This window comes from Haemorhous mexicanus, chromosome 3 (genome assembly GCF_027477595.1).
Source record: "Haemorhous mexicanus isolate bHaeMex1 chromosome 3, bHaeMex1.pri, whole genome shotgun sequence".
In the NCBI taxonomy this organism is placed as follows: Eukaryota; Metazoa; Chordata; class Aves; order Passeriformes; family Fringillidae; genus Haemorhous; species Haemorhous mexicanus.
Window position 1 is genome coordinate 105,306,391 of NC_082343.1, and position 72,089 is coordinate 105,378,479.

The 72,089-nt window shown below is 37.6% G+C and overlaps 1 protein-coding gene and 1 long non-coding RNA gene across 5 annotated transcripts; one reads left to right on the forward strand and one right to left on the reverse strand.

Moving 5' to 3' along the window:
- Positions 1-31,960: 31,960 nt before the first annotated feature.
- LOC132325509 (uncharacterized) lies at positions 31,961-41,655 on the reverse strand. 4 transcript variants are annotated; one of them, XR_009485971.1, is made up of 4 exons: positions 40,601-41,646; positions 38,839-39,734; positions 36,453-36,694; positions 31,961-33,837 (listed from the first exon to the last, which is right to left on the reverse strand). It is a non-coding gene; the product is annotated as an uncharacterized LOC132325509 (long non-coding RNA). The 4 variants fall into 4 exon arrangements; XR_009485973.1 differs by having other exon boundaries at positions 31,961-36,302; XR_009485972.1 differs by lacking the exons at positions 31,961-33,837; positions 36,453-36,694 and having other exon boundaries at positions 37,467-39,734; positions 40,724-41,655.
- An 11,039-nt stretch (positions 41,656-52,694) lies between these two features.
- LRATD1 (LRAT domain containing 1) lies at positions 52,695-53,869 on the forward strand. Its single transcript, XM_059842898.1, has one exon. It carries the CDS (start codon positions 52,695-52,697, stop codon positions 53,547-53,549), a length of 855 nt encoding a protein of 284 aa, XP_059698881.1. The 3' UTR covers positions 53,550-53,869.
- Positions 53,870-72,089: the final 18,220 nt, after the last annotated feature.

Sequence of the window (72,089 nt, forward strand, 5' to 3'; positions counted from 1 at the left end):
GAGCCCCTGAGAACCTACTGATTATTGATGAAAAGAAAGGGAAAACAGGAAGGACTAAGATGACAATGTACATACTTTCTATGCCTGAAAAAATCATTCTAAATAGTCAAAAACCTCAGCTCAGAAATGCCAGTCATTGTCACAAAAAAAACCCAAACAAACAAAAAAACAAAACAAAAAACCACAAACACTCTAAACAAATAAACAAACACTTGAGAAGAAAAACTAAAATGAAAAACAAAATGTCAGCTTATCTTCTGAAAGTAACAGAATTGAAAAAGTGCAACAGAGTAAATACCAAAACACACCCCACAGAAAAAATTGTTCTCTTCCAAAGCTCTGTTGCCTGAAACAGTGGGTAATGTGGGATTTCTTAGCAGAACAAAGTGTTTTAGTAGAAACACAATTGAGCAGGTAGGTCCAATTACTATATTGGGCAGCTGAAGTACAGAAAACAATCTAATCTTAACTCCAGAAGAACAAACATGCCAGTATGTTGGTTGAGTCAGCAGTGCTTTGGACTTGTGCTTGAATGGCAAGGTAAAACATGGCAGAAATCTAGTCAATTTTGATGCTACAAATCTTTAGTCATATTTTAAGTCATGAAATAAATCAAAATTACCTATGAAATTATGTTTATTATTATTGGAAATGGTTTTTTTCTTATTTTTATAGTCTAGACATTGTGTTCTAAGAGCTCAAGAGACGTATTTTTAAGTTTTTATGGCAACCTATTAATTTATTAACGAGAACTGAGATTCTGACATAGTCACATGAACCCAGGCTTCAGGAAAACACTGAATAGTGAACAGCTCTACACAGTCCTGTAACTTACAGCTTTGGCATTGGCAAAGACATCAGCAGGACCATATTGGTGTACATCCACAGAACAGTTGTACAAAGCACATATAAGTGCAAAGATATCACTGGAATGGTTTTATAAGAAAGCTGAAACAGGGAAAGTAAAAATTTTGACTATTTCTGCACTAGTAAAGAAAATTACACCAGGCCCTCCTCTTTTGTCCCCAGCTGTCACAACTTGGTTACATCCATACTGTGAAAGCCTCTTAGCCCCCTCCCCATCAATCTGGGTGCCTTTCAGCTGTGTACTTATCCTGCAAGCAGCCCCTGTACTGCACCTGGGAAATAATTTCAAGAGTGCTAGTCTGCCAAAGTGAAAAGCAGGGTAGGGATTATTGCAACAGTCAAATAAGGAGCATAAGCAACTGAGTTCTAGTGCCTGCATAAGAGGAATATTACTTCAGTTCTACCCTGGCTAAGATCTGCAGATGATGTTATTGAGCTCATATGGCTAATGAGGCACCAATCATCTGTGCAGCAAAGCAAAGAGAGGAACCCAAACTACGACGTGGAGATGGTGAAGGAGGGAGAAAGGATGAGAACTGCCTCTTATGGAAAGGCAAAATGTTGATTCTGCTGAGCCATTATTGTCATTATTTTCTTCTGCTCTCCCATCTGGCTGTCAGGGAAGAACAGAAAAGCTCAGTCTGCGTGTGAAAAATTTTCATTAATAGCTGAAGTCAAGGTTAAGAGGTTGTAGTAAGAGGCCAGCAGTTCTTTGGGGGACCTGAAAATGAGGAGCACCTTTGGGAACAGAAGAAAAACAGGAGTTGATAAGATGAGAGAGATCCTGAAAATGTAAGGAAGCAATGAAGATGGGACAGATTTAGGACTGAGGAGCTAAACTTTAGATTTGAGCAGAAGTTATTTGGGATTTGGACTGCTAAAGGGGCATTGAAACAGTCAGAAGTCTTGTTCAGAAAAAAGAGGAAAACAAAAAGTTCAGGGGAGTGAGGCAAGATGCTAGCTGTGCCTAAAGGTCCTTAAAATAATTCATTATATAAAAGAACTCTCTCACAGTTTGGAATTTCTTCCTATGAGGACCTCGATATGTGGAGAAAAAAGACTATCCCCAAAATCCTTCCTGCCACTAATATTCTACACAGACAGAATGACCAGTCTGATAATCTCCATGCATTCAACACAGATGATATAAGGTTCAGCCAGGGACCTGGATGATATTTTGAGGACAAGGGCAAAACTGTGTTTTCATTACTCTGACACTCTGGTTCTTCTCTGCTGGCTTGGGGGGATTTGGGGGGGATTTTTAAAACAAAACAAAACAAACGCATTATATTTCATGTCCTGAAGAAAAAGAAACACAGTAAAAAAAATAAAAAGGATTATTTTCATTGCTTGCAAATGTTAGTATATAAAAACATGGAAATAGTGAAACAGCCAAATCAATTTGAAATGCTTGGCTGCAAAAGTTATTTTCAAGCTGGATATACAAGAACTCAATCCCTAATCTCCTGACAAACTCTCTCCTGACATGGGCAAGAATATGCTTTCATCAGTATAGAAAGCTTTCACTGAAATAGTTGAAAGAAAGATCTGGATCCAAGCAGTAAAGGAAAATTGTAATGAGAACATTCAATGCAGTCTTAGATGGGCTCCCACAAGTCCTCATGTGTGTTCACATAAAAGCTGGATGTGTTTATCACTGGCTGTATGCTCAAACGAAGCTGCCTTTACACCTAGTTCACTGCCCAGATGGGATCAAATTATACAGATTTTTCAATAGAACTAACTCTACCTACAACCCAAACCAGGATAGTGCAATCCAGTTCTGGTCCCAAAGTAAATGTGTTAGAAGTGCAGGAATATGCCTACAGGCCAGCAAGCCACCTGAGAGACAGAATGCATTAACACTCTGCCCAGTCATGTCACGTCATGCATGCAAATTTATCTAAAGGGTATCAGTGCTTGGTTTGTCCTGTGTCCCAGTGCTCTGGGACACTGGGGAACTGACCTATCCCTATCAGCACTTAATAGTCTAAACAAACTGCATAAGATTTTTCTTATCTAATTTGGGCACCTAAAAATTTCTTTTGGTCAGTAGTAATTCCCAAGGATGATTTAACACACATATTTAGCCTAAGGTAATTAGTTTGAACTGTAACAGCTAATGCTTAGCTACCTAAGTAGACAAGTTAGATTAAACTCAGTATGTAACTGCAAATACCTTTTGAATACAAAGCAGCTTATTGCCCTTATAATAGCTATACTTGCATCTGAAAAGCCAGTGCTTTTTCTTTCTGAAGGAATAATCACTTAGTATGCATTGTAATGAATTTTTAATGGGGTGAATGAATTTATAGCAAAAAAAAAAAAAAAGGAGAGCTTTAGAAGCATCCCATAGTACATAATGCTATTTTCTAGAGTCATTCTCTTCAGGGTGAGAATCTGACTCAGGTCAGATAGTGCTTGGCCTCTCTAAGGAAGGCTGCCAACATACCATGGTGTCAATTGAGGTGATTTTTAGTGAACATATTCTTTTGGAACTGCAGCTCCTTTCCTCAAAACTGAAGTCAGGCTGGAAAATCATTTCACTGCTCCATAAGATTGAAAGAACAATCTGTTAGGAATGGCCGAAGATATTTTTAAATTGGTGATCTACCAGTAAAATTGCAGTGAAAAGTCATTATGCAAATGGAAGAGCAGAAATTTTTAACTACAGGCTTTGAAAATTAAGAACTGTGTAAGGAAAAATTTTAAGTCTGTGGATGCCTAATAACCTGAAACAAGGAATATCTGGCTTCTATAAGGGTGTCTGTCTACTTCTCAGGTGTCCTCAAAATGCAGCTCATGTTGTTAAAATTAGCTAAAAGAGGTTTCCACAGGGTAAAATAAGGACAGGCATTACTGAAAATACACATTAACCTATACTGATTGATCCCATCTGTTTAGGAGAAAAATTTTCTTCTAGTTTTGCATCCTTCACAGGAAAATATTGGCTTTGATTCCCCATCTTCTCTTGTATAAATAGTATGTTCACGTAATAGTTCCAAATGTAACTGTTTATAATGGTGACATGAATTAGGTAGAGAAATGTCAATGGCTGTTGCTTGGAACAAAAAAAGTAAAATTGCGTATCAAGTCCCTGTGACAAGCAATATCACAAATGGCACCTCCGGAAAAAAGAGAGGATGTACTGAAGAAACTTTTTAGAGCTGTGCAGGGTAGATTAGATATGAAGTTCCCCTTAATATTAACAGAAATTACATGCTCAAGCTGCCATAAATGCTGTTGATTTCTTTCTGTGTTATAAGGCAAAAGCCATTGATTTACACTAAAAAAATAAAGCTCCACAGTCAAAGAAGTAGATGCAGAATGTATTCCTATGTTGTCAACAGTCACAGATTGTGAGCACCAAAACAGTCACAGCTAAAGAGAAAGGAAAAACTAGCTTTTTCAAGCATGGCTATAACACCTTTTACTCACAGTTTACTATCATTTACATTTTAGTTAGTGCTATAACTAAATTCCCAGCCTTCAAGTAACATCTAAGTCCTGATTAGGCCTTTCCAGTTCTTTAGAAATAGATAGGGAGCTGAACTGCAGAAACTAATCATTTATCAGCAACAAATTAAGAAGTCTTTTTTATGAATAATCAGCCTCTCAAATGAAGCCTGTTGCTTGAAAACAACCTGAAAAATGCAGTACAGGTAGAAATCACTTTTTAAGTCCTATTGCACAAGATGTATAATCTTGTATTTCCCTTTCCAAGTGCAATTTGTAATGGTTTTCATCACAGAGATAACTGAGGCTATAAAAAAATTATCTATGCATTTAATTTTCTAAAAACTCCTAACTTCAACAGTGTTATCCACAATTTTTATTGATGGGAATTTGAGCAAAATCTGCTTTCTCTGGGGAAGGTATGAAGCCTGCCAGAGATATCTATGAGCATGGATCAAGGTCTGCCACTTTAGCCTGATGGCATTTGGACTCACAGTCATTTTCCTTTCTTCGCTGGCAGTTTCTTTGGTTTGTGGACAGTTTTGGAATGCAGCTTTGGCTCCTGAAGATTGGCTGTGCTGCTGTGACTGACAGCTTCAGTGATAACCTTGTAATCTAAAGGGAGAGAATGATGGGTGTGGCACACTGGCCTGATATGCTTTCAGATTGATCCTTCTGCTGAAAAAGTGTCCAACTATATTTTTGGGTGCAATTGTTATGTGGTGTCATTGTTTAGTTGTTATCTGTTCTTTCTTTCTGTAAAAAGAGGCAAACCTGCAACACCTGCCCCAGGTGAACAAACATTTTTGACATTCAAGCAAAGAATAATAAAGAATAAATAGTGTCACACAAACCACTAATTTTTATGTTTCAGCTGTTAGTTTTCTTTATTTGATGATTAATTTACGAACTCTGTGGTTACAACTGTGACACAGCTGGAGTCAGGAATGTAGACTCTGGGATCTTTAGTTGATTCTTATCACTAATTTTGTGCTTTTAAACATAATCAGGTTCATAACGTTACAAAGGTGTCATGTAAGCTGTTCTGATATACTAGTTTCTGTATTTATAAGCAAAACTATAGAAGAGTTAAGATTGCTCAGTGTCTGCCTCTGAAATGGGCAAACCAAAGTCATGATTGCTCTGAATAGGGTCTTCCTGTTGTAAAACATGGCAACAGCAACAACAGACCAAAAAAATCTAAAAAGGCAGATAATGTTGTTTAACAGTAATTAACGAGAGTGATGAGGCACTGGAACAGGCTGCCTGGAGGAGCTGTGGATGCTCCATCCCTGGCAGTGTTCAAGGCCAGGTTGGGTGGAGCCCCGAGTACCCTGGTCTAGTGGAATGTGTGTCTGCCTATGGCAGGGAGATTGGAATGAGGTAATCATTAAGCTCCCTTTAAACCTAAACCATTCTATGACTCTATGATCAACTAAAAATAATTTTTTCATTCCATTATTTTTTGTGGTTTTCCAGTAATTCAGGTATGAGTCCTTCCTCAGCTGGAAAGGTGTCTGCCCAAAATAGAGTGTACCTCCAATAAATTTACCACAAATTATAGAGATCTCCTTGTTCAGTGATGATATATGTTAATAACAACTACTTTTTAATTCAAAGCATTCCATTTACATATGATGCTTAGTCTTGATGCTTATAAGTTAATACTGTCACGATGTAAGAGTAAATATAAGTGAAAGGAATAAATTTATATTCATAACTGTTGTTGCAAAATTCTGTAGCCTTGTCTCCTTTGATGTGTGCAGATATGGCAGGAAAGAAATCCACAGGTTACTTAGAAAATGAGACATTCCATTTCATCTTCACTCCTAGTTAAATTCCTGTTACACAGGTCTAAATCATTTACTGGTCATGCCTTGTCTGGCTCATTTCAATTAAATCATAATTTTGCACATTTTTAAAATCTGGATTAAAGATCCTGTTACTTCAACATAATAAATTGCCATTGTTTAGATAGCATAACCTCAGCAATTCAGTTCTAGTCACACAGTGTCTAATAATAAAGCCCTAGACTTCCCACATAACTCAAAAAATTGCCAATTTCACACCTGATTTTCCACCTGCTCTACTCTGAAGTTTTTATGCATCTTGTTCATGTTTATAATTTTTTAAGAATTGTTTTTGATCAAATCATAAAGAATCACAGTCTTTAAAAAGTTCCTTGATATAAATGTTAAAATCCTGAAGTCAGATTCTAATGTTTCTGAGTTTGTCTTTCTTTGGATTGGTGGTTTCCAGCTATTTCCATGTTATAAAGAAATGTGAAATCTTTCTTGTTTGGCTGTAAAGAACTTTGGTTCTGACAACACTCTGTACCAGTGGACATGCAGCATTCCTGAAACGACACGTCCTAGAAGCTCTTTTTGTGTTGAAACACACAGACAGCTGCACTAGGCATCCTTGTACTTTCCATGCTGCCCTCCACTGCTAGAATTTTCCTGGCAGAGAAATTAAATGATAAGTAGTCCAGGTTTTAAGCTAAAAGTACATTAATACTGTCAAAGAACTTTGCTCTGTCCCGTTTGCTCAGTCCCTTTGCTCTCAGAAACCCATTCATTTAATTGTCTTGGAGTCTCTTAAGGAGTGAACCAATTTGATTGGTTATGTACTAGTTTCAAAGTATATATATTAAAAAAGAGGCTTCCAGAGGATTACAGACATTTTGGAATAGATAAAATACAAAGGCTAATAATTGTTTCTCACACACCAAGAGATGCAATATATGGTGCAAAGCAGACTTCTGCCTGCATTGTTAACTTTGACTGCAGCAGTATATTGGACACAGTCTCAGCATCTATGAGCATGCTTTTGACCAGTGTCCTTGTATACAAACTAAAGAGAGTTGGACTGGATGGATAACTTATGATTTGGATTGAACACTGACTGAACACAGGGTTCAAATGGTCATGATCATCAGGAAAAAGTCTAACTCACAACTGATTACTAATAGGACTCCCTAAGGGCAGTGTCTAGAAATAATACTGTTTAATAACTTCATGACCCAGTTTGCAGAGGACACAAAACTGATGTGGAATGTGATCAATACACAGGCAGGCAAAATGCTGTTCAGACAGATTGGCTGCATATGGCAAAAACTGACTGTCAGTAACCTCATGATCTCAGGAAAGGCAAATGCAGAGTACTGTAACTGTGATGAAGTAAATCCATGGAAGAGAACTGGTCGGAAAGGTTGTACAGTTTTGCAGTAAAGGAACTGGGAGTATTGCCAAGGAGGATGAACTAGAATCAAGTGCTCCCTTTCAGCAAAGACAAACTGCACAGAGGACTGTGTTAGCAGAGGTGAACCCAGCAGGTTGAGGTTCATTCTTCCCTTCTATTCACACTTATGGGTTGACATTTGGATACTGTCAGATCCAAATGTGTCCAGATACACCCTGATACAATAAATAAAAAATATAGAAGTGATTCTTGTGGAGGTCCTTTAAGATTGTCAGGGGACTTGAGCACATAACATAAAGACAGAATCATAGAATGACTTGGGTTGGAAGAGACCTTACAAATAATTTAGTTGCAATCCCCCTGCCATGGGCAGGGGCACCTTCTAAGAAGCCAGGTTGCTCAAAGCCTCATCCAACCTGACCTTGAACACTTCCAGAGATGGGACATCCACCACCTTTCTGGGCAACATATTCCAGTGGCTCATCACCCTCACTGTCAATAATGTCTTCCTAATATCTAATCAAGCCTACCCCCTTTTAGTTTAAAGCCATTTTCTCTTTTTATGCCACTACAATCCCTTGTAAAAAGTCCCTCTCCAATTCTCCTGTATTGTTCTTTATTACTGAAGTCTGCTCTAAAGTCATCCCTGAATCTTATTCAAACTGAACAGCCCCAACTCTCTCAGCCTGGCTTCATAGGAGAGGTGCTCAAACCTTCTCCTTCACCTGTTCCAACAGGTCCTTCCTATTTTGGAGGCCCCAGAGCTGGATGCAGCACTCCAGAGCAGAAGTCTCACAAGAGTGGAATCTCATAAGAGCAGAAAAGAAGTTGAGAATCACCTCCTTTCCCTGCTGACCACATGGCTTTGGATGCAGGCCAGGGTAAGGTTGACTTTCTGGTCTGCAAGTACACATTGCTTGATTAGGAACTCCTCATCCACCAACAGACTCGAGGCCTTTTCCTGAGGACTGCTCTCAATCCATTCTCATCCCAGACTGCACTTGTAATTGCCCCAGGAAGGTTCAGGACCTTGCACTTGACTTTTTTGAACTTCCTAAGCCACTCACAGGCCCATTTTCCAACTCTGTCCAGGTCCTGCTGGATGACATCTCTTCCCTCCAGTCCGTTGAGTGCACAGCTTGGTGTCATCAGCAAACCTGCTGAGGGTGCCCTCAATCCCTTTGTCTATGTCACCAACAAAGATGGCAAATAGTGCTGGCCAATTACATCTTCCAGCAACAAAGGAGTCAAGGCTTTGTGGGATTACCAGGAGGACACCACAGTCTGTGGGACTGATGATGCAAAATAGTTAGAGAATTCACACAACCATAACTGAGCTGGCAAATGAAAAATGTAGGAAATGATAGGCCGTTGCAGTCATTAGTGAAGATGACATGGGAAGGAAACTAGAACTTTTTGCAATCAGTATTTTAGTTTGCATTTTCTTACAGAAGAACTATTATAAACTGCTTTGAAAAAGGCCCCTATTAAAGTAATGATTCAAAGTCAGACTATAGAGGCTTGTAGAGGAGAGAAAATAATGTCTGAGTTAGAATTATGATAGTATTTATGTATTGGAATTAAGCTGTGTTTTAATTATTTTTATTTTTATTGAGATGTTGGGAAGATTTAAATATTTATTTCCGGGAATGGAAACAAGACCCAAACAGGCTCTCTAGGTGTTTCCAATTTAGATTTCATGATATCTAAAATTTGCCTCTAGGGTGGATCAATGGATACAGTCAGTCATCCAGGCTCTCCAAAAGGCACATGATGAAAGAGACATTCTGCAAACAGCACAAAACATTCTGATGGCACACAGAGTCCATGAGTGAAGTGTTTATACAGACTAACCATATCTGGGCTTCCTTTCTGGCAGAAGATACCTCATGTCATGACTCACTGTTTTTGAAACACAATTTCTAAGGATGATTGGCCAGTTCTTATGAAATACTCAAGTGTTGCAGAGGAATATACTCCACTCTCGAGAATAAGATATCTTGGATTATTGTGCATTTTTTATGTAATACTACCCCAGTGGTATTAGAACTATTAGAACAAAACAGTGGGTTTTGCAGATGCTCAAGCAGAAGTCTTTATGACTGCTTTTTTTTTTTTCATTTAAATAAATTCTAGAATAATTTAAAAGTAAGTTAAATAAAGTTAGGAATAAATGTTATATTATGCCCTATTTTTAGTACATTTCTTCAGGAAAATTTTTATTGGCCATAGAAGAAGGGATCACTGGGACTATTGTACTCTTCTTTGAAACTAAGGGAAAAGATTTTAGCTACTGCCTGAAGGATGCAATTTCTTCAAACAAAAAGAAAAAAAGCAAAATTCAAACTTTCTCAGTACATCCCAGCATTATAAAATATTCCTATTGTGACATATAGATTTGTTTTTTCTAAATTGTGTTTCAATGTATTAGACATACTTCAGCTTTTTTAGGGTTTGCTGACTGAGGAAGTCTGAGATTTTTCTTCATTACCAAAAATATTGCTAGAGTGCTTCATCTTTTAACCTATGTATTTTAACTCATTGAGGTCAAAGAGTTGTGCTGGGAATGGTTGTACTTTGGCATCATTTCCCAACCTGCAGCCTCAGGTTTGTGTTAATGAACTCCAGGTCACTTACTGCAACTTAGTTATCTACTGTTAAAATTTTGCATGTTTCTTGACAATAAAAATATCTGCATGTTTCTTGACAATATTTTTGCCTAGACCACTCTTCCAAACAAGTACTTACAATAATTCAAAGTTTAGCTGGGGTGAGGGACATATTTCAGTTGATTTACCTACTAGAAAACACACAGATTGAATGCAACCATCCTATATTTTTGATCTTAGGAGATTTTATAAGAATTTATTCAGTAAGTATTAGTCTTGTAGTCAGAAAATGAATGCCTAAAAATTTAGTCCTGTAAGTAGTCAATTGGATGGGGGAAGAAAATGAAAGCAAACTAAAACCACACCACAAAACAAATGAGTAAACAAAAACCTCCTTTCCAAGGTGGTTATGGCTGGGGTGCAGTGCTTCTCTTCTTTGTCTAAATAATGATAATGTATAAGTGTAGTTAAATACTGGTACTGCAATACTGCAATAATACTGCAATACTGCAGACCTACCCTCCTCAATGCATGCTGGAAAGGTTTTGCAGAGAGAGAACAGCATAAAATCACAATTGCACTCTTTTCACTCACACAATTAGAAGGACTGATTGTTTCATTCCCATGAAAGCCCTGGATTTACAGCAGTACCTCATACATAATTTTTCTGATATTTCAAGCTGCTGAATTATCTGCCTTTCAAATAGCACATATTTTAAATAAATTCTCCCTGTGGGTTTTGGGTACTGTGTCTGGGAGTCTAATAGGCCCTAAGACTCCCTCTGGGCTTCACCTAAATTGCACTAAGATCAGCCTTCCCATACCTGCAGAGCACAATCTAGCTGCTGAGAATTTTGGGTATGAGTCACTCCACAAATATGTTAGATCAGCAATTAATTTTTTACTAGCTTCAGTTGATGAAGCAAGGTCTTCTGTAGTATCCAAGACCTTTCTACTGCTATGTCTTGGAAATGTAAGTTTGAGAAAGCAGAGAAAGGCTTTTAACCAGAAAGCTTTCACAAGGGTTCTGAATACTTGGGAACAAGGTGAGACCCTCAAACGTACTGAAAGGGCTAAAGTTTGACAAATGTCAATGCCTTTTATATATTCACATATTTAATTTGCAAATGAGCAATATTGATTGAGAGTGTTTCTTTAATGACAATGCCAGGCAGTGGAGTAGAGGTGACATGTAAATTGTCTTTTCTTCATGCTATCTGAAAAATGGATTTTGCTATTATGAGACATTGTTTCTATTCAGTAGGCAGTTCACAGTTGAATGCATTAGGAACTGAATTATCACAGAATAATGGTGACATGAACATGTTTCACCTTTGTAAGATTGTACATTTAAGATTTTTTCTGAATAAATTGTATTGATTTATTATATTTCACAAATGTTTTAACTTTAAAAGATTTATGTAGTCAGTACTTCCAAGATGTGCGTTAACTGAAAGCTTTTTGCTGTTAAAATTACAGAAATGACCTTAGCTTTCATAGATATTAGCTTTTGAGTACTTATTATAAGGTGCAGAAGGCAGAATTAGGTAGAATTTATTTTCACTGGTTTACTCTTCATGGTTCTAACAATCAATTGGCATTTTGACCATTTTTTTTCTGTTTATTTCTGTCTAATTTAATTTGCTGGAAATTGTTTCGGTTTTGTTTTGTGGGGGTTTTAAATCTAAGACTGAGGACAAAACTGTATCATTTCCTGTAGGGTCATATTACAATAAAACTTATGGCTCAATTAACTAACTATTGTAAGTTACAAGCAGCAAGCAAATGCTGCTTCTAATGGAACAATACTTATTAACACATATGTTTCCATGTCTCCCTATTTTTGCTAGATTCTCTTAGTGAAAAGCCTAATTTGTTCTAAGTATTGCCAGTCTGTTGGCAAAATTCTTTGCATCCCTGCTTAAAACACAGTAAAATTAATGGCTTGGTCTTAATTGTCAAAGTCTGCTCTCAGGCTTGCCAGATTAAAGTCATCAAATATTGCTATAGTCTGCCCAGAATAAAAGAACATCCACCCTTGGAGATATTTAAAACAAGCAATGTATTGGATCAGTCCTCATCACACTTCAGGCTTCCAGAAACAACTCCAATCAGATTCCTCCAGAGAAATCCACATCAGCAGAGTTAATGTTTAAGTTAATGACACAGGAAGAGTAGTTCCAAAAGTTTCTTTGGAAATTAATAGCCAAAACTTCCTGATGAATTCTTCTTCCTATTTTCAGCAATATTCCCCTCAGAATTAGGGTCATATCCATAATGTAGACCACACTGACAAGCACCAACAAGAGAACTGAAAGGGCAGTTTACAAGAAATTTAAAAAGAATTATGCAGAAGGAAGAGGAATATATGATAAAATACGAAGATGCAAGTTGAAAAAATTTAAAAAAGGAAGGGTTGGGGATATGACAGGCAGAAAGTCTAAGGAACATGAAAATAGATGATAAATAATAGTGATCCAGCTAGAAAGGAAGAATATGAAGAACTGAATGGAAACTGCTTACTATTATCACCTTTGCCTTATAATATTAATAGCTGCAGAATTCAGAATTACAGCACATTTCCCTGTCTCTACTATCATCACTCTTTTAATCCACTTTCTCCTTGGTTCTTACCTTTTATTCAAAAACTTGGCCCTGCACTGGCTGATTTGGCTTTGTCTCACTTAATATGACTTTCTACCTTCTTTTCATATTTTCCCATGGATCAGATATGTCAGTATGTATGGCCATACAGAGGGAAGTATAAATAATTACTGGGTTTTACCTACCTGCTGGTTCTAAATTTAGTATGCATAATTCAGAGTCTGAAATAATTGAAACACCACTATCAGTATTGTCTGGATCCCTAATGGTATTCACAGAATATACAAGATGAGATTTAGGAAGTTACTGTTCAAATAGCTAAAATATTAAAAATTCTAGCATGCACCTTGCTCTTTTTCTTTTCCTTGTTCCCTTTTTGTTTTGATAGATGAAATATATCAAACACACTCCCCAGTTATATCTCCACTTACTTGAAACATAATCGCATTAGGGGGAGTTTTACTTTCCTGGTGCCTTTGCTGCTAATCTCAGATTATCTCACACAGAGAAATAAAAGAAAGCAACATTAGGATTTCTACCTATCTAAGTAATATCTGCCATGGGAAGCCATATAACAGTCTTATCAATGCAATAGGTGACATACTGGCCTCAACGATATTTCATTTAGTATGCCTAACAATAAACATTTACTTTCAAGAGCAGGGCTCATTAAAAATATGTTTAAAGACTGAAATCCTCCCTAAGAAGAGGAAGATTGCATGACTGTTAGAAGAGAAATGCTAAAATTCATTTCTAACTCCAGAGACTTAGTACTGTGCACTTGTCATTGCCACCTTTGCACTTGTCTCCAGCTAATCAAGTCCCTTTGGAGAGCAGAATGGATGCCTTTCACTCACTGGCATACATATCCTGGGATGCAGTGTAGGTATAAATCTCAGGCACACTTGTAAATTGAATATTGGATTTGTTGTCTTGCCCTTCCGTCAAACCTTTGCTGACTTCCACTTTGTACCAAAGGACAAACTGGGTAATGCCAACTGGCCCCAATCCTACCCATGGTAATGACTGTTCAAATAAGTTAGCTGTTGAGTTGTGGGAATTTAACTGGTCATGCAGATCACTAGTTTAATTTAGCTACTAGTTTAATTTATAGCTACTAATACAGTAGCTGTAGGTTTAACAACAATTTGGAACGTTATCAGGAAAAGTGCATTTTTCTGTACAGATTCCCTGAGCTTCTCATAGTAAACCAAGAAATAATTTCTGTGTGTTGTGCATCTTATCTGGAAATAGACTTAGTAATGTGCTAAATAGATCAAGTTCTAAAGTGTTTTCTTTGACTATGAAGGGAGATGAAGTTGGGTGTCAGAAAGTCAAAGTATACACAGCAGATTTCTAAACTGCAGTGGAATTAATGCTATTCTGGATATGTGATATCACCCATATTTCAGTTCATTCAGAGTTGAAAAGAAACTGTATGATATCATGAACCTTTTTTTGCTAATTCTGGGAAGTTTGAGGGAAAAGTTTGCTTATTTGCATTGTTTAATGTATTTAAACATGCTGAATTTAGATAAGCTGTATGTTCAGAATAAATCAGTGTGAAAGCCATCCTTTTATTCTATCACATGTGATGGAATGAAATAAAATGGCAAAAAAAGCTCAGAAAAAAAGCATTGCTGTATTTTAAGAGGTCCCTGCCGATGATTAGTAAGGCAATCCCTTCAATTCCCATTGACCAGGGTATAACACATTTCCAGTGGCACATCACTGTCAAAAGAGTAGTTTATGGTCTCCCATTTCAGTGAAAACAGTTCTGCAGCCTATAACTGTTGTAACTATACCAACAAAATGTTTCTATAGCAATTTGTTGACTGTATTCCCAAATGTTATATCAACAGCACTTAAATAAATTTCAGAGTGAAAACCAGAATTTTATTTAGTATCCGTAGGTATATTAACTGAGATATCCATACTGTATATTGAGCTATTTTCACAAATAGCTCAAATTTTTACAGAGCTATTTTCCTCAAATTCTGTTTTACTCTCAGGAAAAAGATGGATAGGGAGCCTACACTGGATAGCACAAGCAAAATTGGGATCACAGGAAATTAAATACTTCTCTCATGTTAAATGGATTATGAAAAAATAAGCAGAGGACTCAATGAATCAGAAACATATTTTGTCCACATTTTGCTCTTCCAAGTTAAATAAAGCAGTCAAGAGACCAGGTAAACATTACATAAGCAATTTCAACTGTTATTTTCCTTCTCAGGGAGATATAAATTTCAGCCAAAAAGTCATTGTAGTTTTTTAGCTCAAATTTTTAACAGGAAAAGAAACAAAGAGAGGAAAACCTAGGAGAGAAGCAGTCAGAAGTGCATACATATCAGTTTTATAGATTCCAAAGGAAATATAGTGAGTTGTCTTTTTTGCATTCAATTTTGGTGCAGCCTTTAATTACAGGTTTTTTTCTTTACTGTTGCTGTCAGGGTAGAGAATGGCAACTATCCATGTAACGAGCAACTATTCAATTGCTGTTTTCTCATTTATGCCCAATGAGAGGTTCAACAGATTACCTACTGCATGTTATTTAAACCCTGCTCTGAATACAGAGTTATTCATTTCCTCTGCCTTTTTTTCTGGTACTTCTCAGTGTAGTATCTGAGTGCTCTTCTTAGACTAATGACTACTTCCACAACCATCTGATGAAATTATCATCCCCATTTCACAGATTGAGAACTGAGGCACACAGATACAAACGTCCAAAGTGCCCACTAATTTTCTCATTCAATCACAGACACACAGAACCTGATTTTTTGAAGTACTAAGAATTACACAGCAGTTCAGATGTTCAAAGCAGCATCCCACAGACAGTCATGGCAGCTGTGAGTGTACACAATTTCTGCAAATCAGACCCTAGAGCCTCAATAGTGGAAGTTAGAAAATAAGGATCACACAATTATGTTTGTCTACATGGTATGTTGCATATATTTGAAAGATATCTGGGGCAGGACTGAACAACTTGGATGCCACAAGCATCACAGTTGTGCTTGTACAACATTCTAATTTAACTATTTAGCTCTGAGAAGTAGGATATTTCAAGCCTGCTGCATCATTTTTCTGCTTTCCTCCCAAGAGCTTCTCACCTCAACCCATGGCCTCCTGCCTCACTCACTGTTCACCTGACATCTTCTGCAGCAAATGACTCCAGAGGGCCTGTGACAATGACAAGGAGGGCTTTTTGTAATTGCACAGTCCTGGGCTATTTCCTGAGGGGCCTCCTTACTCTACCCTGATGAAATGCTCAGTGAAAAAAAACTAGTATGTAATTATGTAATAACTCTATCAAAAAAGTCTAGTCACTAGGAAGACAAATTAAGATAGCACTGCCATTTCTTTGACTGCTTCATGGGCAGCAATCCTGAGCAAAATACTCTGGTTTAAAAATAAAAACACTCCCTTTTTCTAGTTAAAAACTCTAAACAAAACAGAACTGGCTGCATGAACACCTCTAGGTAATTTTAGCCCAAGCAATCCAAGCTTGGCAAATTTATCAGCAACTGAAATGGAGTCCAACATTTAGCAGTCTTGAAATTCAATTTTTATTTAATACCAATTATTTTAACTAATAAAAATTAATTAGCTATTTAATTTTTAAGTTTTAGAACTGCATTTAGTAATTTGACATATTTCATATAGCCCTTTGATATGAACTGATGCTTATTGAGAGGGAACAATGACCATTACAAACTAAGGATATGAACAATAGCTCCTTTGTATCCAGTAAACATAGGTAATTGCTTGGTTAACGATGGTCCAAGAGTAAAGTGTAAATAAATATGGGACCTTCTTAATTATATTTGGATGAAAGTATTCTGAACAGTGCACAATTCATAATGAAAAAAAACCTTTTTTTGTTTTTCACCTAGAATTTGGATTACAAAAGTACAGAAATCAGTAGAAAATACAATCTTCAGTGCTTTATTTTTCATTCTCCTTTATCTTAGAGTCTCATGACATATTAACATCTAGTTTTCAATCTTGTTTCTTTTTTTCTCAGAGTCTCAAATCAAGAGGCTGGCAAATGTGCAAAGCAAACTCATGAATTTTAAACATGAGATAGATCAGGAATTTAGCTAAAGTGCTGGCTTTTTTATTGTTTGAAATTCACCAGGTATCTGTTCCAGAGCAGTTTTAGACAGGAGGATCATAGGGATTATCTACCTCTAGAGAACATTAATAAAATACAAAAAAAATCAGCACTTAATAGCACTGTTAGCTATTTGGGACCAAAAAGGAAAAACACTTCAAATATATGTTAAAATATTGTTAATTGTCACAGCAAATGGAAACAGAAGCAGAGAAACACATTTTCAAGGAGGAAAGTGAAAGGAAATACTACAGGTAATAGAAACCTATTTATATTAAAATCTACTCCACTCAAAAGCAGATTAGATTTTGGGTAGAGTTCAGCCCAGGTAATTCAGACACCTGAGTGGCATGCAGTCTTACAAAACTCCTAGATACCTGTCTTGAAGGTGAGTTGGGTTCCAGTCTCCCTGTCATATTCTCAACAGATAGAGAAAGAAACTGCTGAAGGAAGGGGGATCTCCCACCTCATTTTGTTTTCTTTCCCCTTTATATCAGAGATCTCTGTATATATTCATCCCACTCCTTCCTGTGGAAAGGAGTAATGGAACCAATAGGAAATATTAGGTTCTTCTGTGTATTTGGGATGTTTGGGAATGGTGGTTTTTGCCTCTTTGTGAATTCTCAGATTAGATAATAGTAATTAAAATAGACCCATTTGCCCCAGCAGCAGACTTTAACTGCAGAAGACCAAATCCACATCATTCAGTGCAGCCATAGTCAGAAAGTGTCTGGTCTGTGCCACAGTGGCAGTGTCTGTGCCAGGCTTTCCTTGAAGCTGGATCCATATCAAAACAGCCCCCTGAGTGTGCAGCCTGGATCTGGGCTCGCTCTCCTGTCTGGGAAGTGGTATGGCTGACAGGTTAGCTAATTACTCATGGAATGACCCCCAGCACAGGCCAAGCTTTGCTCAAAAAGCCACTCATTTAAGGAATGTGGCTACAAGGTTTAGCACTGCATGCAGTAGGTGGGCTGCATAATTTTCTGGGTTTTGAGTGGATTTCACAGCTCTAACTCACAGTATGTTCAGCTTTCAGGAGACACCATATTTGTTTGCAATTATAACCACTTATTAATAAACAAAATGGTGTTTAACAAATAATGGCAGGATTATGAAATGTAGTCAAAAATAACAAATATCTGATGCCAGAAGAAGGTCCAAAGAATGTACATGAATATCTCTCTTGATATTTATAACTCCTTTGGTCTTTCTGTAGCCTTCCTGGCAATGCTGGTTTGACTCAGCCCCAGCTCATGGGGATGTAGTGTAAAATAGGCAGTATTCAAATTCTTATATTTTGCACCTGAGAGTTAAGGGAGCAAACAGACAGAAACTTGGCTGAGGTTATGGATGGGCCTCAAGTGGCTCCCTGGATCAGGAGAGGAAAGAAAGAAAAGCCCTTGGGAATTTTTATTATCTGGAAAGGACACTGATAAATTGGAGATATTCTGTGAAGAAAGTTAGAAAGAAGGCATTAAAACATTTTAAAAGAGAAGCTATAATATGAGTTTTAGAAAGGCTGGTATACCTGGAGGAGCAGGGTGTATGTCAGAGAAAAGAATGTGATCTCATCATCTCTTTATACACGTGTGTGTGCACTGTTATTAGTATTCCCAAAAAGACCCCAACGAACAACAAAAACCACCAAAACCAACACAGCTTTAAATGGGAATATACTAACTCCAAATTCAGTCCCTGGGAGTGATTACTCCACAGAGCAGAGTTTCTTTATGAATTAAGCCTTCCTGGCTCCATGCTATAGAAAATCACTCTCAGATGTGGCGAATCTTCTGGAAACCTGCTTTCCACCCACTGTTTATGACACTGGGAAAATGCTGAGGAAGCACTCCTTTAAAACTGGTATGTCTGTGAGCTCATCCTTGGTATACAGCAGGGCTGAAACAAATTCATTCATAGATATTGAATATACTGAGATAAGGAATATATGAGGTGCACTGTAAGCAGTATTAATCGGATAGAAGAAACGTGACTAAACATAGATATTTAGAGAGGTGGTACGAGGCTGGACCAACAGTCCAGCCTTGAGGGAAGAAAACCTAAATTAAGGTTTAAAACCACACCACACTTAGCACTATTTATCTGGGCAAACTTCAAAGTTATGTACTCCCAAGCTGTTCATGAACTTTTGGAAATTCTAGTCTAGTGTGCCTGTGCACGTGTATATTCAAATAAATAGAATTTTTATCAGAGTGAAGTAAACAACCAAAAAAACTAAAACCAAAACAAAACAATAACTAGAACTGAGGTTTCTCCTAATCACAAAGGATTTTTTGTGTGTGTTTTGTAGATACCAGCCATATACTTTCCGTCATACAAATTAATTTAAATTCACTTTGAATTCCTTGGGACATTTCAACGTGTTTTGCCATTCACATGTTTAGGAAAAAAGGCCCTAATCATCTTCAGCTGACAAAAACAAAGCCACATTGTAAGTTAGAACACAAAATGGAAGTATATAGGAATAAATCAATCTCTACTCTGAAATTAGTTAAAAGTCCTGTAGTGGCATTATAGCAGGGTGGACATTACAGGTGTCAGCAGTGTCAGGGTATGAAGTTATGCTCCACCTTTCCTTTATTTCTTTAATCTGTAGGAGTTTTCCCCCACACAATCTGTGCTGTAGTTAAAAAAAGCAGTATGCTCATGCAAGTGATAGTTTGAGTAGACAGCTGTTTATTGAGCTGCGCAGTTTTTCTACAAAAAGCGTCCATGGCATGAACTGAAATTTCTCAACCTTTTAAAATCTCAAAAATATTCCCTTCAACATTTTTCTCATCCATTCCCTCCTTATTCTACTTTTCTTACAGACTGTCAATCCAGTGAGATGCAACAGTAGTCGAATTCTTGGGGTGTGTTTGGCCACCTACTATTCCAGGGTCAGAAAACCATCCCACTCTGAAATGGAAGGAAGGAAATAATTACCCACTTGCTGGCTTTATTTAAAAATTAGTTCAGAAACCCTCTTATGAGGTTAGGTAAGTAGGCACCAATTTTTGTTTATATTTTTGCTTCATTTTATTCAAATATTATTAAGTCCATCCCAACAGCAAAGCATTACCAATGAAGTCTCATGGATATATAAAGCTCATAAAGATAGTGAATTTTCTTCTGCTGAGGTGGGCTAAGAAAGCCTGGCATCTGCTCTGGTATTGATGCCATCATGTGCCATCCTTTCAGCACCATTTGAATTAGGAAAAAAAACTTTTATTACAAATGAAAAGCATTTAGAAACTGCTTTGTTTTCCACCCATTGTTCTCCAAGTGTTGCTGAAAAATCTTGCTGTAGGAGACCTATCTTCATTGATTGTTGTGTATCAGATATTGAGCCATGGAAAGTCTATTGATAAACCAGTTGAACCCATTTGAAAGAAAGGCACATGTAGTTGATTTTGAATAGCAATTTGTAAAGCACATTACGTACTGATTTTAATATGTCAGTCGGTGTTTTCTTAAATGTGAAATGCTTAGTGTTGTTGACATGGGGTTTATAAGACTAGAGAATGGACTTCAGTGAAAATCTTTTTTTCCTGATTGTATAGCTACTTGTGAATGATTTTATGCATGCTCCAGTGTTGCAGATTTATAAAGCACTGCTTTTGTATGCACTCCTACACATATACCCACATGCACAGCCAACACTGACCCTTGTAGCTATGAATATTTGGCATGGAGATCTTTTATGACAACATGATTTATTTTTTTATTTAATATTTATTTATTTTTTTTATAAACTAGAAAGCTCATTTTGATAAATATTTAATTCACAAATTTAACTCATTTGGTCTTATTCTCCAGAGAAATAAAATAAAAGACTTCAAAATTTGTCTTTTTTTTTTCTCTTATAAAAAATATTTTAATCAATGCAACCCCCCAAAATTTACAGACCCAACCACTGAAGACAGGAAGAGCTAAGTCTTGGTCATACTTACAGCTCACTTACTGGGCTTTAACCAGCTGTTAAATCCCCTCAACAAAAAGCTCATTGCAAATTGACAACGTTGGAACATTCTTAAGTCGAAGATGTTCTCATGAACACATAAGAAGGCAGAAAGGCAAGAACAAGCTATTCTACTGAATTAAATTGGACTGATGATCCACTATATGCTATGTCTTTTGCACAACAGAACATTCCTGATATTTAATAATGTAACATCAAATTCGTGGTAAAGACAGGAGAAAATGTTAAGTGGATCTATACCATACATTGATATGTACAGATAGTAATGTAAAGCTGCCTGTATATGCATGTATATGTATCTACATGTATACACAATTTTTCAGGTACTTTTGTGTAGATGCATCTGAATATATATCTGTATATATCAGTGTTATATGTGTTTCTTAATATTTCACTTTGCTATAACCATAGAGTTGCAGTTTCAGTGAGTGTAGTCCAGAATTCTGGAAGGTGAGAGCTTATTACAGGAAAGCATTACAGTGTGCTCACTCTATTCTTACAATTTTTTACAAAGCATCAGTTTTTGGCTGCTGTCAAAGACAGGATATTGGTAGATTCTGAATCTGACCCCATGGTGCTGTGCTTGTTTTTACAAGTAAATAATTTTTATTTTAAATGACTCAAAGTAAGATCCTGTTCTAAAGTAAAAAATATATTTTATTCAGTGCATGTGCTCTTTAAGGGCTATCTCAGCACTGGACAAACATTTCATAGTAGTGCCTTTTACTTTAGATTTGAAAACCAAACCCTTGCTTGTGTAGGTCTTCAAAAAGGGGTGATCTCTCTTCCTTCGTGGCTTTGACTCTATGTGACATTGATTCAGCCATGTACCAGGAGCAGTTAAAAGCTATTTCAGGCACCTGTGGAACTTGTCCTTTCTTCCCCACTGATGTCCTTGCCACAGGAACATATTCCCACAGGATCATGACATGCCATTACTCTTTCAACAAAACAGGCTTTCATTTCAGAGAGAGTTCCTTCATTTTCCAACCTCAGATGAATTTTGCTTTGACAGTTTGTCCACAAAAGGCTCATAATTTTTGATTTTGGCTGCTTATAAAATTGCTTGTTGGCCTCAAATGGACATTGTCTATTATTTTAAACAGTTAATTCTCTAGTTCTGACACAATTCAGCATAATTGACCACCATCTTTCCAGACTGCTTTCTACTTTTCCATTCTCTTTATTTTTTTTTCTTTTAATTTTTTTTAAATTCCTCTCTTAATTAAAATGGCTATGGAATTCACTGAGTTAAATTCATGCTTGGGTTAAGAATTTTAAAAAATTCCCTTAATTCACTAATAAATTCACTGTTAATTGGATTAGTGAAGGTAAACCTTACAAAGATGCCACTCCTTTGGCTGAGCCATTCTGAGCCGGAGGATCTTTTCTACACATAGAGAGATCTTTTCTATTTTAGCAAGGTGATTAGCTAGAAATAAATATTTTCTAGTTGTCATCTATCAGTAAAGACCTTATATATATAAATGCACAAATAAATGTATACTATATGTGTGCATGAAACTGTTATGATGTTGCAGACTTTTCAACAGTAATTTTTCCAGTGATTCATAAGCATTCTGGTTCACTGAGATGAACAAAATTTGAGATAGAACTTAAAAAAATTGTATACACAGGACTTTCATCCTCTGACTAATATCAAGCTTTGTGTTAGAGACTGCATACTTATTAGTATGCAATATACTTTGCTCTTTTCTTTCTAAGCCTGAGTCAACATAGCCATGCAGTCTTCAGTCAGTGCTGCAAACATTTCTTATTTCATAAAGAGACCTTTTAAATTTTAAGTAACTTGCATGTTCTTAAAAGCTAGCAAGATGAGTGGTAATTACCAGGCAGAATTGCAGACATTAGTAGGAGACACTGGTCTGTACTCCTGCTGATACATGCTAATTAAAAAAAGGAGAAGTGATATTGTTAGCAGTAGTCTTGAACTCTGTGTGGATATAACATGACATTACTGGGTCTTCTCTGTAAAGCTTGAATAGCATGTTGCAGCAGTACAGGCAGCAATGCCTAAGTTAAATAAAAGAAGGAGATACTTTTAGAAGAACCTTGCTGGATTTTTATCTCTGTCTTCAATATTTCAGCATTAGTAGACTCAGTTCCACTCTAGCTTGTCACACTTGTGTCCAGGATAAAGATTACATTTTCCCTTTCATGACAGAACCACATAGAATAGCTGAGCTTGGAAAGGAACTCTGGAGATGGTCAAGTTCAGCTCAAAGCTGGGCTTGTTAATTAGCCAGATTTTAATATTATGAAGGCCATGTTAATTTTGTATTAGATTGCAGTATCTGACCAAGTGAATAACTACAAAATTTTAAGTAAGTTATTTAAACCCCGTTGCTTCTATTAATCATGTTTGTAATTTCATCTTTCATAAGCCCATGTTGGCCATTCTCACTTTGTGTCCAGTACATATTAATTTATGTTGCCTGGGAGTACATGTATATTTTATTACTTCAAATATTGTTCTAGACATTTTTTACTTCTTAGTGATATGAAATTAGTGAAATTCAAATTATATCTTAAGATTAAGTTTCTAACTTGGCTAACTTAAAAATGCTGATTTTTTTAAAGTAAGTTTTCATTTGCATATGCAGATTTAGCAGCATTTCTAAAGAGGGTCCTGTTTGCCCCACAGCACCACTCAGAGCACTGTGCAAGCTCTAAATCCTGTGACACACTTCTACAGCTCTGGCTTGCCATGGAAACCTCAGACAGAATCCTCACGAGGGAAACTGAGTAACTGGAAAGGTGATAAAGCACTGCAACGTGCTTTTACCTCATCTTGTTTTCGTGTCAGAGGGTCATCATCTTCCCCCTTCCCTAACAATAATACCCACAAAATACCTTGAAGGAAGAAAAATATCAGACCTTGCAAACTGCAAGCTTCCAAAAAGAAATGTTAGCCATTAAAAAAAAAAAATAGAAAAAAGATATTGTAAACCTTTCCCTCTTTGTAATTTCTGCTGTTGCTTTTGAGTTATGTATGCATTGTTAATTTTTCTTGTATTTGCCAGAACATATTGAAATTGCTTCTTTAAGAAGGTGTTGCTGCTTATTTTCTCATATCAGATTGATAAGGACTAAATTAAAATCACCAGTCTCACTGCTGTCTGAAAATGCATAGAGATGCTTCTCACAGAAAGTCTAATCTTTTTCAGACTGAAGGAATACCAAAAGACTCAGCTGTGGTCTCTGGGTCACATCTAGCATAGTTCCACCGTGACCTTAAGTCATTATCACCTGGCAGATGTCTTCTGACCTATGGGAAATCAGTTTATTTTCCAACTTCACCTCCTATAAAATGCTGGATTTCCTATATATTTCCATGTCCCTGATGCAAGGCTTGACAGCTAAGCAGACAGGCTGAGAATTGAGTGAGCACAGGCACTGAACACCTCTGCTCTGCTAGAAATGGCTTCTTCACAGCAGACGTGAAACCTGGTGATGCAAGCTTCGTATAAAACTCTTACTGAAAACCTGGACAGCCCTTTGTCTTTGCAGAGGCAGGAGGAGCAAGTTTCTAATGCTGCCATTAAAAATCACCCTAAAACTGTCACTGTTTGAAGGAATGCAAATTCAAGGCTTGAGGGGAGAAGGGAGAACAGCCTTTCTATTTGTTTTATACCCATTTTGGAAATGTGAGGGAACTGTTTCAAAATTAAATTGCCCGATCCTAAAAAAGCTAATAATCACCAACTGCTACTGAAGCACTTAATTCTAATTAATCCCTCATTAACACTCAGTTAGGATGCCACTCCATATATACCCAATAGGGAGAAATAAATGAGATGAACAATTGATATTCTGCACTACTGTACAGAGTATTTTTTCCATTAAGCTGCATTCAGCATCAAGAGTGTCTCATCTAGTAGTGTCAGAAATCATCTCAATGTCCTTGTGGTGCTGATCAGAATAAATTTTTCTAATATCTTGGAAAGAAATGTTATCTCAAATCAGCATATTCTCACTTTATAAAAGAATCAGATATTTTTAAATTAATTTTAAACTCCAACAAAGTGCCATGGATTTAGGATAATTATTTGTCTTCTAAATTGGAGGGATAGTTTACCAATTTCTGTTAATTGCATTTTGTGTTTGGATGGAAAATAAAGTGGTTTTTGAGAATAAGCATTGAAGTTGCACTTTTAATTTAATAAACCTTCACTTCTAATATAATTTGGCATTCTCTTTACAATACTGCTAGCTGCAGTGATTTTACTGAGAATCTCACAATGTAGGGTGTCTTAAATCAAGACACAGCCACTGGAATCAAATCTGCTTTTACTTGATAAAGTAAGTTCCTCTCCCTCACGTTAGGCAACAAGAATTTAGGAAGGGGGAAAGGGGATACTTGTCACAATACATTGGGTTAGTGGCATTCTTTAACGTCTGGACTGAAATTATATTTATAGATGTCTTTTTCATTTGTTTTTGTCTCATTCAATGCTTAACCATGGCTTTGGAAACCTTAATGTATGTCACCTGATTCCATTTTACCTTGGTTCAAAGATTCAAACTTGAATTCTAAATTCAATTTCTCAAAAATCAGGAGGCTTGGAGTCTTCACATTGCTTGAAGTCTTGAGGCACCATCATTGTCTCATAAGAAACAGGTTATGATGGTGCTACATGAATCATATCTGTGAATATCTGATTGTCCATATCCTAATGCATGATAGAGATATAGCATTGTCTATTTATAGATTGTGGATTTTATATTAATCTGAATAGATATATAAATGTTTATACATGCATAACCAATATCTAGCTACCTTGATAGCTATAGACACATATGCTTATAAATGTCATGTCTCATAAAATGGATGACAAGGTGCAAAAATGAGTCTCATGCTAAGGAATACCAGTATTATTTAAAATGATTCTTTGTTAGTTTAATTTTGGAAAGAGTTGTTTAACTCAATTACTGTCTATGTTGGTCTTTTGATCCAGAGTTAGTTAGAATTTCTCACAACCTGTCATACAATATTATTATCAAGCCTTTCCATTAAGTTTAATTAATCTTGTGTTTCTAGTGCTGTGGTTATTTTGCAAACCATCAGACTACCAGAACCATTAAGAAAAACCCATGTAGGAACATATGACATAGATAGTTTTTAAAATGTCATACTTCTGACAGTGAATGCAAATTCATTTCATTCAAACATTTGTTCTGTGATAAACAGTGTACCTGGAGCCTCAGAGATGTGGTGCACACAAAAAAAGTGGAAAGGTCTCATTTTCTTCATGATTTTCTTGTCACCCTCCAAAACATGTCTATATATGCCCTTTTAAAAAACTCTACTCGCAATTAATATAAGTAAACCTTCTCACAACAATTCCCATAATAAGGAAATATTTTCTAACCAGATGGACCTTTCCAACTGCCTGGAACCACATTTTACAAGGACTATTAATTGAGTCTGTTGTAATTAGATAATTAATACAAGGAAAAGTACTTGATGAAAAGCGTGGATTTAAAATTTTTAATGATGTATCATGAATTAGCTAGGACAATAAAATGAGTAGCTGAGTTTCCTATTTCCCATATTTCCTGCTGAAAAAAATTAACAATCCAAAGGTTTTCAGTGCCTGTTTGGAACATCTAAAAGTACAATTTCCTGGTCTTAATTAGAAGTATAATAAAACATTTTCATGGGCTGTCAAACATGGAAATGCATTACTTTTCTTAGCAGATATGGGCTTATATTTAAAAACAATACATCTATCAGATGCTACATTTTTCACAGCTGCAGAAGTCTCAGTGTTATAGACTTCTCCTTTTCTTCATAACCTTTTCAAACTCATATCCCTATGAATCACTCTGTGAATTCCAGTGATTTGTGTTGGCTACACTGATGCAGACCTGGAGGATGGTGTGAATTGTGCTTCTGTCAGTTTTTCCACTAAGCAATTCCTTTGACAGCAGCCTGGATTTGATGGAGTAATTGGCCAGCTCTACAGCTGTGACTGAAATACCTGCCCAAAGTCAAGGGCAAATGGAAAGGTCTCTGAGACATCTTAATCCTCAGAAAATTATGAATTTTGCACTCTGTTGTATTAAGGTTTATATTTACTATGTTTTTGCTCTTTCTGAATGATTTACCCATTTACATATTGAAAGATTTTCTTTTTTTCATATATGAATATAAACTTCGGAAACTCTAAAAATTATTATTGATCTACCTTTATACTTTGTAAGGTATAAACTTACAGCAAAAACCAGTGTCATTTCTATTAGCCTGCAGACTGATCCTGTCCCTATTTTAAAATGGAACAGTTGAGGCAAGTACTTTATTATCCTAGAATAACATCTTTTTGGTTTTTTGGTTTGTATTGGTAGGGTGGAGGGCTTTTTTTATCAGTAAGATTTATAATCTAAAATCTTATCTATGTAGCAGAAAAAAACCACTGTGACCTGGTTCATGTTGAAAGCTCCTTATAGAGAGTGAAGTGAAAGGACTGGATATATTTTCTGAGCTCTTAAATGATATGCAGAGTAGACTGCAGGGGAATTTGAGAATGTCAGGTATGCTCAGGAAGCAGGGCATGGCCATTTTGTGTGCACACCTCCTAACCCCAAAGTTTCCTGTTTCTATGGGTTATTCCTGAATGCTACAGCTCAGCTTCCAGTCCAAGTTATTGACCTGTGGGAATTAAGGAGTATGCAGACACAGATGACATGCACACATAGGGATGAAAAGATATATAACCTCAGTAAGGTCTTCTTTTCATTTCAGGAGAAAACTATATTTCTCATATTTTTCTACAATATATATTGAATCTTTCAGTGTTAATTAAAGAGCACAACTTTTTTACCATGATATTATAGCAATAGTATTTAATTTCTCCATGAAAATTACGACAAAAATTGACCACGTGCCCAAACACATCATGTCAAATTGCCCTTCCATTCCTGAACAGACAGTAAAAACCCACTCCAATGCAATATGAAGCTATCACTGATGTCAGTATAAGAAGATCAAATAGTCTGTGTTGCAAAGCACAGGGAAAGAAAAATGGGGAAATAAAGGCCTCTGGGAACTGCCATCTAGCTGCTCAAGAAGAAGCACATATACGAGCTAGGGCATCTGTCCTCTCTTCTCCTCCAAACAATCTCTGACAGTGCAAAATTTCCCTTAAAGTACATTTCCACAGGAGGAGTAATAGGAAATACCCAAGATCCAACAAAATACAAAAACAATTGAACCAGCTGTAGTTGTCTCCCCCTAACCAGCAACCCTGTGGTGGGCTCCTGCCAGCTGCCTTTCAGTGAGCTCTTAGTAGACAAAGTTTTTTTGTCTTTAGGAACCAGTTTTTGGGCTGCATGAACAAAAGTAGATTCTTTTCTTATTTTCACATTTCTGAAGACCCTCTTCTTTGCACATCACACTAATTTTGTATGCATGAATTGTCAGTCCAATCTTGCAGGGGAGAAAAATGCCTCTAACCACAAAACATAGGGAGTGCAGCTCACCCAGCTGGAGAGTTTGTGTAACATTGATCTTTATCGTTCAGAACTTTTTTATGCTTTAGATTCATTAATTACATGTGGTATGAGATCACAGTTCATTCTTCCCTGACACCTGGCTTGGAGAGTTTGGGGGAACCTGACAGATCCTTTCTTGGGTTTCCACCTCCAGTGAAGCTGACAGGGATTAATAACTCTTTGCCCATGAATAATTTTTGTCTGCCAAGATGCACTCCACAGTCCTCCAAACTTTGCAGTGAACATGTTGCCTTTCCTGTGAGTCAGACAGACTCCTGTTGGGGCTTGCACTGCAGAAATTATGTCTGTGCTTATGTGTCTATTCTTGCTGGAGCATCTGGAATTGCTGCAGTTGTATCATTTTGACCTATCATCCTCATTCATCAGCCAAGTTTCCAGGTTGCAGAGACTATGCAAAATCTTTGAAGGCACCATTCTAAAACACACTCCCAAAACAAATGCCAAAGAAAAACCATGAAGGTGAAAAGTTGATTTGAAGCCTCTCTGATTTTAAAGTGCCAGAGTCAAGTAAATTTTCTGTGGAAATTTCTTGGTCTTCACCCATAACAGGTATCTGTCATATCAGCTACTGCTTTTCTCATTAATGCCATTGTGCATCTAAGACTCAAAGTACCCTCAGTTCTCATTAGCTTCAGGAGAAAGCTGTGATTTAAGCGACTTTACATAGAGATTCATTTGGTATCAGAAAACCTTGGGAGTGGTGTACTTTTTTCTAAATCCACTGTTTTAAAAATAAGATTTAAAATTGGAAGGAAATAATTTTGGCAATATGAAGAATGCCTCGGATTACTTAAGTGTAGCAAAAACGTGGAGATGTTTTATTAGTAGTTTTGTTACTTAAAATTACTAGAAATACAGTAAAATCAAGTTTGTAGGGAATTTGGACTCTGTTCAATTTCAGTAAAAAGAGTAAAAAAAATCAAACATATTGATTGAAGTGGGGGTTTGAATAATACATCTTTTGATTTAAAGTTGTTGATTGACAGTAACCTATGCTATCACCACCAAATGTGTCCATATCTTTTCAAAATGAAAGCTGAGCTACATGTCTTAACAGGAATCTTGACAAATAACATACAGTTAGCTGTTGCTTAACATAGAGTAACCATGCCCTTGTCCATCATTAATCTGCCTCTGCCACGTTGCATAACTGCGCCTGGGAAAACACAGGCACACCCAGGCAAGAAATGAAAACCCCGTGAGCAAACAACCTTCTGCTAGTCATGGAACACGAATGAATTTAGAAAGCATGATCATTTGAACTCATCTAAGGAAAGCTCTGAAACTCTGTACCTTTTGTGGGGAGCTAGAGATAGAGGAAAAACATTATGTGAAAAAAATAATTATTTAGAAGCGTGCCTGTGTAGAATTCTTCATTTAGTGGGATAAATAACACTGGGGAACACAGAAATGCTGTAGAACACTGTGTGAAAGTGTGACTGATCCGGAAGGAACGTGACACATTTCAGAGAAGGGGAGCTGAGCAGGTACCCTGAACTTCCCAAGGTGGAAGGACTGAACTGGTGTCAGACAGATTAGCTGAGGAGCGGCCCTGACTCCTTCCTACCTATTGCCTCAGGCCCTCTGCAGGCAAAAACTGCAGGGTTAGGAACAATCCAGACAATTCCCTCACTCTGAAAGCTCAGAAGGAGCTCCTACTGGAGCTGCATTTTCTGTGCTCAGCTCAACCTCTGCCTGTAAGGCCATGGGCAGTAGGCTCAGGGTTAGGGAGGTTTTCAAAAAAGGCATATATCTCACTGGGACAACAGAAAATACACCATTGTCAAACTTCCCTCCAAACGTCTTGAAATCTTAGGAGATATAGCTAATATAACACACAGTGACCAGCTACAGTTCCTCATCTAACTTCGCTTCCAACCTTAAATGAGCTTAAAGAAACTTCCATAAAGCTTGGAAGTTACTTTAATATTCCCTACTTTCTACCCTTATAACTTAAAACAATTTTAGAAACCTATCCAGGAAAATGAAAATCCCACTTAGAAGTGAATCTAAACTAAAAACATGGGAGTTAACAGAGTAGGAGTTGACATCTGAACTAGTGGCCTAGACTCTGGCAGTAAAGAGAAACAGGTATTTCTTGGTGCTATTCATTATTTCCTGATGTGGGTATATAAAATAGGCATGAGAAACTGCATTTCCAGGGTCTTTTTCTCCCCACATGCTACACCAGGAGGCAAGGCTGCTTCCCAAAATGTAGGTGCTTCTCTAAACAACCAACATTTGGTGATAATGAGATCCATTCTCTAGTGAATGAGGCTTAACTTGCTGCCCTTGCTGTCCATTTTCCTTTTTATGTAGTCCTTGTGCATTGCTTGGATGTTATTCAGTTTGTTGGATGGCCTGCTAAAATATAAAATGCTTCAGAACCCCAAGCTATTCCAGAAAAACACTGAAACAGAAGAGCCATTACACTCATTTTAGCCATCTTGCATCACTTCAGGGAGAGATTACACTTTCATGACTGCTTGGTGTTCCAAGAGCAAGGCATGGCTATTACACTCACTTTTGAGCTGTGCAGCCTTCCTGTTTGATTTACACAAGTATGAAAAAGTGAAAAATCATGACCTTTAAAATGCATTAATAGGTGCATTACTACTGAAAAAAATGGAAAAAAATTTCTTCGCTTCTCAATGTCTCTAAGAGAGTAACACAAAACACAAATATTTAATAATTTTCAAAGCTTTGTGGCTGTAAAAAGAAATGTTGATTGCAGCCATGTGGGTTGTTTATTCCTTTGGGTTTCTCTCCTGAAAATGTATCCAGGAAGAAGCATTATCTTTTCCCAATTAAGCTCTTCAAAACTAACTCAGCTTCAGTCAATCTTCTCTACCAAGTAAAAACCATGACATAAAGAAAGGTTTAAAAAGGAAAGCTGACATATACTGTCTGGCACTGAAACTAAAAATTTTGTAGTATCTTTTAAAGGTTCTTGCAAATTACTTCTTTTTTTTTTCTTTTATATCTTGAGCTGAACTTTTGACAGACATATTAACATTTTCTTTGTTCATATTTGAGTGCTGAATTATCATTAATTACCATGAACATTCTGCCTGCATAAAAGAACTAACAAACCACTACTGTCAACTTTTGCATACATATTTTCTGCTTACACATGAGGTATCAAAGACTGAGAAGAGGAAAAATTTACTATAAGTAAATTAATATAAGTGGGCCCAGGAGCCTTTTACAATGTAGAGTGGATTACAAAAAAATATTCCTTTCCCTGTGGACTTTTCAGACTCTTCAGCCTATTTTATCACAAGTCTGAGGAAAAAAAAAAAATTAACCTTTTCATTTGATGGCCAAAATAATGTATTATACTTTCTCTAGAATAGACACTGTTTTTCAAGCTCTATATTGGGGAGGGGTGGCATAGGGGGTAAAATCATCTTACAAATCTTCTCTTGCTAACATGAGCAAAGTATTTTAAATAAAATTTTTTCTGATCTAAAAGAAAACACTTTTTAATTATTTATAAAAATAGCCAATATCCATATTGTTCAAATACTAGTTATATATTATTAAAATAATAATTGCAGGCTATTATACAAATAGTAGTTACATGCTGCAGATCTAATAATGCCATGAGAAATTCAGTACTTTTTATTCCACAAAACCAAATGCACTTTTGGACTCATGCACAGTAAAGAACGTAAAGTCCCCTCTTTGGAGTGTTTCTAAAAAGGAAGGGGGAAAACTTTCAAAGCAACAAACAAAGCCAAGATAAATTGGTTTTGTTCTGCTTAATTTTGTTCCTATTCTTACACTGAAGCTTTTGTCCCTTTTCCCATTATAGATGACTTGCTAAAAATACTAACTCTTGAATTGTATTCAAGCCACCTTATTTAGTACTCTTTTTCCAAGCCCCAATCCCATACCAAGATTTGCTATTTGGAAATTTTATTTGTGATTGCAATAGGTGCAGAAGAGGGCCCTAGGCAGAAAAAATTGATTGATCCATTTAACTCAAAATGAAACCTCATAGTTTTACATATTTTAAATGACTAGAACAAAAACTTGCATTAAATATAGTCACTTCTGACACTGGAAGTCTGGAAAACAGGAAAATAAAAAGTATCACCACTGCAATCTAGAAAACAAGGTATTCTCTGGTTAAGTTTTACTTGTCTGAGTGTGTTTTGATGCTTTACTTTATTTTGTGTTATTACCTAGATTTGAATTTCCCTGCATGCCTCACGTTTACTTCCCCTTTATTTACAGATCCCTTCTGAGCATGTATATTGTCTCCATTGCCAGAATCCCCCGATTTGTTTGAATATCTGTTATATGAAGCACTTTAATTGATTAGTTCATTTCTCAAAACAATTTTGTCATCTGGCATGGATGAAAAATGTCATTGAGATGAAAGAAACCCCCAAAAAACCCACTCAGAAATCAGCAAACCCATAGCCAATAATTCCTTTAGAGTAATTACAATACTCTGCACAATAATTCAATAAATTCAAGACATTAGCAAAGATACAATTTTTGATCCCAGCTTTGAGCATTTATTAAGCTCAAAAGGAATCATCAATCAGGGTTAGGAAAACAGGGTCTTTGAAACACTCTTCCTGAGGCATATAGTGCTGTGCACTAATTAAGTTTATACTGTATTATTTGTCAGGTTATTAGTTATTTATGACAATATCAGCATTGATAATCTTCTGAAGTATAGGTCACCATTACTTAATTATGTATGATCAAATCTAGAATTAATTTCTAGGTTGTATAGAAAGACTTCACAGTGGATGCACAGACATCTGAGCTTAAAGTAAATACAGATACTTGGGGAACAAGGCAGGTATGATGATTTTGGAAGATACTCACGGGGGACTGGGTAGGTATCTAATTCACAGTGAAGACTTCCTTTGTAGCTCTATGTTTTAGTGAAGTTATTGGGTTTCTGATTTAGTCTATTTAATTCTTTTTACCATCTTCCCTCTTGCAGAATAACTGGTCTTGCTGCTAATTTTCTTAATGTTGCTCTTATCCATAAATTCCAGCAAGGCTTAGCTAGTAAGTTCTTCTGGAGCTATTCCAGGCTAAAATGTGTCCCAAATTGGTGGCAATTACACTGGGCTCCTAAGACATGTGCACATAAATACACACAAATGCATGCAATATATACATAATCATCCAAAATGACCAACTATGAATTAAATGTATGCAGCTTTGAATGACAGTTTTATTTCCTTTCATGCCAAGAGTTTATTCCATTTAGGTTATTTTGACTTTTCAGTTCCCATAAACTCAGAAACTTCAGTTCATTTATTTCCTGAGCCTCTCTGTACAAGCACCAAACACCTCACAGCCAGATGAGTCAGCATCACAGCTCTGCAGCACTGGGTGATGTACTAAGACCTGACACAGCATAACACTGCTGGTCTACTGAGTATTGCACCTCCAAATGTGATAGAAAAGATGAACCTTCTTTCTTCCTCAAACTGAAGCTAAAGAGAAAAAAGTGATGATAAACCAAAAATCTTCAGTCTAAGCACTGTAAAGCATCAGGAAAGAAAAGGAATGCTGAAAAAGAGGAAGTATTCTGAACATCAAATGAACATTTATGTCATTTTTGGCTCTGCTAACACAAACCAATCCCAGAGGTAGACACTAATTCCAGTGCAGCCTGTAATTCCTGTTATACAATCTTCTATTACCACTGCTTCTGCGTGGAGTGCATGGAGCTTATGGTAGCATCTTGCTGTGTCTTTGTGTGCTGTGCTCCAACTGCTCCAGCATCATTATGATTGTTAGCTCTAACACTCACTAAGCATTTTCACTGCCTCATCTGCTTTATGACTCTTGCAGTGAATGTATTTCATTATGACTAGTAAAACAGAGGTATTTAGAGAAGTATTTATGGATTAAATACTATTAAAATTTTAAGAAGAGGATACTTCTAACAGAGCTTGTTTATTGTATGAGAAATATCAGCCACAACAACAAAATCAAGAAGAGCAGAATGCACTCCAGCTGCCTCATGTTTATATTTCTTATTAAAAATTTTATAATAACTCTGCTAAATCCCAGTCTAAATACACATAAAAAAGGCTGAAATGCATGTACCACATGGAAAACAATGGTGCTGCTGCCACTTACACCTTTTCAGCATTTGTCTCACATTGTGCTAACACATCTCCTAGTGTTTTTCAGTCCCAACTTGGAACAGCAGGTGTTGTTCTATGAATCATGAATAATACCCAATCACATTTGTTTTCTGTTGTGAAATATTTTTCACAGAGGAGTACAATGAGAGTAAAGCTAATTGAAGCCTTAACAGACATTAATCTCATCTCAGGTAGAACAGCTTGAATCAGAAGCAGCTTTACTGAAACCAATAGCACTGATCTCCATTGCCTTGTAATGGATTTAAAAAGCAGAACATGGACATTTTATACTCATTTAGTAGAGGTCCATGAAACAAGTTAATAACAAGGAAGGTGTGCCACAGGCTTTCTGTACTTCCTGTTCTGGGTTTACCCTGGTGGTTTGCTAAGCATCACACAGCTGATTGCTCACTTCCCCAGCTCTCAGTTGGATGAGGAATAAGGAAAAGAAAGAATAAAAGCAATAAAAATTGGGTAAGATGAAAAGATAAAAAATAAAAATAATATTAATAACTGAAGGATATGTGGAAGAAGAGACAAAAAACTCAAAAAACCCCAAATGTTGCAAAGGCAATCACTCACCACCTCCCACAGGCTGAACAATGCTCAGCCATTTCCCAACCAAAAGATTACTAACCTCCCTAAGACCCCCTCTTTTTCCTTTTATTGCTGAGCATGATGTTATACAGCAAGGAATATCTCTTTGGGTTTCTGAGGTTATCCCCCCTTCTATCCTGTTGTGCATCCCCTAGTCTCCTCTTTGGAGTGGGGCACATTGAGAACCACAGAGAGCCTTGATGCTGTGAAAACACTGCTGGAAAATTAGTGCATTGTCAGTTTTGTTTTGGTAACAAATCTAAAACGGAGTGCCACATAAGCATCTATGAAGAAAATTAACTCAGTCTTAGCCAGTCTCAGTACATCTGCCTTATTATGAATTGGCATAATTCTTCTGGTTTTGTTTTTTTTTTTAATTTAAGCTGGAGTTCTAATAACTGGTAACTGAAAAAAAATTTAGTTTACACACTTCAATGATTACCTCTGTGCTATTTGAAACTAACTGTGCTGCTTAAACTATGTTATTTGAAAACAATTAACATTCATTCTGTCTTCCCAGTTTAAACCCCTATTAGCCTATTTCTAACCAAACTGTGGAAGAATTACCACTTTCAAATCATGCTGGCACTTTTTCTAGAAATAAAACAGTCAAATGTCTCTGGCAATATGTTACACGTATACAACAAATGAAATGTATTGGACACTTTAATTTCTGGATATCTTAGCATTGTTAAAGAAAACAGAGCAATTTTTCTGGCTTTAGATGAAAGAACATGTTCACTAAGAGTACAACTTAAGTTGGTTTTCAGGATATTTTTGGAACATGGAACACATTTAGAGTTCTGTGCTGTGCTCTGAAGCACCAGTGCCTGCTCTTCTCAGGAGGGCAGACCTTAGGGCATGCACTGCTCTGAGAAGAGCAGGACTACACCACCACATGGGCCCTTCTCATTCCTAGCTATGAACACCAAGAGCTGAGAGACCTGAACTGAAAGCTGAGAACCAGAAAAAGGGATCCAGAACCATAGAGGGGCTGTTATTTTTGGTGTAGCAGAGTGCTTTGAAGATGTGTCAATTCTGCTTCCAGATCCAAACTGGGTTGTGTGGAAGGGGGATGTTCGATGTTCCCTGGGCCTCCACTGTGCCTCCCAGTACCTTCAGCCTTTGCATCTGCATCTGGGAGCAGCATCACAGCAGCAGTACCACATCTCTGTCTGGGAAAAGCTGGTGGGAGAAGACCTGCAGCACTGTTGTAAATGAGAGATTTCAAATTGCTTAAATTTCAGAAAATATTAATTCATGCAATTATTGTTGCTTCTAATAGAAGAAAAGCAGTCTGCTGCAAAAGTGCTACATTACCTCACACTGAAATGTATTGTCCTTTGCTAGCATATTACCTTTTGGGTTGGGCCCAAAATAATCCTTCAGTAATAATTTTCCATTCAAGTGGATTACTCTTCTTGCTCCCTGGCTGGAATGGAAGTCAGATGACCATCAGGTGATTTTGCTAATGTTGATCAACACTGTAGAAGGCCTATGAGTTCCCTTTTTGTTGTAGTTATGCAGATTTACTATGGCCAGACTTTCACCATGCATGCTGCTTCTTTTTCTTTGACCAGTTTGTGCAGCTATGATATCCCTTAGAGATTAAAAAAAACAATCAAAAGAATATGATGTACATTTTGATAACAAAGTGGAAGAGTATTTGCAACCAGCTTTCCCTTTACCCCCCCAAAAAACCCAGTTCCAACATTATCAGTCTTTCCATTAGACATTCACAGTCCCTTACTCTCCTTCCCCTGCCTCTCCCTTTCTGTTGCAGGCATCATAACTGTACCAGTCATGTTTTAAAACACATTCTGTAATTGGTCCCATTAACCACCATCAGTGAGAGAGATTTAATTGCTTCTATTGCAGTTGGTCAACATATTGGAATTGTGGTTCATTTAATCTATGTCAAACTCTTACAGAAAGTCCAGTTACCATACTTCACTTTTCTGTTTATTTTCCAGTGCAGTATGTGTTATAAGGTGCTGCATGCTGAGAATCCTCAGGTTATAAAGTACACAACCAAAGTCATTGCTTAAAAGCTTTTGGTGATTGCTTATGCCTCTCAGTCCTAATGCATCAGTGAAATCTTTGGAAGAAAATTACAGTGCATGGAGATTTTAGAAAATCCACATTATTTTTTTTTTTTTTTCGCATTTTAAATGTAGAAAATAATCTCACACATTATTATTTCTCTTGGAGCCAGAAATCTCTCACACTGTGCAGAAGAAGGGAAGGCAGTGTTACAGGGATTAATAATGCATCTAATATGAATCTCTTGGTAAAATTAAAGATGAAAGAAACAACATAAAAATAGCATGAAAGCTGAGACATTAAAACAAAAAAAGCATGGGCATTCTGAATTCAGACTGCCATTTCACTTTTATTACAAATCTTTTGTTCCCAGGTGTGTAACAAAGAACAACAGAGATTCAGAGCATCTTTGAGCCAAATCATTGCATCCATTTATGGAAAAGAAAAAAATATTTCAAGAGCTTTAATAAATGCCCAATCACATACCAGTAACTTACATGTGCAGGAAGGTACTAACATAATGTACTATCGAGGCTCCCTGACACTTCAAATTACAAATCCCTGTTTTCATAGCTTATCATTTTGCAAAATATTAATGAATTGGGATCAAGTTTTCTATGACAGATGCCTGCCTAAGGCTGTTTCTTTGGTGGGCAATATTCAATCAAAGAACTCAACCATTTGGGAGAATTGAATTAGGGGAAAATTAACATTAAAAAGTGTTAGCTACCTGATTTTATAAAGACAAACCATGCTTTGAAGCCCAGACATCATAATTGCACTCAGGGTGATTTTTTTTACCATCTTTTAAAAACTAAAAAGAAATTTGACCAGTTCTAAACATGAATAGGAAACTATAACCCCACTTCTCCATACTCTGGACAAAAGGTTGCCACAATTTGTTTGACTGAACACCATTCTCAGTGCTGTGCATAGAACTACACATTTCTGGGCTTTAGAGAGACTGAGGGCATTGCACATCACTCAATCATGTAGGAGTCATCCCAAATGAATGAAGGAGCACCCTTGTGGTTCCTGCACATGACAACTCCACACAAATTTGTTCTGGTTTGCTCATGGTTTAGAGGGAAAGGCTGGACTAAGATGGTGTTAACCAGCACCAAAGAAGCAAAGAATCAGAATCTCCTCTGTGTTCAATGAATATTCTACTGGCAAAAAGCTCAAAGACATCACTGTAAAAAGTATCCATTAAACATAGTCAACCAATATGAAATATTAACTCCTATCTTTATTTCTGAAGTACTGAGTATCATAAAGCTTACTGACAATAGTTGTCTCCCATAGAACAACACAACAGCAGGGTCATTTGCTGGGGATAATGACCACTATGGGCAAGGAGAAGCTACATGACTACTGATGTAAGAGGTAGTGCAGCATTCAACCTGCTTGATGAACCTAGGGTATCAATTTTCATAAAAGTAATGGAGAAAAATTAATTCAGCAAGGAAATGAGTGAATGCTGATGGACAGGGATGATAACCTGGCAATGAATGACAAGCAAAACTGAAATACTTTGGGTTTTTCTCAGCCTTACCAGAAAAGCCTGCTCCAAACCCTCTGCTCCCAAGCAGAAGGATTATTTAGAAAAACTAATCTGCAGAGCCTGAAAATAGCCCTAAGGCTGTGGAAGATTGGCCATTGTAATTCTAAAGCAAAAAACACAGCAATAACAGATCATACCTTTAAAAAAGGCAAGAAGGACAATCCTGGGAACCATCAGCTGGACACACCAAGTGCAATCCCTGGTTGGATGGAGGATGCATATACTCCTTTTATGAGCATGCAGAAAGACAAGAGCCCACCAAGACCAGCACAGATTTACAAAGGCAAATCCTACCTGGCCAACATGGTTGCCTTCTATGACAAAACTACGGACTGGGAAAGTAAATGGTAAAAGTTCCTGCAACTTTTACTCCACTGAGGCATTTGGCAATGCCTTCCCCACATTCTCGTGGCTGAGAAACTGTGGTGGGATAAACAGTCTTTTAACTGGGCTGAAAAGTGGCTGCAGCACTGTGTCCCAAGGCAATATTCAATGGCTTGAGGTGTAACAGTTCGTAATGAAACAAATACTCTAGGGCTGGAAAGCAGTCCAGTATTTCCTCCTGGATGATGGAGCAGAATGTTCCCCCAGAAAATTTGCTGAAAAACTGTTTGACACACCATGTGATACAGATTCAGCTCCAGGGAACCTTGAGAAAAGTGGAGACTGGGTCAACAGAAGGTTTGTGAAGATCAGGAGGGAGAAGGCTTGAATTCTGTGTGTGGGGTGGAATGACCTCATGAAGCAGAGCTGGCTGAGTGGCACCTGACCAAAAGGACCCGGGGGCTGCAGTAATTATCAAGCTGAACATGAGCAGAACTCCACCACCAACATGAATAAGACAAAGTGCATATTAGGCCACACCAGTAGAAATGAGGCCAGGACTTAACGTGTCACTCTACACAGCACTGACAAGGCGGCACCTGGAGTGGCATGTCCAGTTTTTGGCTCCACAGCTCACAAGGAGTGTCAGGAAACTAGAAAGAGTCCGTCTGCAAGCAAACAAGCTGTTCAGAAGCCCGGAGGATATGGCCTACAATAAATAGAGAAACATGTAAGTGTTAGTCTGGAAAAGAGGAGGCTAAGGCACAGCCCAAAAGCAGCCTACCTCCTGAAGAAGTGCCATTGAAAACATGACCTGACCAAATATTTTGAATGACAGACAATTTAATAAGAAGCAGCTATAGCAAGTGGCAGCTTGAGAAATTCAAATTGGACATTATGAAAACTTTTTCTCTGTACAGGTAGCACAGCATTGAAGCAGTCTATAAAGTGGTGAAACCATCATCCTTTCTAAGACAAGGTTAGAAAAAGCCACATCTGACACCAATCCAGGCATTAGCCTCACTTTGAACAGGAGGTGCATTACATGGACCACCACATACCCCTTCCAGCTACCACCTCTATAAGTCTGAAACAGAAAGAAAAAAAACCCAAAAAAAACCAAAAACCCTTCTGCTAAATCTTAGTCCCCCCCAAATAATGCAATTCAGGAAATCTGAATTGTCTAGGAATAAAAACACAGCTGAACATCCATAGTCCACTCTCATTATGTTCAAAACTCATTTTTTACTCCATTTCCACAAATGGATTTTACCCGGAGAAAGATTCAATGACTTCTAACTACTTGACATCAGCTATGGCAAGTAAATTTTTCCTCTGTAGTGGACCATCTATTACTTAAATCTTATTTCATCTCCCTCTGCAGAGTTTAACAACTCTTCAGGGTCTTTCAGTTTTTATAGAAGGAGGTTTCTGTCAAGAAGAGACTTACTGATACAGAGTTCTGCTAAGATGAAAGAATTTCTGAATATAATCACCAGGGGAATAAGTTGTAGCAATTCACAAGATTCACAGTTTTCAAAATTTTAAGGTCAGAACAGGAACATGGGGAATTACCTGGTAATGCAACAGTTTCACAGAAAAAGGATTAGTTGGGTGACAATCTAAATGTGAATTAACTGTGCCACTCTGATGCAAAAAGGCATAGACTATAATAAAAGTTAGAAATAGTCAGACAACCTATAAACAATTCTTCTGTTCTTCTCTGCTCTGTTCAAGCCTCAGCTGGGTTTCTTTTTCCAATTTTGAACACCACAGTTTGTGAAAGATTTAAAATTGAAGGGAGCTCAGTGGAATACGATGAACAAGTGGGATTCTAAAAAACATAACTGGAGAGAAAGAAAAACATGAATGAATTATGATTCTTTACCCTAGGAAAAAACAAAAAACTGAAAAGCAGAAATTTTTCAAATATATAAAATGTTGCAAGTAGGAGAGAAGGAATAAATTCTTTTCCGTGGCCTAAGAGAGAGAAGAAGAAATGATGTGTTTAGACTGCAACAATGTTCAAAATTAGAATATTAGAAAGTGGTAATAAAATGGTAAGAATAGTGAAGTGCTAAAATAGATTTTCTGGGAGATTATGGACTCTGGAATTCTAAAGACCCTTGAAAGACTGTTTGTGATTGACCAATACTCATAGAGATATTGCTCAGGAATGGTGAAGATTAGATAAGGATTATCCTGAAGTGGAAAATATGGAAATCAATTAATTTATTAGCCTCTTCCATAAAATACATCGAGGATTAAATTGCATTGCTCTCTCTTTTTTTTTTTTTTTATGAAGGGTTAAAAAATTTTGTTTAAAAATAAAGTGGTTTATCTCTCCTTTAGATGTAATTTGGTTTCTTCCAGCTATCTTGTACCGATGGAATGTTATCCTGATACCATGAAAATCCCCATTATTTCATTTACAAAGAGGATTTAGGAGTTTGAATCATATGCCAGAAACATTTCCATACTGTAAATACTTTTTCAAGCCTTTGCTCATAAGCACAAGTAATAATCCAGAAAGTGTATACGAAAACAAGACACAATTTCTGTTAATGAAAATTATTCAACAAAAAAATTTTGCTCAGTTATATATTTGCTAAAATATATATTTTCTCATAAGCTACTTGTGAACAGAAGGGGGGAAAAAGACAAGAAAGAAATAATGTGCCAAATAAATGATGCACTAAGAATCATGGGCCCAGCTAAAGCTGAGATCAACATGTGTGATTTACACCATTTTCAGTTCAACTTATTACAGCTGGATCTTTTCAGACTCTCCTCTTAACTAGCTTCATTTATCTCTAATCCTCAACTAGACATACAATAAGGCTTAATCATATTTGGTGTGGGTAGGTTATCAAAGTCCCATTTCCCTGAACAGGTATCTGTGGGGTTGCAAAGAATTCTCTGCTTCTGGTCTCAAAAAGTATTCATGTGTCCAATACTGTGTATGACTCCAGTTGTAAACCCAGCTTGCATGCTGCAGTCAGGATGTTTTATTTAAAACAGCTCCTTTTTTTTATTCCTTTTGGCAAATAATCTGTGTATAAAGAAATATATTACTCGGTCATACAAAACATTTTTCAAGTCCTAGTTAAATTCAGCAAAACTCTTCATTCAAAAATATTCAGCATTTTCCAGATTCTAAATATTTTGCTTTGAAATTAGCATTTATTCATTATAATTAATTAGGAAAAAAACCCTCATCTTTCAAAAGAAAATTTTACTTTCCACTTATACTTCATATATAATTATCTCCTTTTTCCAATAAAAAATGCATATTTAAAAAAACCTCATTCTTCAGGTCAAAAACATTGACCTAATAGAAAATTACACTTTCATAGGCTAATTTTTTTGGGGGTGGGCGAGAGTTTGGAAAACTTCAGAACTTATAAGCGTTTTTAAAACTGAGCTAAAAGACTCACTGGCCATATCAGGGGTGTATAATTGTGAATTTCACCATATTCTGGACATGGGTTACTATCTCAGCCTCAGGTGATTACCTCCCCATGAAATGGCTACAGAACAACAATCTCTACAAGCTTATCCCAGGGATCAAAGTCTTCAAAGGCCTTTTATCATTAGCAATCCTCTCATACTCTGCAAACACAGCACAGAGGCTGCATGGGCCACGCTTTCACACACAGAATTTCATTTCTCCTGGGGATTATTACCCCACAAACTTGATGACATCCAAAATAATATAATTCCTATAGCACTGTATATAAAAAATCAATGATGGTCTAAGGATCAGGAAAGTGAAATGAAATGAGTAAGCAGTTATATTACTGAAGTTTATTTGCATTTGACAGTACCCCCATATCCCATGTGTGTTGTATTTCACTTATACCTCCCCTGGAGAGATGTCTCCCCTGGAGACAGCCCTTGTCCTGTGTAATTGCTATCAGGCAACACAGAATACCTTCTGTGAGGTGAAAGAAGCATGAATATTCCCATTTACATAGGAGAAGGTAAGCAGAACAGAGATTAAGGGATAGAGCCAATAATGGATTTAAACATCTAAATAAGGATTTGGGGAAAATGGAGATGTTTAGGCAGAAACTGTAATCTGAAAAGCAAAGCAACAGCTGCCACCTAAACTTGGAGGCACTTAAACCCAGGAGAGACCATAGATTTGAGTTTACGAAAGGTTAGTGCTCCTCATTAGAGGCATGCCTGAAGTTTCCTGAATGCAAGCAGCACAGCACCTATCAACAGGGGCCTGCTGTGAACTCCTGCTAAATGCCCAGGGATCCTCCTCTCTGCTCTTCTGCAACACCAACCATCCACCTCAGGCCTGAGCACAACATGAAATCACAAGGTTTTAAAACATGCCTGCCACAAATTGTGATGCATTTGTCTACCCAATCCATAATCAGCAGTAAAATCTGAAACCATGACACCTGGAAAGATCAAAGCACCTATTTTTGGATGAACAGTCTCATCTTAAGGCTATTTCCATTACATAGTCTTTGAACTATGAATATAATAGGAAATAGAAATAGAAATAGGAATCCAGGTGTCTTTGCCCTCATGTGAGTACTCAAATCTGTAGGTTAAAAGTTTTGTTAATGTTTCTTTGAATAATTTTCTCAACAAGGGCAGTTACCACATGGTAACTGGAGAATAGCCAGATAGCCTTAACTAATATGTACACACTTAAACTGAATGACAGACTTTTAAACCACTGTGGATACATAAGGAACTAAACCCAGAATTCTGACACCTAGGATGAGTAATGTGCCCATGTTTTAAATAGAAAAGTGCTTCTAGTTCTTTAAATAATAATTGATGGCACCAGCCTATGTCTCAGTGATGTGACCAGTGTCACTAAAAGACTTTTTATCACAGCTAAGAGTAAAACAAACTGCTACAAAACCAGTCTTGTCTCAAGTCAGATATTTTTTTCTTTTCTTTCAGTCAGATTTTTTCTCTACTAAAATCAAATTTATTTCTGCTTTTTTTAAAGGGGGAAGGTACTACTGTCATACCTTATGCAACTTGTCCAGATCATGTTCAAATCACGCTGCAACTTCTAAACTTAGGGATAAACATAAATTTTTCATGGCTTTTTTCTTCCATTATTATTGAAAGAACAACACAGCTAAGTAAAATGAGCTGTAGTCTACACTCATTTATGTATTATACATAAAGTAGTTGGTTACAGTTTAGTACGCTACAACTCTAAAAAATCCTTCCGTAAACAATAGTTTTGTATGCACATAATCAGCAAAAAAAGAGTATGAAGATAACAGGGCTAACCTGTGAGCCAATTAGCTGAGACAGACTTTTAGGTGAAAGAATAAAATACATGAATACACATGACTCAATGGACCCAAGGTTGTTTGGAGACTGGGAAAATGTAGCTTGGAAATTACTACTGGAAATAGTATTGAAATTACAAATTTGGGCTACTCAATTTTTGTTGAGCAGAAACTTATTTCTAATGGCATCACCATGCAATCTCAATGATTTTATTCAGTACTTATATACCTTAGTAAATGGAATGAATTCTAATTGTATGCATTTGTCATTCCTAAGCATCTACAGCTGTATTCTTTCTTTGAATGCAGACAGAAATCTCACTGGATTCAAAGAAAACTGTGTGCATGTATCTCTGACAGCCTTTTGTTATTGTAGGCAGGATGATGCTGGTTTTGCCCTAAAACTGATATGCAACTTGAATGATTTAAGTCTCCAGGACTGGGCTCTGTATTTGAAAAAGAAAAATAGAAGCTCCCTTCAAAAGGTTTTCCTATATAGCAAGGTATGATTCCCTCACTGAATCTAGTTCTGTAACTCAGTCAAAAGGGTTCAGCTAGCAGCATAAACCATGAGAGTGAATCTCAAAATGTTTATGAATAGCAAGTGTCACACAGATTGAATTTCTGCTTTGCTATTCAGTCAAGGGGTATTTGTTAGTGCTTATAATATTTAGAAAGTAATTTTTAACTTCAAGTATTGAAAGACTCACAGATAAAATACATTTTATAAAATATTAACTAGCCTAATAGAAAGAAACATTGGATGCTTATTTTATTTCAACATTTAATTTTCATGGGAGTCCTTCAGGGCAGCAGAAATATCATACATATTATTAAAAATGAGTGAAATTATAATAGAATGCAGTTACAGAACAATGACTTAATAAAGGATCCCAAAGCACATATGAAAATGGAAAAATTCAAGCAAATAACCCTGTTATAATAGAAGCAGACAGATATGAGGTTGTGTACAGCTTTACAATTAAAAATAAAAAAAAGAAAGTATAGTGGACAATCTCTAGTTTTAAAGGGGAAATGCAAGAAAATATCATGTCATACTTAAGAAAACATTTTGCTTTTTCTCTTTTAGTAGTTTGGAAAAGAGCTAATAATAAGATAATCATAACTAAGTAACCAGTGTGCACTTGCAAATATATTTATTATCTCTTTCTTGTTAAGCCATTTAGGGACAAAGTTAACACATCAACAGTGGAGATTCATACACTTAAAATGTAATTTTTGTGAAGATCCACTGCTTTATTCCTTATGGTCTGGTATTTCTAAAAAGGTTTCCAATCTTTAAAACTGATTTAGGAAACCCTGTCTGCAATTGCAAAATGTTAATTGAAGAAAGACATCAAAATGTTGATCTGCCAATCTTGTTAGTAGCCTACCTAACAAGATTGCATTAGAATACAATTACAAGCCCTTTTGAATTTTTTTTTTCCTAGCAGCTTATTTTTCAAAGTTCCACTTCTTTCCAGAGATATTTTTTCACTGTACAAACATTACAATGTCATTTTTATTTCAGATTTATTTGTAGCAAGAACCAGAGGAAACTGTGGAAATTTTCCTAGTAGACTGCCATTATTATTCTCCTCTTACAGAATGAACAATGTAACCACCTTTATTAAAGCCATGTCAAAATCCTATATTCAGAAGGGAACAATATTCATGACGGTTTCAGCTTCAGAGCACCAGCTCTGGAGTGCCAACACCTTTAAAAAAGATGTTTTCTTCTGGCAGATATTCAACACCTTGTTATAGCAGTGCTGTGGTTTCAAGCTCACCCTGTAACTACATGATCACAGAATAAGCTATGAAAGAAGCTGAGGAAGTAGGTAGATGGGGTGAAAGTTTGCAATCAATTGGAATCCTCTTACTCATTATTAAACATAATATGAAACTGTGTCTTTACTGAAGAAAAAAAAAAAAAAAAACAAACCAAAAACACCCAACCAAACAGCCAATAAACCCCAGGCCCAAATGGGCTAAATAAATATGAAATAAAAATAAGATAATAAAAATTCTCTTATACTAAATTTACCTGGAGCTATGTATGATTAAACTAGTACATTTAAGATCAAGCTTGCTTTACTAAGACCTTTCAAATACATAGCCACTGCTTCTGTGGCTACAATCACTTGGTTAGGTTCCCCCCAAGGCTAGACCATATTTTAAATTATTTCATAACACAGAAAAAAGTAAAATAAAATTTATGGAAATAGTATGAAATTTACATTCCCAAACCTAAAAAAAACCCAAAAAACTTTGCCTAAGTGTGATATTCTACTATGAAAAAGTGAATTCTCCTTATTTGACTGTGGTCATGTCTGCTTAAGGGGTTTTGATATTGTTGGTTTTTTGTTTAGTTTCTTCTGTCTCTATATGAAAATGGTGACATTCTGAAACCCTCAAAATAACTTTGATGAAGACATAATCCAGGAAATAGAAGGATCAAGAAATAAAATTCACTGTTAATTGATATAACTTCATGGTCATCAACATCCAATTCTTCCAAAGATCATAAAAGATATTGTTGTAATCAAGAGGAAGGCTTATTTGCTTAGAGTAGTAATTTAAGCTATAACATCCTCTCCCCTGGAAAAAAAAGCCTATGAATTCAGTTCAGTTTCCATTTACTGTACAGACACAGACATCTAAATGAAAATCTAGTCCGTCAGCTATTTTTCTTTCATACTCCCAAAGAATGAATATGATGCTACTGTCAGAGATCTGAGTGCAAGATCTACAAACTCTTCCATCACTTCCTCAGGGTTTGCTATTTTCTGTTCAAGATCAGGTCTGACAAGATGAACCTTGGATAAGATGTCCAGAAGAAAACAAAAGTTAACGAGAAAGAGTTTTGAGGAGTTAGGCTGGGGCTTCAGGCCCTGGCTTGAGCTGCATCAGAGCTCTAGCCCATGCTTGGACCAGGCTGCTGAGTTGGGATGGCCTTGCATGACTGCCATGACCTCCCCCAGCTTGGCCTCCACTGCCCCAGCCCAGCACTCCTGCTCTTCTCCTCTTGCCAGGGCACTGCGAGGCTGCACCTGGGTGCAACTCCAGCTCCCCAAACCCTGCCCCTGCCCAGCACCCGGACCTGCTGCTCTCTGAGAACTTAAAATAACTAGCCCATTTGGGGTTCTGTCTACATAACAGCTTTCCAAAGAAGAACACTTTTAAATTAAGGTATTTCTTCCCATTCCTCCTCAAAATCTTTCCTACTGCAATATCTTTCTGGTTGTATCACTTGATCAGAAATTAAGTCAGGAGTATTTAAAAGTGTTATTTGATAGAAAGGAGCTGGGTAGAGCCCAAGCAGTTGACTACACAGGCCCAGCCCAAGGATCAGTGAAGTATTATTCATAAAATTAGTATTATTCATAAAATTAATTGGTAGCACAGCCTTTTGAAAAGCTTTGGCACAAGTCAGATACTATTTTTCCATACATTTTAGGGTTTAAAATGGATTAGGAAAAATTCCTAAGAGGTAGTTTTGATGCAGTTATTTGGTTTTTGGAGTTTAGAACATTCAAACAGATAAATAATTATGTGCTTATACTGTACCTCAAGGCCAAAAAACACGTCCTGGACAATTTTACTTACAGGTGACCCTCTGAATGCAAGAATCATGAAGTCACCAGAAGCCAGCACAAGAGCAGAAAAGAGGCAAAATAAAAACTGTGACCACAGTTATCTTCTTGAGTCTTCACATTTTATATTTCACCATCACTGCATAAAAATGGCAAAAGCTGTTCAAGGCTGAAGGGCCAAAATCTGGAAAGGATCGCAGCAGGTCATCTGGTCCAACCTCCCTGCTCAAGCAGGGTTATCCCTGAGCACATAGCACAGGCTTGTGTGCAGACACTTCTTGAATATCTCCAGTGAGAGAGACTCCACAGCCTCCCTGGGAAATCTGTTCCAGTGTCTGCCCACCTGCACAGTAGAGAATTTCTTTGTCATGTTCAGGTGGAACTTCCTGTGCATCAGTTTCTGCCCTTGCCTCTTGTCCTACTGCCTGGCACCACCAAGCAGAGGCTGCTCCATCCCCTTGACATCGTCCCTTCAGATGCTGATAGACACTGACGAGGTCTCCCTCAGTAATCCCAAGGCTGAACTGGCCCAGCTCCCTCAGCCTACCCAAAACCTCAGGACTCCCCCAGACTACTTAAAAAATGTAGAAACTGTATTTAGTTTCTACCAAGTGTAGAGTTCCTGAAATAGATAAGAGCCTCTGGGCCTCTGAGATTCGATGTTAACAGGATTGTAATGGACAGATTTCTATGATCTAAAGTTCATAACAGATAGGAAAGTTTCCACCCTTATCATAATTTTTTTTATCTCCGCTTGTTTTTTGAAACATGTGTTCCTAAATTTTTCTGCACAAATGTTCTCCCCTCATTAAAATCAATGGTGGTTTCAGCTCCACTTTTAGAAACAGGGGTCCAAGGCTCCAAAGCTCAGCTCAAGGCAGGATGAAAAGAACATTTAAAAAATAAGGTTTAAAAAATAAGCAACTGATTATCTATTTTGCCACATATTTCAAGAGTTTTCGCTGTATTAAATTAAATATAAATGCAACAGTTACAAAATGCCAAGCATGGAAAAAAGCACACAAAGAAAAAATAGCAATGGAAAAATATAAATTCACTTTCTCAGAGTAGACCAGGACAGAGCCAGAGATGATGATGTTATCGGGTTTCTTTCTAGGAGGATTGTAAATTCCCATGTCCTGTGCAAGGAGAGATTATGACCCCGGTTAATGAGGCTGAAGCTGGCCAATGAAGTGTGAACAGAGTGGTGCTGCACTGCCAGGGCCACCATCTAAGAGCAGCCAAGCCTGCACTCACCGCTATGCTAAGGAAGCACTCAGGAGTCAAACATCTAAAGCAGATAATAAATTTATTAACCAAATTAGCTCACACAAAAGAGGCACTCCAGCAGCATCCTTTAATCATAGTTATACAAAAGTTTGGGGTTTGCTGGTTGATGGGAGTTTTTGGTATGTGTTTTCTTTTTTTGAATCAACTTCTTGACATCATCATAAAACAGTGACTGAAGAGAAACTGAGGGAAAATTTCTTCCTGAGGAATAGTGGTAGAGCACAAAGCACTGATGAGACAGTGTACAGAGAAGAGAACAAAAATGAAACAAAGAAATGGGTGCTGAAGTGTGTTGAATAGAGGTCATGAAGAGAGGTGAATTGTAAGGGATTGTAAGTGCTTCAACAAGAGACACAATACTCTCATTGAGCAGACTTGCAAAACCACAGGGGATCACCAAAAAGTGTTTAAAATTTGGCAGGATTCTCCTCCTATTTTGAAGGGCAGAGCCTTTCCTATACCCAGACTCCATCCTTCTGCACCTGCAGTTTGCTGAAGCAGTCTGTTCTCCACTGTTTTGCATGGAAAGGATGAAATAATGCTTTGTTTGTTTAGAACTATCTAAAAATTACTCCACATAGCCTTGATGATTGGCAAACGTGGGAAGTGTGAACTGTGCGAGTGCAACCTAAAAAGATGCAGACTTTAAACGGGAAAAATATAAAGTGTTTAGAAAACAGAAACTGTCGATCAAGGTCTACAGAAAATGGCTTTCAACTTGGACTAGCTTTAAAAATGAAGCACATTAACAGTTATTTTTAAAAAAATCAAAATATTTAAAGACTGTTTTACAGCCTTAGCTCTAAACCTATTAGAGTGTCCTTATAATTTAATTTAAAATGTTGCAGTTGGTGAAGGTCACGCTGTAAAAGAACATATAATTTCTAACAATCATTAGAAAAGTATTTACACAATTCTAGAGATAAATAACAGCCATCTGTTATGCTTAGTCCTCTGAAACTTTAAAAAGCATGTATTAGAACACAATCTTTATTTTGAATTTTTTTTTTCAAATTATCTTTCTGATTCTACAGACCATGAATGTTGCATCCTTAACTGCTGCAAATCAGCTTAATTCCTGTGAATCTCAGGCCACAGCCCCTGAGTTTATGAGACATGGAAAGTCCATAATCATCAACAGATTAGTATAATTGCCACAGTGAAAAAATAACTGATGTCAGTTTTTGAATTTCACTTAACACATCATTTTTTTCTCCTCCATTTAGATGTGATGCTTTTGCATATGCTAGAAAAAAAAAATGAGAACAAAAAGATGCCATTCTAGAAAGACAGCTATATCAATATTTTAATGGAAAAAGAAAGGGGTCATTCAAGCACATTTATCTAGGAAATTCAGCATTTGATCCATATGAACATAGGTATACAGCTTGAACCTCGAAGAACTGTAATTCACTATTTTTAAGGATGAATGTCTCCCTATAATGAGAATAAAGTGATGGCATTATTGTTCTCAGTTAACTAAACCTGAAGACTGACTGGGAAAAGGACAGCAGCAAAGAGAGATATTATCCATAAACACTGAAAGCAAAAATACTTATGGCTTGATGACAAAACTATTTTCACTGCAAAGAAATGAGTAGATTTACTTCCAGCTAAAAATGGTACATTAATATGATTCACATCTGAACCAAAGAATGCCATTAGATTTTTTTTCATGAAGTGTCTTAAATATTTAAATTCTCACTTCTTACTAGTTCACACAGTTGTATAGCAAGACTAAGAACACAGAAGGACCAGGTTACAATCCCATCATTAACACAGCCTCACGGGGGGAAGAGTGGTCAAATGAACAAATAATTTCTGAGTTCCATTTCCATAATGTGCAAAATTAGGTGCAAAAGTGTCTATTGTTAATAGCTACTACAGATGAGAGATTTTTAGATTTTATACATTTTCAGAAGAAGTAGACTGCTACTGCCAGACAGACTCATTTTTTTACTTAAGCCATAGGATGTCTTCTAGTCATATCCGAGGACAACCCACAACTGCTAGTTCGTCCAGATGTAGACAGTCATCTCACCTACTGCCAAACATCAAGCATTCCAACTTCACAACTAGGCGATGGCAAGAGACAGGCACCTCCCTAAGGCACTTCATGCCGTCCTAAAATAGGAGGCGTAACAGGGAACAGGAACAGCTCTCTGCAAATGCCTCTCTCCTCAGCAAAAGGAAGCCCAGGATAGCAGCTTAGACAGCACAGGTGCAACTTGAGGTTGTGAGGTTGCTGAAGTGAGGTGAGGAGCACCCACTCCCAGCCTCGAGGGACGCACCAACTCTTGGCCGCGTGCGTCGCTCCTGGGCGGGTTAGTTTGACAGAATAACTTCCCCCCCCCACCGCGCCCCCTTTTTTTAAAAAATTATTTTTATTTCTTTCTTTTATACCTCTGCCTGATGCAGTGGTAGCCTGGCAGCGGCTTCACGCGGTGGGCACGATCCCCAACCCCCTTTCCCCGGGACGCACCGCTGCCGCACCCCGGGCCCGGCGGGGGCAGCCCGGGGGTGGTTCGGGCCCGGCGGGGGCAGCCCGGGGGTGGTTCGGGCCCGGCGGGGGCAGCCCGGGGGGGGTGGTTCGGGCCCGGCGTGTCGGCGGTGGCGGCAGCGGGGCCCGGGCGGGCAGAGCCGCGGCTCAGCCCCGCCGCCGCCGGGCGCGGCCAATGAGCGTGGCCGGGGCGGGCTCGGGAGCGGAGCCGCCGCTACTTATCCTCGCCGGAGGGGCCGGGCAGCCCAGAGCGGCGCGGGCGGAGGAGCGGGGCGGCGGTGGTGGCGGCTAGCACGGGTGGCGCTTCCTCTGCGGCGCCCATGGGGACAGGACGACTTTAAAGGAGTTTGGGGGGGTTCTGGCGCTGGGCGACCACGGGTACGGAACGGGACGGGAGGGACCCCTCGGGCAGGGGATGCCGTTCTCCTGCTCTTTGCCCATGCCTTGCGGGGTCCCGGCCGGGCTGCCGGCACTGGGCGGGCAAGGCCGGTAGCTCCGGGGCCGTGCGCTCCTCCTGCAGCCGCCTCCTCTCACGCAGCGCTGCCCGGTTCGCTGGCGCGGTTCGGCTGCGCACCGCTGGAGGGAGGGCTCGGGACCCTCCGGCCGGAGCCTCCCCGAGCCCCCGGAGCCCTCTCCCCTCGCAGAGCGGAGATTCCCGGTGCAACTCCGTCCCCCCGCGCGGAGGTGGCGGACGGCGGGGAGGCTCCAGTCCCGGCGCTCCGGAGTCGGGGCTCTGCCCTGCCCTGCACCCCGGGGATAGGGGGAAGGGTCCGCACTGAGAGTTTCTCCTTTGTAAGAAGGGGACAGAAGGAGTCGGGAAGGGATGGGGGCTTAGGGTGGAATCGCTGAAATCTTTTGTATGTGCCTTGATTTTTATTTTTTTTCTTTCGTTCTTTCTTTCCTTCCTTCTGCGTGCACTCTTTCCCATCTCTTGTTCTTGTCTGTGTCTGCCCACCCCGCCCTCCTTTAGATCCGGCGATTTCTGCCCTCGCCTCGCCCTGTCATTGATGGGAAATCAACTGGATCGCATCACCCACCTGAATTACAGCGAGCTGCCGACCGGGGACCCCTCGGGGATCGAGAAGGACGAGCTGCGCGTCGGGGTGGCTTACTTCTTTTCGGATGAGGAGGAGGACCTGGACGAGCGAGGCCAGCCAGACAAGTACGGCGTGAAGGGCTCCGGCAGCCCCGGGCAGGAGACGCCCACCCACCACCTCCACCACCAGCTGGTGCTGAACGAGACTCAGTTCTCCGCTTTCCGCGGCCAGGAATGCATCTTCTCCAAGGTCAGCAGCGGCCCCCAGGCTGGGGACCTCAGCGTCTACTCGGTGTCAGCCCTGCCAGCCCTCTGCAAGCCGGGGGACCTGCTGGAGCTGCTCTACCTGGGGCCGTCGGAGCACCCGCCGCCGCACTGGGCCGTGTACGTGGGCGGCGGGCAGATCATCCACCTGCACCAGGGGCAGATCCGCCAGGACAGCTTGTACGAGGCGGCCGCGGGCAACGTGGGCCGGGTGGTGAATAGCTGGTACCGCTTCCGCCCGCTGGTGGCGGAGCTGGTGGTGCAGAACGCCTGCGGGCACCTGGGCTTAAAAAGCGACGAGATCTGCTGGACTAACTCCGAGAGCTTCGCCGCCTGGTGCCGCTTCGGGAAACGGGAGTTCAAAGCCGGGGGGGAGCTGCAGGCGGCTGCTGGCACCCAGCACCAGCAGCAGTACTATCTCAAAATCCACTTGGCAGAGAACAAGGTGCATACGGTGAGGTTCCACAGCCTGGAGGATCTAATACGTGAGAAGCGCAGGATCGATGCCAGTGGCAAACTGAGGGTGATCAAGGACCTGACTATAGTGGATGGGAAAGAATAGGGAGGAGCAGGAGTACGTGGCTATCTTCCTTCTGCCCTGCCCGGGGAGACCAGCCTGCCGTAGAGTCAGGAGGCTGCACCCTCCTTCCGTGGGACGCGACTGGAAGCAGGATCCATGGCAACATTCCAAAAAAAAACCAGCATTCTTTACACCCATAGCCAGTATTTTGTTTGGCTTTTAATAGCATTAATGCTGAAAGAGCGAGAGGAAGAAAAGAGGGGGGAGGTGCAGGAAGGCTGTTCTCAGAGTATGTGGACAAAGTCTCCTGTCAATCGATGTTGACCATTCTAGCAACATGCCAATAAAATTTCAAATTGAAATTTCTTTTTAAATTTTTATTTCATGGCTTTAATCCATGATAAGTTTTAAGCATCTGGGACTGTGGATATGGATGTAGCTAAATGAGATTTTTAGCTAATATTTGCCTTGTGGCCAACCAAAAGCATCAGTCATAGTTTTCTAACTGGGAGACAAAGGGGGTGTTGGGGTGGAGGGTAAATGCCCGTTTGTTTTGTTTCTGCACACTGCTGCTTCAGCCTGTAGCTGCAACCCAAATTTTGTCCCAGCCAACTGTGGCAAGCTATTTACTAGGAAAAAATACTTTCAGATTTCTGCTTGAAATCTATCACATTTAAAATATTTGCCTTTGCTTTCTGTTTGCAGCTCTCTGCTAAATATCATCATAATGCATGAGCTCTTTCCAGCTCTTCCCTCCTACTACCCTCCCTGCCTTTTTCTTTTTTGTTAATTAAAAAAAAGTTGGTGAGCAGCTGTTTTCCTAAAACTAAATTCAGTGGTTAAAAGGAAGTGGTGTATTTTGGAGAACGGTATAGTCAGAGATCCAGCCACTGGGATTTCATGCTTGAGCTGTGGATTTTGTACCACTGCTTCGATAGCTCTTCATACACAGGTCAATAGAATCCTCCAAGAAACAATTTTGAATTCTGCATGTTGCCTCTTTGGAACAGCAATTTATTGTATTTACAATTCCACTTAAAGAAATAGATGTAATGTGGCCAAGTTCATCTTGCATTTCAAATTCCCAGCAACTAAAAATCTTGTTCGGTGTAAGTTTAGAAAGCCACAGCAGCATTTAAAAGATGCCTTTTCATGTGATGTGAGCAATGCCTTGTCTGTATTTCAGATCCTGTTCACTCATTGCTTAATTCTAAGTTTTGAAGTGAAAGATCAGAGAATTAAATATATTTTTTAAAAATCTAAACAAGTATACTGGGGCATTTCTTTTTATTATTCTGAGCTGCATACAACTTGTAATTTTGTCTTTGCATGTTTCAGTGCTGGAAAGAAAATGCATTTGGTTTTGTTCTCTCTTCCCACATCAATGTCAGATGACAGAAGTAATAGCCCTCTTTTGTATATATATGATACACTCCACCCCTTATCAATGTACTGTGTCCCAACTCCTTTTTTTCTTTTTTTTTTATTAAACGATGTCATAAGCAACCTTGTTGCACCAGTAATTTCATTTCTACAAAGCATTTGCCTACTATAGCTGAAGATGCAAGGGTGGAGTGTACTTCATTATAGTTAAAGTGTTACCATAAGTATCTTTAGAAAAAGCAAACAAAAACCTGTACCCCCAAAACTGCACCTCTTCAATGAAGGTCATCTAATTGGCTTTGTCCTTGCTAACACAAGTGGCAAAATTATGTGGTAATAGGCAGTGTTACTTTTATCACTTCCCTAAACTACCTTGCTTAATACAATATAGGGTAAGAATGCAAATTGTAATAACTGTCAAATACTGTTGAAATTGCCTCAAACCACATCATACTTTTTAATAAATGTGTAATATTTTAGCTTTATGTAGGCAATAGTGGCTGATGATAACTTTTCCCATAACATGAACAGAAGCTTCTACCTAGCGTTTGTGTATCTTATTGTTGTAAATTAGATTGCTTAAATCCTCTGTTAGAACTGATTTCCCTGTACCACTTGGTGGGAGCTCTGTGGGGTTGCAGAAGGGCATTGGCTTTACAACAAGGCACTTACAAAACATTAAAAATTGATAGGAGAAGGAAAGGTGGGCAAAAGCAATTAATTTGATTTTTCCCTTATAAAAAATATGCATTAGAGACCTGAGGTTGCAAAAGGCAGGGAGAATTAAATGAAGAGGAAATACGTACCATAATGTTTATGAATGAAAAAGAATAACATAGAGTTACAGTGTTATTTTTGATTTCTGGAATGCTTTTTTTTCAAATTGCTGTTCAATTAATGGGATTAGACAGAGGTTCCTTGGAAGATCAGAATTTTATGTCCTCACTAGTGAGAATTAAAAACATACTAAATTTAAACTTTTCACTGTGCTTTCTGAATACTCTTTCACTCTAAACCCCATTTTAATGGTGGATTTTTTTGCAATGATTTAGTAACCTGGTTCATAAACATGCTGATTTTCCTTGTCTTACCCAGCTAAATGTAGAATGGTATTTTGTAGTATATAAAAGAAATTATAGGAGCGAGTGTAGACTTATTTGTTCAAGCTCTGTGAGAGACCTTTGGCAGCTCTCTGAATTTGTACAGATAAAGGTACAACAATGTAAGGCCTTAGTCCTTTGCATAAGGACTGGAGAAATATACTGGAAATAGTAAGAGCTGGTATTTACCAAGGATATAGTATTGCCATGACTGTGTTCAAGTAGCAGTCTGTAATTAGCAACAAGGGTACCGATACAGTTTCTTTTGTTATTTTTCTTTAGCTAGACTTCAGTCCAGGGCTACTGGCAGCAATCTGGTCCTGATTCATAGCCCATTGAAGTTATTGGCTCTTGCTGACCAGTGAACTTTGCATCAGATTGTTAGGAGGTGGTTAAAATTTGTGGAGCTTGAGGAAGAGTGAGGTTTAAGATGACACTTCAGAGACCAGAAGAGCCACCTTTCTGAGATGGGAGACCGTGGATACAGGCAACACTGAGGAAATATGGGAAGTAAACAGACAAGTTCTGAAACAAGCAGTGTTAACCCGAGATGGCAGTAGGGAATCTGTAAAAAGACTGAATGAAAAGTGAATATAAAAAGTTGTTCAGTGCCTTGAAACAAGAATTGGAAGACAGGGAGCAGTCAGCTGCAAGAAAGGCAATGATGCGAATGACTGACAGGTAAAAAGTGTAATTGATTGTATTCATCATTCAGGATCAGTGGGCCTGGCAGAGTTAACATTTCCATTTCCAGCACTAAAGATACTGAAAAATTGTATTTTATCTCTGGAATCTGTTTACATTCTTTGGTCTAGCTACCTAGGGTAAATATTTACACCTCATTCATTGCTCTTGAAGTACTGACTTGTAATATGGCAGCAATGTCAAGATGTTTTGTAGTCTTTCTTTTGTGTCACGTTTCAAGCTCTCTGTTAGCTATTTGAGTAACAGTTCTATAGAATTTCTTTTGCTAAGATATGATTCTCTTCTCGAAATGCAATCTCTTGAATTGCTTTGAGATTTAACATTTTATTAAAAAATTCAATCCCTGTCCTCTAGAAACATAGCCTTTGTGAAATGTTTTGCTGTCATGACCAGATTGTTTACTGCTTATTGGTTGGCATATTGGGAGAGGACTCTAAGGATGGGTAGCAAAATAGGTTTTGCTACTGTCAGATTTTGTCTCCATCTTCATCTTATGTCTCCAGAGGACTTTGTTTTCATTTTCTTAGGATTCTTTTTCTCAAAGTGTTAAAGTTGTATAAAATGGAGGGGAAAAAAAAAAAAAACCAACAAACCCAACCTAAACCAAAAACCTCAAAGCATGCTTTTTATGGCATATGCTATTGATGCATATAGTGGATTTCAGGTTAAAAGCAGGGTGCAGCAAGATGTGGCCTTTGGGTGTGACAGGAAGTGGCCCTCGGTCTGTGCTAGAATGTGCACATTCTTAGTTCACTTGCCTCATTTCAAGGGTCTTTCATACTCAGGTGAGCAATGTGCAAAACTGACGGAGTTTACAGACCTGTTTATGTGATGTATTGAACATCTGTAAGTCCAGCTGTTTGCTGGAGTTGAGGCAATGCTGCCTCAGACAGAGCATCATGTTGGATCAGGGGCCTCAGCCTGCCAAGCTCCTCACCCTCTGTCTGCAGCTGCAGAGGATGTAGTGGTCTGGGGAATCTACTGCTAATTTCAAGATTTAGTTATTTTCTGCGAGAGATTTCTTCTAGAGTCGTGTATGGGCAGTATCCTGCCCATAACTATACTTGGATGTGGCTAAAACATTCTATGTGCTGCTGCTTATAGTGAGAAAACACTCTGCTTCCTGCTCTATAACCCAGGAGAAAGACAGAAATCCCAGTGCCAAAGAAGTAATCCAGAAATACTTAAGGAGTATGATTGGCTGCAATGCTGAGGGAGTTTCACTGCAGAATTAAGGTCTAAAGGATAGCTTTACATTACTAGAGTGTGATCAAGTACTGCTGTTAGTTTGAGTGTCAGTGTTTCCATGGCAAGTGTGGAATTTATTTGCTTGCCTTATTATTATGAAATATTTAACTTTTCTGTCCTATGAGTTCAAATTTAGTATGTGAAGCTGCCCTATGTTCATGGATCTTCTGACTCAATATTAGTTTGAGGTGTCAGAGTTTTTTACAAGTTTATTGTCAAGAAAATTAATGCATGCTGACTGGGAACAGATTCTTTACTGAACTGCTAGTAAATCAAAAAGAGAGTAGTGTAGATGTTAGGCTGAAAAAAGGGAATGAACTAGGAATCTTCTGTTACTGGGCATAGCCACAGATTTTTTCCAGATTATATAGATACAATCTACACAGGTACAAACTGCCAATGCTGTATTTTTCTAGAGTGGTTGTGGCATTTTACATTCTCTCTTTTGCAAAATACTATTATCAGTCTAAATAATCTAAATCCCCAGTATAGTTCTATTTTTTTATTTTGAAATTTCTTTGAAGTTGACAGTTACTTTATTCTTTATTCATATTTTCCTTTGAAAAATAAGCTAATTTTTTTTGTTAAAGGATTTATAATTGAGCAGTTAGTAATATGCACTTTCATTTCTTAATTTTAAATATTTTGCATCAAGCACAAATGTACTTAAGTTGATGTGTCCAGAGGAATGATAGAATTTCCATTAGCAGAGTCCATTCAGATTAAGAATATGTTTGTTTGTTGGTTTTTTTCATATTTTAATTATGGAACATTGGGGCATTTCTGATTCTACAGATGATGCATGTATGTAAAACTGTTTGCCTGATCAGGATTTTTAAAATAGAAGATCTCTAGGCATTAACTTTAGGCTAAAATCAAGGAGTAGGATTTAGCCAGGATCAAGACCTCAGCAACAACCTCCTGTGGAATTTAATGGAAGGCTCATGTGTGTGATGTCTGCCATAAGGGCCTTAATTACCTTTTCTTACTTGTACACATAGTAATCATCTATGCAAACTGACATTTTCCTAGGTAAAGTGGGTTAGTGCTTTTCAAACATCCCTTGGACTTCTCTCATGTGTCTGTGTGGGTAGATGTGTTGGGCACAAATAAAAAACCTGGAGTTTATTGCTGTAGAGCCAATATCTCCAGCTATTTTGACAGGAACTCAGGTGGAATTTGGAACCAGTATGGCTACAGCAGGAAAGGGTGGAAGAATTTGCGGTTAAACTTCAGGCTGTTCTAGGAAGATACTCAGAGCTAAGCTTGAAATTCCATTCTTTCTCTTCTCCAAGGTGCAAGAGGGTGAGTGGCTGTGCACCCCTCACAGATAAAACCATTCACATTTTGGAGATCCATCCATCACTGCCTAGGCAAAATAGGGTGACTAAAATATGCAGTGTATCATCAGCCTTAAGAAGCAAACAATTTTTCACAGTTTAAACACTATTTGGATACAGTGTGGCACTGGCAATCCATGTAAAAAAGTCCCATTTTTAAGGTGATAAACTAAACAGCATAATGTTTATAAATGGGAAACCTCAATAAGCCTTCTTGTTAATCTCTATACAGGAGAGGTAAGAGCTTGTTCCCAGTTTATGTAAATAAAAGAGTAGCCCTGATTCAAGAAAATTATTATGGGGTAGAATTTGGAAATAAATTAAACAATCCAATTCCAGGTTTAGTTCTGATGTGACGCCATCACTACTGCAGGTGAATAAATAGCAAATACCTAACAGTGTGAATAAATACCAACTTCTGTATTTTGACACTTCTTCACAGTAGAGTATTTTAAGCCACAGAAGGAATATTGTATGTTATTCAATATGAGTAAACATACCACAATCTGGTCTTAAAACAGATCTTTTCTTCCATATGTTCCTATTGTTTCCATATGCCCTTTCAGTCAGCTGAAAGCAATACAAAAACTGAGACTGAAAAATATACTAATTGATTGTAAATATTTAGGCAGAAATTTATATGCATATTGACATATAACTAATAGATGTACTTGTATATACATACAGATTTGCATACTGTGTGTTAGGCATACACACATACACCACAAGTCTTGACTGTTTTGTTAGTATTGGTAACAAATGTCAGTCATTTCAGTATGTATATTATCTATGTAACAGATGGGTACCCAAGACTTTGCTGACAGGATTTTAGCACTGTTCAAATATTTGTTCTTTAGGATATGCCATGGTCTTCTGACATCAAAAGAAGTGAGTTAAATATGTGGGGTTTGACATATTGCTACTTACTGGAGGAAAAATATCAAGAAACACTACACTTGGCAATAATGAAGTATGCTTCTAGAACGAGCTATGCTGCTACTGACTTGTGTATTTATAAATAAAAGAATGATCCAATGAAGAATCCATCTATCTTTCTCTTTGGCATCTTTAAATGGATAGTGCCACAAGGGGTATTTTTCATAATATGAATGTGCTTCCCCTCATTTCAATATTTTGGAATCATATCACTGAAATTAGTAGTGTTGTTCAGACCTACTCAACTGTTGTTGTGTAGTTGTTCTAAAGTAAAGAAGTGGCAGCATTGATATTTTTTGATTTTTCTCATCTTTCTTTGAATTGATAAGTTTATTTCAAAGGCTAAAAGGTGTGACTTTGAAAAGCACTTACTACAGATTGGACACTCTCCATTGAATTCATTAGTGATTTTTCACCTGAGTTATTTGGACCACAGGCTTATACTAACTTCTGTTAGAAACTTTACTTAATGGATAGAGGATGATAGGGTTTTACCTATCCAAAATTATTTGTCCTCATCAAACCACCTGAGGGAGATATGAGGCCCTTTTCCATGTACAAGCCAATGACTAGTAATCACTGACTATTGGAACCGAATCCTTGCCCAGAGAGTTCTGTCATTTCCAGAGGCTGTGGGAAGTAATAGAAATTACTCATCTATCAAGCTGGCGCCCTTTAAAAAAAAAAAATTTACTGAAATAAATAAGTAAATGTATTGCTATTAAAGCTCAATCCAGTCTAACAGATAATGGACCACCATAACATTGCTGGTAATTAAAACATTGGACAAAGCAGCAGCAGCAGCTTCTTTAAAGAAATTTAGATTGCATGTTAAGGTCTGCCATTGTTGACAGAAGTACCTTAGATGAACGCAAGGACCTATTTATGTTTATCAGAGACTATATGATACAACTGTGACATATGACAGAGCCTGCTTTAGCTTTGGACTCAGACCTCATTACATGATATGTCAGCCTGCCAGGCTTTCTGGATTAGTATTTCCAGCCTGTGCTGACTTCATACCATTGATTCTTCAGTTAGGGGTAATCAAAGGTCATTAATGGTGAAAAGTTCGCTTTAATTGACCCACCAACTCATTTTAATTATGGCAATATAAAAGAGTGTCAGGTGCTAGACCCCTACACGAAGGGTTAGTTAATATGCAGATTCATCCTGGCAGCAGTACTGCCTGGATCCCATTAGCTCTAGCTAAGGGCTGTAGAAGAGTTTCCTACTTTATCTCTCAAGCTGAAGAAATAGGGGAAAAAAAGACTGGTAGAAAAAAAAGGTTCTGAAAAAAAAAGTCATATTCAGCAGAAATCTTGGGCTGTTCTTTTATGCTTGTGCTTTGTATACAGATAGAAAAGTGCAGATAAAACTTCTCTGAGTTAGAAGCACCAATTATAGAAATGATACCCTTTAAATTTTGCCATGCTAGAAGCTTGCATACGTACACTGAATAAAGAGGATAATCTTTTGCTTTTCCATTTCACAGCATGCTAGTAACTTTTTTTTATCTGTAGGAACCCAAAGTTCACTGTCTGCTGATAAGGTACCCCAAGAGCAACAGAAATGTCAAATTTTTCTATACTGCAAGATTTCTCATATTGAAAAGTGATCTTCAGTTTCATTCTCCTGAAGGCCTTAATCTCATACATACCTTTGAACTTTTAATGACTTTCCTAAGAATAATGTCCAAGATAACAAGAAAGGAAATAATGTAGGGACAAAAAATGTCAGAGAAATAATTGGTTTCATGTTCATATGTGGACTGTCATATATTTCTTTTTTCCTTGAGATAGAAATAAGATTCCTGTTGATATTTAGGGAACTGTTTGGTTAGCAGCCTTCATAGACTTAAAAAAAAAATCAGGTGTGCTTTACTGAAACAAAAAATGCTAAGGAAAAAGAATACAGACCTTTTCAAGTTTAAAAGAGTTGCTGTATTGACAGGAAGACACAATTCATGTTCTTTAACTATTCCAATCCTTATATGAACTAGTTCCAAACTGAATAGCTCAAAAACATGAAAGAGTTGTTCATTAGTTTTGTTCACAGTGCTCTGTTTTACAAATACGACTAGTCATTTGTGGTACCTCAGCTTCTCAGTATTTCACTGAAGACCTGTCAGACTGGTTATTTTTTCCAAATATTGTCAAACTTCTGTCTCCTGAAAATAAAGCAGACTCCAGTTAGAAACTGAACACTGAAGACAGATTATGTGGAGCTTGGAAAATATTACTCACATATTTTAAAAAGCTTTCATTTATGTAAAATAAATCTTACAAAACATAGAATTCAATATTCTGTCCTACTGAATATTTAATATATAAGGATTTTTAACCATAAAAGTTATCATAGTGTACTATATGTAAAAAAAAAAAGGTAACTGCTAAGCAGTTTATCTTAAAAATGAACTCTATATCTTGAATAAGGATGTAAAGGTTGAAAATGTATTCTTTAAATCTGATTTATGAACTAATCTACCCCTTCTGGGTGAGGTTTCCATTATCCATTATCATGTGAATAAATGTGTCTATGTAGATCAATGCTTGTGGGATCTCTGGTTGGTTGGTTTTTTGTTCTGGTTTTTTTTTTTTTTTTTTGTACTTTTGCAGAAGAATGGCTGTGTGTGATCACAGCTAACCCCTACAAGGATACTGGCATCTCTATTATCTGTACATTGAGTGTGATCATTAACTGCTAGCCAGGAAGACAGCAGTAGAAAAATCAATACAACTTTGGTCAGAGGAAAAATAAGCCAGGGGTGATAGTTGTGGGAACGATCCTTCTACAAATGACATTTTGTCCAATGTCTGAGTGGGGGCAACGCATCATGATGCAAATGCAGCAGAGAGTGGAGATAAAAATCAATTCTGACTTACCAGACATAAAAACAGTGTTGGAAATGGCACAGTGGAACACATAATGGCCCTTCCACGAGGGCCTGTAATAGCATATGAAACTGACAAATCATCACCAATGGAATGATATTTAAAAATGTCCTTGTAATTCCCGTGGTGTCAATGCCACCAGGTGATGTAAATATAAAACATGCAATGCAGCCAACCAATCTGGTTGCTGAGAAGAAGCCCATGTTCTCTCAGACCTTGGTGAAATGCAAAATGTTGCCACATAAAGACCTGATTCACCTGATTTCAGTTATCAATATTGACTTAGGCTTTTTTGGTAGTTAATGGGAACAGGATATCCGAGCCATGTCATTCTCTGAAGATGCCTGGATCTCCAGTGGTTTCAGGGAATGTTTAACATAGCTATGATCTTAGTCTACATATTGTAGTGATCTTAGTCTACATATTGTAGTGAAAACGGATAAAAACACACTGAAAGGCTCTGATCTCCCCTCCTCCTCCTCCTCCAGTTTTTCTCATAAAAGTTGTACAAGGAGCCTAAGTTACTCATCTGGACATGTTCAGAGGACAACTCATCCCATATCAACACGTAGGTAATAAAATCACACACTGCAAATGACTTTCTTTCTCCCTGTTCAGTGTTTACACAACTAAAATTAACTTCAGGAGTAGCTCACAAAGATGAGAGCAACTGAGAAAAAAATTGTCCTGAAATTACATGCTTTCTTCCCTCCCAAACCAATAAATCTTGGTCTACTGAGTTGGAGAATGCTATATGATCCTAAGACAATGACAGTGTGAAATAGATTATAAATAATAGATAAACCCTGTTATTAAACAAACAATAAATTACACAGAAATTATGTTGGAGCTATAAACAACATATTAATAAAAAAATTAAGAATTTTAAAAGGTCTGCTGAATCATTTACCCAATTCTAATCACATAGAGAGACAGGAAAACCTGCTGCCCTCTAGTAAGTTTACAGAACTCAATTATTTTAAGGATTTCTCAGGAACTGATTGCCAGAGCATCTGGACATCTTACAATAAATTAAAAGCAAATATTAATTACACAACTATCCATTCAGATGGCTCAATGCACTTTAGCTGCCATTTATTTGTCTCACAAAGGACCAACATACTGACACGTTAGTTAATTGAATGCTTGATTGAACAAGTAAACCTTACACTATACTACAGCCTGCCAAATTTAAATTCTGGTGGCCTGCCAGAGGAATGGTTTTTCACTGTGAGAACCCAGAACTGATTTCTTAGAAAATGTTAATCTGAGGGCTTGTTCTACAACAGTGTAACTTTTCTGAGGTGATACAATGTGAGAGCTGTTCTAATGTATATGATGTAATGATATGAGAGATGATTTCCATAACACTTCAAGTTTTAAATATTATTAATGAAATCTTCAAGCATGTCTAAGAAAAAATTATCTGCACATATTTACAAATTCCTGTTCTATGCTCATTACAGAAGATTCTGTTAAAAAAAACCTCCATACATTCTGTATTTGCTGAGAACTCTCAGGTGATTGTTGGCATTGGTTTTACCTTAATCTCAGGTAGTATACATGGAGACAGACAGAGAAGATATGGATAAATAATACAGATTACATTTGAAATTATGCTTTGTGCCTGGAAAAAGAAGCTCACAGTCTTCTAGAATATCAGCTAGGTAACCTTACTAGTAAAGACTGTATTATGCTCTGTATTTCTATAGATGACAGGATGTCCAGTCAGATATATATTCACTTGTCTTCATCAAAACTTGGTTAGATAGTGTTAGTGATAGTCAGCAGAGCAAGGAGACAGCAGATTGCTTTCAGGAGACTGAAGTGTAAGAAATTAATGTAGCCACTTATGATTGAGTTAGTATGCTTTAAGATTAATAACTCACATTAGCTTTTACTCAAAACAGTGACAAAAAATTGATTGACATTTTACCAGAGCTCTGAGAAATCTCAGATCCTAAAGCTGAGGTCCTTATGTTGAGCTAATGTAAGCTGAAGAAAGCCAAAATTAAGACAGAATTAAAGGCAGGCAGAAGACCCAAGTTTCATACCCTTAATTCCTCAAGTGATTAATTGCTGTATTTGGCTCATATGCTCAATGATTTATTCATTAACCAGATTCTTGTTTAGTCATTTGCAAGCAGAGGAAGCAGTTTGCTCTTTTGTAGCATATAGTGTAGTTCACTTTCTTACATCATACGTAAAGTTTTATTTAAAAGAATTCATGGAACTCCCACAATCTCCTCTGCTTTATTCCTGTGACATGTGGATTATTGGAGATGTCTGTGGCTCATGAGGGTATGGTGGCACAAAGAGTAGATATTCTGTGAAATCCATTTATGTATAGCGAAAAGACTAGCTTTTTTTGAGGATTGGACAAGGCTTTTCAAGTGATTTCACTCTTATGGTTCAAAATCAGTTCACTAGCTGAAGACTTGTCATAGAAAAGTGCTATATGAAGTCCATCTTTCATGGTTTGAAACTGCCAGTTTCTATTAGATGCAACATCAAATTCATTTCCCCGTTTGTGCCTAGTACTTTTAAACTAATTGCCTTCCTGTCCTCAAACTTCAAAGTTACAGTAGCTGTTGCTTTTCTTCAAAGGAAAGATAGTCTTATATGTTTTGATGGCAATGCCATTTCACATTCTGTCAATGCAAATCTCTTTGACAAGACTGGTGACCTGCGGGTGAGTGCTCAGGCAGCAGGTGGTAAACCATTTGTCCTCCTTGTCATGTTCTTAGATCAGCACATTCCACTCACAGAAGTGGAGAGAAAGGCCACAAACTTTCAAAGACAGTCTTACTTTGTAAAATCACAGAAACAGTCACATCTTTGTCTTTTCTAAAGCAGAAAATCTGTTATTTCTCAGGTACCTTGTTCTTGGTTTGACAGTCCCTTATAATATAGAAAATTCCTTATAATATATAATTATCACATATAATACATGTATTTTATTATATATAATGCTTGATATGCTTGAATTCCTGTCTTTCCCCACTGTCACACAGCTTTGAATCTGATGAAAATGGAATTGAAAATTGTTTTTTGCTATAACTTGTTAACTGCAATTTTGAGCTAGGCCTGAATGGTTACAGAAGTAATTCTGATGTGGACAGTATTTCCTGTGCTCTTTTGTCCATCAGCATTCTAACTTGCCTCACCTGTACAGTCACCCACCCCTGGTATAGTGTGATGGATGATATCCCAAATGCAAAATTTGTGTCACTGTGCAGGGAATCACAGAAAATTCAGTAGCATTATGAAAAGGATTATGTTCTTGCATTCATTATCATCCTTGGAGGCAAACATCCTATATCCCTGGTCCTTTTCCCAGTGCTGTTCAATGCATATAATTAAGGTGCAATTGAATGAAATACATGGACATCATCTGGAGCTGTAATCAGAACCCAAGCCTGCCTGTAGAAGCTGGAAGAGTTCAAGCCAAAGCCCATCAAAGTCAATAGACACTCTTTCATCTGTTTCAAAAGGTTTTGAATGAGAGCCAGACTTGCTTCTGAAGCTCTCTCTAGACTCAATTTGTTCATGGCTATAGTCTGCCTGTAGTTGCCATGGTACAGAACATGAAACTACTTAAAATGAGGAAGATATTGAAGTGCTAATGCTGCACAGTTCAAAGTATCAAAGGTGAATTTAAGTAATAAAAAATTCTAGCTACCTCTCTGCAAGTTCTTTTCTTCACCTCCTGATTTCTCTGTATTGAATTTTAGTTCATAGCTAACCAAAGCAAGACAATGACAGGAAGCATTTTTATATCCTTACTTCACTGCTCAACTGTACTTTCTTCAAGTTTATTGTAATGGTATATGCTCTGATAGATCAGATGCCATAAATCACTTTATCAAATCCCATCAAGTAGTGACATTTCCTATCTGAAAAGAAAGATGAATAAAGGATACCCAGATTAACAGCTGATATGCAGAAATCTTAAATGCTCCCTTCATGAATTTCAGAGTTGACTGAAGATTATCAAATGAGAATGGCTGCCTGAGAAATTCCAACACCACTCCATAGTCCCTGCTTCAGTTATTCCTCAAGAGGGATATAAAAAGAATCAGAGATAAAGCCAGTATTGAAACCAAATTATCATTTACAGTAATAAAATTTGCACCAGGTCTTTATTCACAGGCTTGAACTTCACTTTTTTTCATTACTGGAAAAATAATCCCATCTTGAAACAAAAAGTGATAATATAAATTCCTGGAAAAATGTGGTAGTTAGCATTTGGTTTATTAAATTAAACTAGTCATTCATTCATTCATTGACTCATTATGAGTACACTTCAGAGTAAGATTTGAAAATGCATATAGAAACCCAAATACTTCAAAAAACTTCACTATTTTTATGAAAACACTTTTTCAGTTGTAAGTAGATATAATTAGTTTTATTTCCAGCTTGCATTTGAAGATTAGAACATTTTAACAGGTAACCAAAACAAATCTCTTTTCTCATACTTTTAGATATTACATTAAACTGCTGATCAAATTGTCTTTTCATAACTTCTCCTAAAAATAGGATTATCTATTGATCTGGACAACTAATGGTGGTTGGTTAATTCTGGTCATGGTATCAAAAACTAAACAATGTAAATACTCACATATGATCTTCAAAGTTGTATCTTTTACTCTATCAGACATAAGCACCAACCAATGGCACAGTAAAATCTATTTGGATTTTGGGGCATGTTATACTTTTCTATGCCACACGACTGTAATTTGCATTACATTTACATCCAAAAAAACAAAAAAAAGGACAAACACCTGCTATAGTACTGCTTGTTCATGGACTCTTCATAAACAAGTAGAAGTACTTTTAAAAAAATTGTCTAAGTTAAGTTGCCTATTGCCATCCAGTTTAACATACAGCAGCGAACAGCAGAGTGCCTGCTTAAGATTCTGAAGCAGCCATACCATCTGCTCTTTGATTCAGCAGAAAACATGAGAGCAGACTACATTTTGGGATTTATTGTAAGTCCTCACCCAATAGTTCTCTTCCGAGGGCTGCATAATCTACCTGGTCAGCTCACTCGGCTTCTCAGGCTCTAAAATGCTGCAGATGTCAGCTCTGCAGTCAGCCTTACAATTCATGATGCAGAATGACTTGCATCAAGATATTGCTCCATTGTGGAACATCAAATTAGAGCTGATTTTTTTTACTTCCATACACCTGCATTCAAGTTCTTATTATTAGGAACCACAGTATTTCCCTACTGGAGGAAAGAAGGAGGCAGGAGGGAGAGAAGTGAGGAGCAGACTAGCTGTAATTTTTATGCTACACAATACTGAAGTTTTCTTGGTAGAAGTGGTGGAATAACAATATCAATTCTAATGAAGAGACCAAAATTACTGAAGTAATGAATTCAAACTTCATGGGACCAAATAACATAAGTGGAATGGCCATCAGACACTGTTTCCTTCCAACACCTTTGTTTTCACGTGATAGGTGAGTCTTTCAGTGGAGACTCACTTTTGTCTATTAAGTTTGCCAAGGTTGCTTTTGTTCTCCTTCTCTGTGTGCATGTGCATGATTCCTTATCTTTAAGTTCTATAAGACTCTAGAAGGGAAAAACCCTCAACCAAACAAAAAAAAAGGGTTGGCTGTAAAAATAAGCCTCACTTTTGTCTTGACCCTTGGGTAGATTGTTCCAATGCTGCCTTAGCATACTGAAGTACTGAAATCAACAGCAAATAACAAAAGAACCCAAACCAAGCCCTCCTCCCCATCTTCCCCATCCCACCCTGACATCCATTTTTTATTCCCAGGGTCTACAGATTTTCCTGCTGAAGTCCAATAGATCAGGGAGTCATCTAGTGGATAAACAAAGGAATTTTTAATAAATCTACTACTCTGGAGGTCTTGCCTGCCCTCATCTCTTGTAGGCTACCTCAGACACTAACAGCAGATGAGAATCAAGCAGCAGTGAGTGAAGCGGCTGTTGGAGGAAATAAAAAGGGAAATTAAATCCTGTCCTCTGCTGAAGAAATAAAACAGTGCACTCTCTCAGGGTCATTTTAAAGTTAATGTCAGCTGAAAATTTGAGCATGACTATATCAGCCACTGTAGAGTACTGAGAATTAAAGTCTTAGCTTGACCATAGCAATTATTTTTGATTTGGTGACACCAATGGCTTAATATAAATTTTATATATTCATGTAACTGAAAGGTAGAAAGTCTTAGGAATTTATCTTTTCAGTTTCCCTCTGTAGGTACACAATGCAAATCAACAAATAAGCACTAGGCACTTCCCTAGGTTATTAATTTTTATGCTTTGTCCAGCTGTATTCCCTAAACTGGGCTTCATCTTCCTTTGATCAATGAACTTTTGAGTCTGTAAATTGAGTTTAAAATTTCAAACCTTAAAAGCCAAATATGATATTATTTACTTTTAATTTTGAAAATATTTTTTTCTTGCTAGATTAATCCATGTGTTTTTCTAACTCACTAAGACATCTTTTTACAGTGACCAACACCAGAGGCTCTAAAAGAATATGCAGATATTTATCTTTTTCTCTTCCAATTTTTAAAAAAGCCACAATATCCTCTCCACAACATTCATTGACATTGATTATAATTCCAGACACTCTGGAGAACTTACAAACACCCATTTCCTCTTTGTTTTCTATCAAATTCCTGTCTCAGCACTTACAATTTTTTTGATATCCTGCCTCCATTTCTCATGTAAAATCAATTCTTGTTCTATGATACAAGAATTTCCCAATCTACTTTCGATATATTACTAATGATTTTCTATCCTAGTTTTTTCACAGTGTTAAGGAAGGGAAACACTGTGGTTTTATTATGAGTTTTTCTAGACCTAGTTTTTATGACTGTCTTCTGAGTCCTTCCATTTAGTAAAACTTTTCTTGTGCCTTCAGGATACCTTATACAAGGCTCCAAATAGTCCTTGCTTATTTGGGACATGTTTTTGTAGAATGACACTGTAAATCTCCCTGTACACTCTATGATATGTTTTATACCTCTTAATACCTTCCTTGGTTCAAAAGGAAGTTTGCTCCCTTGAAGCAAATTCTTAGTAACTCTTAAATTCTTAAGATAATAATTAAGTCTCCTCCCAGGTTTTACTTTTCTCCTATAATTATAAAGATTTTTGGCAGGATTTCCACAGTATCTGACACCAATTCAGGGCCAGTAAGAAAAGGACAGAATAAGAGTTTTGGAGAGCTATCCTACACACTTACTGTAACCAAATTATTTCTTTTTCCTCAGAGTCTATCTGGTACATCATGTTGCAAAACTCAAAAATTTTGCAAAATACAGAAGAACTTCCAAATTGTTTCTAGATAAATATTTTTTATGTCCCACAGCAAAATATTTTGAAGTTCCATTTTCAGAGGAAAGCAATAAATGAATTGCAGCTTTTCAATTATTAAATATTTAAATAAGCTGTTTGGCCTCAATCCCAAATGGCTGCAATAAGTCAGTGTTACAGAACAATTAAAATACTAAAAAATCATAAATAAAAGTGTAGCAAACTTGCCACATTAATTTGAATGACTTTCTGTGATCACCTATGTAACACTCTACCAGATCTACTGCAAACCATCTTAAGTGTCAGGTTTTCAATTTGCAAAACCTTACAAGCAGTATTTTAATATCTGCTGTCACTTTCTTCCATGTTTCTCTGCCTCCCAGGAGTGCAACCAAAATTTTTACTTGCTGCTTCTTTTGATCTAGGCTGGTCTTCTACAGGTTCATTAAAGCCAATGAGTTTTATTTTCTACTTTCAATTACTCACCTAGTGCCTGATGCATATGTGGTGCTCTGAGGGAATGTGCTGGCCATGAGAAAAATGCAGAATAAGTTTTGAACTATCATTAAACAGGTTTGCTGAGAAAAATGGAGCAAAGGTGCTGCTTTACTGCTCCTCTAACTATAACAAATGGTACTGACTGGCACAATGGGGCATTCAGCACGTTGGCACACCCCTTCCAGTGCTGGTAAAGGAGTCACATACAGTCACTGTTTTGTTCTTTTCTACTTTTTCTGTTATTTTGTTATTGCTCTTCTGTTGGTAATCCATAGGGTTACCTCTCCAGACACCCATTCAGGATCTACAGCAATCTCACCAACCACAAATAGACACACAGCTGTAATTAAATTCAGCTCTCTTTGTCAGACAGGGCCAGAGATGTGATGCCAACTAAAGAGATGATAAGACCCCTTGCTTGGTGAGAAGTTGCCAAGCCCATATTAGAAGTATATATTGACTTTTTCATTACACTTATGGACCACCAGAAAGCTGCAGGCTCTCCACAGCAGATTTCTGGAGTTCTTAGGCTGCAAACACATGGGAAAAATCTTACATATATTCCAGAGATAACATTCCACTTTTCTTCCCCAGCAAAAACCTTAACAAATAGCACATTATGATCTTTAAGTACCACATTGATAAAACTTTTCATTCAATTTAACCTTCGAAACATCCTCCCCGTCTCTCCCCCAGATATAATTTGTGAGTTCAGCAGGGAATATCATTATTGAACAATGAGTGTTTCTCAGAAAAAGGACAACATAGTGAGCTTGGAGAATAAGCAGCTTTTCAGTTTTCTCACTAAATCCCTCTTGTAAATTTACTTGAACTCTGATGAGAAAAAGACAGCTGCATTCAAGAGGAGTAAGACCGTGTGAGTCACAAGGAGCATTTATTCCCTGAAAGAAATGAGACAGAAAGCAGTTCTTTTACTCTGCCATTGATAGGGGTTCAAAATGTTGGTGGTGCTGGCAAGCATAACTGCCTGCTAAAAAACTTCAGGGGAGAATAATCTAGTCTTGCCTCAGACATGAAAACATTAACATTTCAGAAGAAGAATCACTGTGTGATTTCAGCCTCAAAATTATTTCAAGGAGAGTGCTAGTGTCAAACAGCTGGTATGAATAGACAAGTGGCTCACAAGTGTTTCTAAAGCCTGCTCTTTTTTTATTCTTTTTCCT

Excerpts from the sequence above, each read along its gene's own strand:
- LRATD1 (XM_059842898.1), top strand. The coding sequence starts at position 52,695 with ATGGGAAATCAACTGGATCGCATCACCCACCTGAATTACAGCGAGCTG.